Below are 62,543 nucleotides of genomic sequence, written 5' to 3'. Positions count from 1 at the left end.
CTAGTTCTTTACTGATGGACTCATGGACAACACCAGCTCAGTTAGAGCTAAGATAAGACTGTCTTGGGGATAGGGGACGAGGGACTTCGAACCAGACAGAAACGCAGAAATCTATGGGACACAGGGTCTCAAAACTGGCATATGTTTCACCCAGAGATGTGTTCGTTACTCTCCGGGAGCAGAGTGGGGAGAGGAGGAGAAAACCTCAATGAGCTTTAAATATTAAAAAATAGCTAAGAGTCTAAAAATGTTACTTTTTTTTTTTTAAAGAAGGAACATTCATGATCACAAACCTTTAGTATAAGATTGTGCCTTTTAAGTGTACATTTAAAAATATGATCCAGGGGTGCCTGGATGGCTCAGTTGGTTAAATGTCTGACTCTTGGTATCAGCTCAGGTCATGGTCTCAGGGTCCTGAGATCGAGCCCTGCATCGGGCTCTGTGCTCAGCCGGGAGTCTTCTTGTCCCTCTGCTCCTCCACCCACCCTCTGTCTCTAAAATTAATAAAATTTAAAAATATATGATCCAGTATTTCTTTGCAGGGGGAAACTGAGGACTGGAAAGGGGAGACTGGGGCGCCTGACTGGCTCAGTCAGTGGAGTGTGTGACTCTTGATCTCGGGGTCATGAGTTCAAGCCCCCCCCCCCTTTTTTTTTCTATACCACAGTTCTTGTGGGAATTGGGTTTAGGTCAGAAAAGGGAGAGAGCAAATGGTTCTTCTCACTTCTCCCAAGTTAGGTAAGAGTTTCTTTCTCTTTTTTTCTCTTCTCTTCTCTTCTTTCTTTGTAATCTCTACGCTCAACATGGGGCTTGAACTCACAACCCTGAGATGAAGAGTCGCATGCTCCACTGACTGAGGCAGCCAGGTGCCCCATACATAAGTTTCTTGAGAAAAGTGGATGTGGATGGTCATCTTTTGTGTGTGTGTGTGTGGATGGTCATCTTGATCGCCACTGCTGACTTTTGTCTTTATACTCTTTTGCTCACGTGTCTCCTAAAAGACATTTGAAAAGTGGTGTATCCCTTTGTATGCTTTTAAGCTGATATCATTTTTTAAAATTATAACCTTACGTAGTTGCAGAGGATGTACTTGGAGGGTTTTTGCAAGGTGTTGCACATCGGCTCCTCTTTTTTGAGCACCAGTAGAATGCAATTTTGAAATTTTTATCTTCAATTATATCCCAAAACGGTGTCAATAAAAGGCATCTATAGTGTGGCTTCCTTTCAAGTACACTATGTTGGGCTGGGGCATTTGTTGAGGAACTGGAGCCACACCTTTCAGGGGTAGCCCTGCTCGCCACCATCCTTTGAAAAAAGTATATGGACAAATTCTGGTCAGAAATTTTATGTTATGCCTTTCTCTCCTTCCAACTCCTATCTCCATCCCATTGTCACCACAGGATTTTATCATACATGCTATTCATTTTCATGCCTTAGTGTCTTTTTTTTTTTAATTTTTAAAAGATTTTATTTATTGGGGTGCCTGGGTGGCTCAGTCATTAAGCGTCCACCTTTAGCTCAGGTCGTGATCCCAGGGTACTGGGATCGAGCCCCTGCATTGGGCTCCCTGCTCCACGGGAAGCCTGCTTCTCCCTCTCCCACTCCCCCTGCTTGTGTTCCCTCTCTCGCTGTGTCTCTCTGTCAAATAAATAAATACAATCTCTTTTTTAAAGATTTTACTTTTTTTTAAAGATTTTTTTTAAGGATTTTATTTTTTTTAAGATTTTATTTATTTATTTGACAGAGACACAGCGTCTTGAAGTGTTAATTCTTCTGGCTAGAGATGCCATTGCAGTTATACCTAATTGATCAAAGCCACACAAATGCTTTACAAATATTGATAGCAATTTGAATATGGAGAGTTAAATTTTATTTAGATGGATTTTTTAAATGCACATTCATATATACATTCATCAATGTTATTTATGCCTAGACAGAGATAGGAATCACCATCAGTACTACCCATAGTACATTTTAATTCATGTATGAGCTTTGAAGCCTTGCTCACATAATCAGAGTTAGAAGGGGTTTGGTTATTCCAATGCCACTCAATTCTTTGAATTCTTTCCAAGATATATGTCAAAAATTACTTCGAGATCTTTTATAAAATACTGGTGAACAATTCCATTAGATCTTCCTTCAGTGCTGTGCCATGGCAACCTCTTTTCTCTAAGGCTGTTTCCCTGAAGGAGCTTCCAGAACAAGGTAGAGCAGTTGACAATAGGCCCACTGGCTGGAGGCCCCTTGAGAGCAGAAGCTGCTTGGGCAGAGCTGCCCGCAGGCCTCACGGTCCTAAGCCTGCAAGGATACCAACAGCTCTCTTCCAGCTCAGACCTACCCCTTTCCCTTCCAGGTCTGAATCTCTGGATCTGGTGCCTGAAACTCCCCAGAGCTGAAAACCAGGATTGTTTTCTGCCTCCCACTCTCCCACTCTAACGACTCCGCTCCCTGAGCTAACTATCTCCACAGGACAAATTTACTCACCCTGTGTAATTAGCCAATCAAACCAGTGATCTAAAATGATGGTGCTGCTTTTAAAAACAGCATCAGCAGAGAAATGGCCTCTGCAAGCTGGCCTGCCACATTCACCTCCTGGGTTCAAAATGATGTGCTTTTTAAAAGGCACGTTTGCTGAAAGCTTTCGGTGTCAGCTTTTTGAACCGTTTACAATCAGCTCTTATACAATGTAGGCAACTAGCAGGCTCTACCCAATTCACTAAACCACTCTAGAAAATTGTGTGGCGCTGGCCCCAACTTGCCTCCGTTAGCATTTTAGTTCAGGGCATTCACTTTGCTTTTGTATCTGGGCCTACTTGGATTCCTGCCTCTTTCTGACCGCATTAATTGTCTCAGGTTTCACCAGGACCCTCTCCTTGTCTTGCTCCCATTTCTAATAAAGATGAAGTCACAACATCAGAGGCTGTGTACATGTGTAACTTCTTGCATTATTAACCTTTGCTCTGAAACAGAAACAGAATCCTCTTTGCTCCTAGAAGGCAGCTTGATGCCTTGGAAATAGAGCTCGGGAGCTGGTGGAGGCAGATGCCAAGGTGACAAGACTTCACTCTGTCACTGACAGTGAGCCAGCTTCGCTCTCTTCTCTACCAGTGACACTCTGTCCTGCCACCTACACAGCTGGATGCAAATGTTTGCTCTTACTCTCCTACCCAGGATCACGGGAAATTCAAAAGCTTTGTTATGTTTAGATAGTGCTAAGCATATAGTTAGCTGTTGACAAATGTTAGCGGCCATTGTTAATATCTAAGAGGATGATATTCCCCCAGAATCAGAGAATCTTTCTCATGAGTTCAGGGAACATGGTGGATCAGGTGGGTTTTTTTTTAAGATTTTATTTATTTATTTGAGAGACAGTGAGATCTAGAGAGCATGAGCACACACAGAGGGAGAGGGAGAAGCAGACTCCCCACCGAGCAGGGAGCCCGGTGCGGGGCTCGATCACCCTAAGATCATGACCTGAGCCAAGGCAGACACTTAACTGACTGAGCCACCCAGGCGCCCCTGGATCAGGTATATTTTGATGGAGGAAATCTCTAACTGGTAAGCAGACCTGGAGGTTTGAAGTGTTATCTCCTTAAGCCCATTGTCCCAATGGGAAAAGCAAGGGCCACACTGCTAGGGCCTGGGCTGGCAGGGAAAGTGGGTGGACCCACCCAGCTGGTTTCCATAGCTCTTCTCAAGGCAAGTGGGGTGGTGCCCAGGCTGTGGGTGAGTCATGGCAACTGCGTGCCTGGGCAGCAGTGAGCCCTACCTGCCTAGTGGTGGGAGCGCTGGGGCACCTGGGAGGGCCAGTCCTGCCCTTTGGTGGCTGCCGGGAAGAGCCTGCTCTCCCAGCCCTGACCTGGACAATAGGAAGTGCTCCCCTCGGAGCAAGGGGAAGAGCATGTGCTAGACAACCATGGCCCACTTCGGGGAGGCGGAGGAGGTCCAGGCCCTGCCCTCAGACAGCTGTGGTCCACCCAGAGCAGAGAGGCCCGCATGGAGACCGGGGGTGGGGAGAAGCCCTGTGAGCGATCCAGGCCTCCGCACTGGAGTTTCAGAAGATCTGGGTATGGTTTCCAGCCACCCTTACTAGCTGTGTGACTTGAGGCAAATCACTCAGCTCGGCTCCAGAGGAGGGGATGATGCCTGCTCCGTGGGGTTTTTATAAACATTCAATAATGTTTCATAAAACACAGGTCAATATAAAGGACTCTGCAAATGGCTAGCTGACAGACTGAGGGTATGCTAGGCAGAGCCCAATCAAGGACCTGGACTGGAAAGTGATGTCCTTCTGAGGTCCGAGGAGGCTGCGGAGTAGTCCCAAGGGCTGACTGCAGGCAAGAAAGGAGGTGCCTCGACTATGGGGTTCATGAAGACCAGACTATAGAGGTAAGCTTTTGCTCCTTAAGTCCCAGGGAGCCTGTGGCTGTGTCTGAAGCAGGAGGGGTGACTTCAGGTCTCTGGAAGGCAGAGCTATACTGTGTCTTCAAACATAAGGCTTGGCGGGGCTCAGTTGGTAAAAAAAACAAAAACAAAAACACCAACAACAAAAACACACAAACAAAAAATATAAGTAAGACTTGGCATGTTTCCTTGGTGAGGGGACATGGGCAATGAGGACAAGGCAAAACGTCAGCCTGCCTGGGACACACTTGCACTTCACCCTTGGGGAGTTAAGAAGCCACTGAGTGACCAAGGCTCAGCGCAGAGACCCCTGGCCTGAGCTTCTCGAGGCCCAGGCCCCTGTGTAGAGTCCAGGTGTGCAGAAATCGCTGGCTATCGTTGTAGAATGAAGGAAAAATCAGGAAGGGCACCTGGCTGGCTCAGTCGGTAGAGCATGAGACTCCTGATCTCGGGGTCGTGAGTCTGAGCCTCACCTTGGGTGTAGAGATGACTTAAAAATAAAATCTTAGAGGTGCGTGGTTGGCTTAGTCCGTTAAGCTTCCAACTCTTGACCTCAGCTCAGGTCTTGATCTCAGGGTTTTGTGTTCAAGCCCTGCGTTGGGTTCTACGCTGGGCTTTGAGCCTACTTAAGAAAGAAAAAAAAATCTTAAAAAAAAAAAAAATTAGGAGCCTCTGGCCCAGTCCCTTATTTTATAGGAGGGAGAACAGCCCAGAGTGGGAGCTTGATGTGTGTAAGTCACACAGCAGGCAGTGAGAGAGCCAGCCTACAAATGTTGCTCCTCCTTTCACTCCAGCCTCTCCTTTTCAGAAAGGGCCTTGTGGCAGGGAGGGAGACGTTTGTCGGGCCCCAGCAGGGCCCTCTGCACCTCCCCCAGGTCCAAGCAATGACCTCCTGTGTCAGGGAGAGGAGGTGAGGTAAGCAGTTCTCGTAGAAGGGGAGAGGAGGTGCCACCCTGCCTGGGATGGTCCGGTCTCCACCTCACCTCACCCTCCCTGGCTCCAGACAGGAGCTTCTAAGGAACCTGGCTGGGCAGCCTTTGCCTCCTTGGAAAGCCTCCAGGGGAGTTACAAGGAAACCGTCCCTGTCTGCTGTCTGCATTCTCCACAGGCCCTGGCACTCCCTGTCCAGAAGGGCTGGGGCTGCTCCTCATGCTCTCCCAGGGCACCAGGCCCCTTCCCCTTCTCTCCCCTGCAGAGGTGCTTGGGTGAGAGAGCAGAGGCACGGCGCCCTGAGTGACTTGCAGAAACAGCCCCTGCTGAGTCATCCTTTACAAATATGCCGCCAGGTTATGGCAGCCCTCTGTCTAAAGCCCCTCCTCGGTCCAGTAAAGCTCAAGTCTGAACAAGCCCTGACTCTTGAGCCCTTGTCACCTCCCAGACTGCAGCTCTGTGGCTCTCCTTCCATCACCCCTCCAGCCAGCCTGACCCCTCACTACTTCCCTCTCACCAGACACGGCAGCCCAGCAGCCTCAGGACGTTTGCACTTGCACTTGCAGCCGAGTTGGGATTCGGTGATGGGGCCAGTTCCTTCGTGAGACCTAATAAGGAACATGGGGAGCCCCCATGCTCACTCAGCCCTCCGGGCTCTGGTGTTTTGTGGACACACAGGCTGGAGAGGGCCTCCAGAGTCCTCCTGATCTTTGCTGAAATGCCACCTTCTCAGGGAGGCCTTCCTGGATCACCCTGTTTGAAGATGCCATCTGCTTTTCACTCCTCACCTCTTTCCTGGTTTTATTTTTCTCCAACTAACATACTCTGTACTTTACCATTACTTTCAAGTCACAATCCTCTTGGCCTCGCCAGGATGACTGCAACACAACAGCAGATATTTTTGTCACTCTCTTCCTTCACTGCTGGGTCCTTGGGATGTCGCACAGCGCCAGGCACACAGCAGGCCCCCCACAAACCCCGGGTGAACACTGGATGATGAGGGAATGACTAAACAGGTAAAGAGAGCCACAGAAGCTATCTGCCCCCCCCCCCCCCCCCCCCCCCCCCCCGGTCCTGGGTAGAGGACATGCCCGCTCCCCACTCTGGAACTCCTGAAAAGTGCCTGACTCTGCAGACTTTGTAAGAGGGAGTGGACCAAACTGGGGTCCAGATCTTGGCTGTTAACACCCCCTGGGACAATCACCACCTCTACCCCACTCCTCCAAGCCCATCTTTCATTTTTCGGATGGCTTTGTCTGCCCCTTTTACCCCAGTCAAAACTCTCTGGTTTCTTCGCATCTGTTTTATTCGCTGGAGGTACAAATTAGATGTAACAAAAGGCACACATCGGAAGCCTGCAGCTTGATGACTTTTTACATCCATCACCCCCCAATCCAAGATGAGAGCCATTTCTACCCCCCTGGGAGGCTTCCCAAATGTAGCTCCCCTCCTGACTCGATCCCCGCAGGATTGGCTGTATCCGTGTCAGTCCTTCACCTAAATGAGGTGTACGGTCTGTGTGCCGTCGTGTCTGGCTTTTCTTGCCCAGCACTGTGTCCGGGAAGCTTCCCCACGTGGCCCCAGATGGCAGGATTTGGCTCTTTTTTACTGCTGTAGAGACTCCTCCTCTTCACATCTTCTTGAGTCGGGATTCGGTGATGGGGCCAGTTCCCTTGTGAGGCCTAACAAGGAACACGGGGCGCACCCACGCTCACTCAGCCCTCGGGGCTCTGGCGTTTTGTGGACACACAGGCTGGAGAGGGCCTCAGTTGCTCTTCTCCAGAGTTGGGGAGGCAGACCAGCCCTTGGAAGGCAGATCAGCGTCCTGGGCAAGGACTAGAATCAGGCTGGGGCTCAAACTGCTCATCTGCCCCTTCTCGTCAAGGTGACTCTGGGCAAGCCGGTAAGCCTTTACTTCTTTTCTTCGACTATGAAATGCAGATACAATTATGCTACTGACTCTGTGACATGGCTGTGAAGAGGGAAGACAATGGCCCATGAGTCTGGTACTCAGGGCAGGGGAGAGGCTGGGTACACGCTAGCTACTTCTGTTAGGCTTAGACCGCCAGACACTCGTCCATCATTGTCTTTATGGGATCTTTGCCCAAGGGACCAATCCATAGCTCTTTCCTGGCCGTGTCCCCTCACCTCCACGGTGCTGCCTACTCAGGCCTCAGTTTCCTCAACTTGCATAACATTTCATAATGAGCCCAGAAGAAATATAAGGAAGCACACCTATATAGGGACCATTTACAAGCACTGTAATGAAAGCTTTGTATCCTCATTAGATAGGACTCATTAAGAGACCTTCGTTCTGGACTTTGAACTTGAGCTTCATAAAGTGCTGAGTGAAGAAGTCGTTTTAAGTGCAGAATGCAAGCACCAATTTGAGATTCAATCTGCTCTCCCCGATGGAGAAGGCTGAGCCACTCACACCCACTCATCATGGGCTGTTGCCTCCCAGCTAGGAAGCCGCCATCCCCACAACGAAGCCACACACGAGACACAGCCCCACTGAGGGGGCCTGGGCACATTATGGGAACACCGATGTCACCCCATGACTCAGCCCCTCAGGACTACCAGCCGCAGTGACACGGCCCGTGCGGTGACTGTATCAGGGGCACCTTGGGAGCCCTCGGTGACCCTGGTGATGACCATCACCTCCCCTTCAAACGTCACAAAGCATTGATAACAGCAGTAACAGTATCTGATATGGGCGGGCAATTGACAGTTTGTCAGTCACACATTAAGTGGGACTCTGAGCATGAGGGGAGCCGCGGCTGCGTTGGTTGATGGGTGACGTGAGGTCTGGGGCCCGGCGGGGAGCATCAATGTCTCCACCGCAGTTTCTCCTGACATTGACCACACGCCGGGGTTGCACCATCCCCAAGGCAGTCCCCCCCCAGGGCAGGCCGTGACACTGGCAGCCACCTTGCCAGGAGGGAGATAGCCACAGGCCCACGAGGACACTCGTTGAGGGATGACTCTCTGTGGCAGGCACGTCATGCCTTCGCTCATTTAATCCCCCCGCAAGTCTGGGGGGTGGTGTTATGGGTCAAATCGTGTGCCTCCAAGAGCAGTTGAAGTCCTCACCCCAGGACTTATGAATGGGACTTTCTTGGAAATAGAGTCTCTGCAGATGATCAAGTTCAGAGGAGGTCATTAGGGTGGGCCCCTATCCAGCAGGACTGGTGTCCTTACGCAAAGGGGAAACCTGGATGCTGAGCCCCACATCACACGGGAAACTGGGATGGTGGAGTAGCTGAGGTGGGCCTAGAAGGATCCCCGAGAGGCCACTTGCTCCCCTCCACACGCACTCACACCCACTGCAGCCTGGCGGCTTCCCCTAGAGAAGGAAGTGCTGAGTCAGTGGCTAGGGGGAGCAGATGCCAACACAGACCCCAGGCTGCAGCGGGGAGGGTGGGGGCTGCATGCACGGCGGGGGGCTGGTGCTAGCTTGAAGACAGAGGAGCTCCCGGAACAGTCTGTGCTGGCAGTGCCCAGAAGTGGTGCCCCCCTTCCCTCGTGGGCCCTTTCCTCCTCAAGGTCCTGCAGTACCCCTGGCAGACATGGGACCCCGCCAAGGCCACACAGTGGAGCAGCCCGGGGCCAGCCCTGAAAGGAAAGGGTGGCCACAGGCAGAGGGTGTGGAGACGGGGTGGAGAGAGGGTAAGGGCGCTAGAGCAGGTGGGCCTGCGCTCCCACTCTGTTTTCTTCACTCACTGGCTGGGTGCATTTGGTCTGACCTCCCTTGGCCTCAGTCTCCCCATGTGCAAATCGGAAATAATAATAAAATGGCCTTACGCTATAAAGCAGAGGCTATTTTTAAAATCCCTCCCTTAGCACAGTCCCCAATATATAGTAAGGACTCCACAAATGTTAGTGGATGTTGTAATCATTGTTACGGGAGTGCCCCTGGACCATCCTGAGAATAAACACGGTGTGGAGGGAACAAGGTCTCGTGTGTCCTAGACGGAGAGGTGCAGCATGGGGCAGCTAGGCGCCAGGCCAGGGTCCCCGCCCGGCTCTGCTCGACTTCCCTGGGCGGACCTGAGCGAGCCCGGGGGAGCCAATGTGTAACTCTTGCCGTCTTCCCTGGCAGGCGGCGGGGAGAACAGGACTACCCTGGGAATGCGGCTTTAACCAAGTGGAGGGACCAATTCAGTGGCTCTCTTTTTCTTTTCTTTTAAGATTTTATTTATTCATTTGAGAGAGAGAGAGAGAGCATGAGCGAGCAGGGGGAGAGGCAGAGGCAGAGGGAGGAGCAGACTCCCGCTGAGCAGGGAGCCCGATGCGGGGCTCGATCCCAGGACCTCGGGATCATGACCTGAGCTGAAGGCAGACGCTTAACGACTGAGCCACCCAGGCACCCCTCTCTTTTTTCTTTTTCCTTTTCCTTTTTTTTTTAACAGCAACAGAACTCTCTGTCTGAAAGAAATCTTGGGCAGAAACCCAACAGATGACACAGATGCACGGCAAGGTGGCCGTGGCCGGGGGCTCCAGAGTCCCACCCTGTCAGGCACTCCCCACCGCCCCCCCGCTCATCAGACCCCATGGACTGAGTGGATGATTCCCTAATGCCCAAGTCTTCAACCTAGAAACTCATTAGTCTCCTCTGGTCCCTTCCAACTTGGGAGAAATTGCTGTATGCTGCGTACCACTCTGCGCATGCGGTGTGTGCCCGGCAGCCCGTGTGAAGGAGAGGGGCCGTCTTCCGGAGGTGACCTGGGGGTGACCTGCTGTGCAGGAGTTAACAAGTTAAAGATAAGGGGTAGTCCTCTGGCTGGCTTCTTAACTGGACCACCCTTGGCTTACTTAACTTCCAAGAGCTGATGGATGACGTTCCAGCAGGGACACGTCCAGGGCAGGGCGGGAGTCACCTTGCTTGGTCCACACCCATCAGACACCATGGGGAGCAGTGTCTTTAATTCTGGGGCTGCTGGAAACAAGGGGTGTTGCGCGTGCCTCACACTCTCACAGGAATTGCAGGACACCGAGAGAGATGGCCCCGGAGAGAGCCTCCCTTTTCCTTTATCCCCACGGTTTGCAGGGCCGAGAGCCAACCAGGCAGCAGCTTTGCGCCTGCAGGTGGAATTCACCAATGGTGAGGACCGACCTGCTGGGGCTCCTGAACACTCAGCTCGCTAACAGGCAGGGCTGTCCTTGTCTGGCCTGGCGGCATGGCTCGGGTCTGGACCCTTCCAGACCTGGTCTTGATCTACAGCTCTGGGAAACCAGGGTAATGAGCAGCGAGGTCATGGATGTAAGCGAAACTGCCCCGTAAAGCGGAAGGGCTATGGAGGCCATTTGAGCAGAATGCCCGGGAACGCTGCCCTGTCTCCTGCCCTGCTCCTAATGAGCACCAGCGGAAGGGCAGGGCCCCGGTAGCTTCTCGAATGTGCAACCCCAGTGCCAAGGCTGCGTGGCCCCCAGGGCTCTGAAGAGCGAGCGCCTTGGCTGCCAGCTCTGTGTGGTGCAGAGGCTCTCCTTTGGGTGCCGGAAAGTTTGGGGTTTGGGCTTGTTCTCCAGATGAGTTGTGGTGGGAGGGGCTGGACTTGGCAGGTGACGAGGGCCCTGGTCCTGGCTCACCGTGTGCTCACATGGGGCCCCTTTGCCCCTCCGGGCCCCTGTGTCCTCGCATGTAAGCTAACAGACTGTCTTGCCATCCAGTGATAAAATTCTGGATTCTCTTTCTTACCTCGAATGACAATAGGTACTTACTGAGTGATTACTGGGTGTCGGGAGGCAAAGGCCTCCCCACACCATACAGCTCTGGGAGGTGGCTGCCTGCATCCTCCCCACTGTACAGATGATGAAGTGGGGGCTCTGAGAGGCAGGTGGCTTCCCTGAGGTCACGTGACTGGCAAGCGGCAGGGATGGAATTCACGCATCTGTAGTTTTGTCTGAGAACTTGCTCCCTGCCCCGGCCCTCCCCTCCCCACCCATGCTCACACAAGACCTCCATGGGTGCAGGGCTGCGGGGTGCCACGCTCCTGAGCACATTCTCCACGAGTGCTTCCTCGTCAACTGGTTTTTAAAGGCGGCGTGAAGAACAAGATGAAGTTGTGCCAGAGCCGGACGGAGTCATGGAACCAGGTGGTCACGGGGTGGCACCATTTTCACACGTGTGCTGCCTTCCCGGAGGCGCGGGCACTGCTCCCTCCTTCCCTTCCTCAGGCTCACCCTGCTGGGAGGACCTGGCCGCCGCGCTGACCAGTGGGAAGGGACGCATCTCTGGCTGCAACTTGGGGCCCTCCCCTGACCATGGTCAACCCAGTGCTCCATTTCCCCAGGAGCAGGCTTCCCCAGGAATGAGGCCCAGCTGGGGGGTCCCCAGCCCCTGTTGGCCACCTTCACTGCCCGAGGCCGGGTGCAGACCTGCCACCAGGCTCTCCTGACATGCTCTCATGCCATCGGGTGTGGGCTTTCTGGAAGGGCCTGCCTGGCTCAGGGGTGCGTCTGATGTCTGGCCTTGTACTGGTCAGTCTGTCTAAGGCAGGTTTCCCCCAGCGGGTTCCACGGTTGGCCCAGAGCTAGTTCCATAGTCCATGTCTAGAGCCCCCCCTTGTCCTCCTGCTCCCTTGTGCTTGGCTCATGTTTTGACTTATCAGAAATGCTATGAAGGGGCGCCTGGGTGGCTCAGTTGGTTAAGCGACTGCCTTCGGCTCAGGTCATGATCCTGGAGTCCCTGGATCGAGTCTGCATTGGGCTCCCTGCTCGGCAGGGAGTCTGCTTCTCCCTCTGACCCTCCTCCCTCTCCTGCTCTCTGTCTCTCATCCTCTGTCTCTCAAATAAATAAATAAAAAAAAAACAAAGAAAAAGAAATGCTATGAAGTATTTTCACTGACCAGTACTCTCTGTACTGACCACACGTCACCCTCTTCCCGTGCCCCTGCTTGGAACCACTGACCCAAGGGGATGCATGGGCATTGTGGCTGGTCACTCAGGACTCTGAAAAGACCAAGAAGGGAAGAGACATCTGGGGCTGGTCAGGAAACGCCTGGTTTCTGTGATGAGGAAGCAGGTGGTACTGGTGACTGTGAGCATCTGGCTGAGTGCGGCTCTGGGAAAACCTCTCCGGTCCTCACCGCACCTCGTCAGCAGCCCAGAGGCCTGGCACAACTCGGAGGTCTGGGCAAAGGGTGTGAGAATTGCCGCCATCCAGAAGTTTGGTTTCATGGAGCTGACATCTTCGGCACTCATCATGAAGGAGGCTCATGGAAAACACTGGAAGGAAAAGCCTGGGATTCTCCCTCCAAGGATATTAATCATGTTCAAATCAAATGCCTCAAGTAAAATGAATGCCCAGTTTGAATTAGTTGTCACAGTTTAAAAGTAAAAGTATTTCAGGGCGCCTGGGTGGCTCAGTTGGTTAAGTGTCTGCCTTCGGCTCAGGTCATGATCCCAGGGTCCTGGGATCGAGCCCCGCATCGGGCTCCCTGCTCAGCGGGAAGCCTGCTTCTCTGCCTCTCCCCTGCCTCATGTGATCTCTCTCTCTCTCTCTTTGCCAAATAAATAAATAAAACCTTTAAAAAGAAAAATAAGTAAAAGTATTTCACATAAAAATCTGAAATTTTGTCTTCTGTTGAAAAATTGGAAAACCTGGCAGGACTGGGGCCTGTGCTCTCACGCGGAAAAATCTGGCAGGAAACGAGGGTCCTAGTCCCGACTTAGCCCTAAGCTCCTCATCCCAGATCCTTTTCACCATGGCCCGTTTTCCTTAGGCACAGCCCCTTTCCCTCTTTTCTGTCTCCTTCCACGGGTGGATAAAGGTTTTTTGTTTTGTCTTGTTTGGGAGGTCTTACATTCTTTTATTATAATAATGCAAATCTGTTTTATGTACAAGGATTGGTTCTATCAGATAAAGATTTTTCCCTTCCCATATAGTCCATCTATCAAAGTAAGTCCCATAATTCGAGAAAGCTTGCAAAGTAAGTCCTGCTCTCATTGATTCGCAGACCACATGAACCACATGAAGACCATCTGAAGGCTCTGAGAAGTCCAGTGATTTCCCAAAGCATAATGGTCCCCATGTGATATAGTGGGTGCCTTCCCAGGCAGTCTCGGTGCCCCTGGGGTGGGCCCAGGGTTGGTGCTTTGGTATCCTATCGAAACGCTGGGCAGGTCTCAGCGAGCTGGCAGACGAACACCTCTGTGATGTGGGGGAAGCTGCCTGTTTGACTCACAGAAGGGGCAGAGACAGAAGAAGATCAGATGATGAACTTCAGACCAGGGCCAGTGAATCAGCGTCCGGCCCCCAGCCTTGCCCTCGGCCTGGGTGTCCCCTCACAAGCCTGGCTGAGGCTGCCGTCCTAAGGGTTAGAGTAATTAGAACCTCTACCCCAGGACCACTGACCATGGTCCTAGCCCCTGCCGGGCTACGTGCCTTGCTTAGGCAGGAGTGCTGACTCAGATGGACGCGCCAGCGCCCCAAGCAGCTCCGGAGATCAAGCCGCCCTGTCGAGTTCTTTCCTGCCAGCTGGAATTGCTTGGGGATGGCTGATTCTGAGTCTGATTCTGTGCTCAGCGAACGGAAAGGGTGGGGTGCTGCAATCAGCTGGTAATGCCCGCCTCGGTTGGAGAGGAAGGAATGGTGGGTTTGCCTCCAAATGACATCCTGCCTCTAGTCAGTGGGTGCCCCTCACTGGGGTTGAGGGGAGCCCCCGAGAGGGAACTGGGCTCTCCAGTTTGGAGGGGAAGCTGAGGCATGAACGGAATAGACGGTACGACCTCTTGGTTGTGCTCTGTCCAAACCAGCTTCCACATGCCTGCCACTCCCACGGCCTCCTCAAGAAGTAGCCACGTTGGTGTGACACACCCCCCGGCTCCCTGGCTCAGGACTGTGGGTGGGGACCCAGAGGCTGATTCACCAGCCGCTGAGGTGGCCTGGTGGGAATATTAATTGAACCGAGTAGATCCTCTCGGGGAAGGTGAGTAGAAGGCAAAGAGTAGAACCGTTGGCTGAGTAAAAACAGTAACAACAGAAGTTGTAAGATCAACAAACAAGTAGAGAGAAAAAGATGACAGGAGCGAGTGGGGTTAATCATGTGACAACCTCCAGCTCCTGCAGCCACCACGCCAGCCGAGGTGTGGGAGTGCAGAAGCATGCTTGCTGGTTTATCACTAATCTGCACCCATAATCCTCTGAATCTGTTTCTGGCCAAAGGATTTTTTCCTGTGTCAAGGGCCTGGGCCTTTTAGGCCCGCTGGGGTCTTAGCCCTGGGCCTAACTCCTGGGCCACTTTGGGTGGAGCGTGGCATCCTCCCTGGGGACTGGACCCTCAGAGAACATGTGTGAATCCGTCATGAGCAGCACCCTGGCTTTAGCCTTTTTTTTTTTTTTTAAGATTTTATTTATTTGAGAGAGAGAGAGCATGTGCAGTGGCAGAGGGAGAGGGAGAGGGAGAAGCAGACTCCCTGCTGAGCACGAAGCCTTACACGGGGCTCAATCCCATGACCCTGAGATCATGACCTGAGCCAAAGGCAGATGCTTAACCAACTGAGCCACCCAGGTGCCCCTAGCCTTTTGTTAATTCAATAAATATTGATGATGAGGAGATAAAATTCTGGGCACGCCAGCCACACCACCTGGGTTTGAATCCTGGCTCCGCCATGTTCCAGTTGGGTGACTTTGGGCAAGTCACGTAAGCTCTGTGTGCCTCAGTTTCCTCAGATGTAGAATAGGGGCATTGATGGCATGTCACAGGGCTGCTGTGAGGGATAAATATGAGCACTGAGACCGGGGCCTGGGGTACAGCGAGTGCTGCTAAATGTCAGGCCTTGCGCCAGGTGCTGAAGGGACAAAGTGGACTCGCCCCTGCCCTGGCAGATGCTAGAATCTGGGGGCCACTGAGGGCCTGCGCCCACCTTGGTCTTCCATGCTGTGGGAGAACCGGTCTTTTTTGGGCCTGATCTCAGCCAACCTTGGTGAGAACGGCATCTGCCCCCACACGTCTTGACCTGCCCCGAACCTTGTGCGCAGCCTGGGGTGACACGTGCCGGCCAGGCATGGCAGTGACAGGGCCTGTGCCCGAGGCGGGGAGGCAGTCAGGGCTGGGAGTCAGGAAGACCGCTGGGCTCGGGGGCGGGCGGGGGGGGGGGGCACAGGGATGGAGGGAGGAGGCCCGGCCAGGAGCCATCGTCCTGAGTTGCCCCTACTGAGGGCCTGCTACACCGAATCACCACCGACCGCGCGGCTCGAAACACAGATGTATTCTCCCACGGCTCCCGAGGCCAAAATCCAGAATCAAGGTGTCAGCTAGACCACGCTTCTTCCAAAGCCAGTGGGGGAGAATCATTCCCGGCTTCTTCCAGCTTCTGGTAGCTTCCAGCGTTCCCTGGCTTGGGACGGTATCACTCTGTCTTCACATGGCTTCTCTCTGTGGGTATCTCCATGTTGTCTCTGTGTCCAAATTTCCCATGCGGACCCCAGGCATGTCGGATTTGGGGCTCACCCTGACCCAGCAAGACCCATCTTAACTGGATTACACCCGCCAAGACCCTATTTCCAAAGAAGGTCACATTCACAAGTTCCAGGTGGATGTGAATTTGGGGGAGGGGGTGCACTAGTCAACCCAGTAAAATTTCTTAGCCATCACCTATCAAAATGAGTTCAGTGCTCTAGCTCCCATTTTACCCGCGAGAAACTCCAGGGGGCCTCTCTGACCTACTGAGCCCTCTGAGGGCCCAGACACCGTGGCGCTGGAGGAAGGACGGGAGCCACACGCACAAGGGAGAAAGGGGGCAGCAACAGGAAATTCCTTCTCCGGGCAGCAACGTCCAAGGCTGCTTATCGCGCGGGACGGACTTCAGCCTCCCAGCCCTCCTCCTCTCGTTCTCCAGCCCAGCGCCCTCAGCCCCTCCTGGCGGCAGGCAGGAAGCCGCTTAGCCGCGTGCTTGCAGAGGCCTGTTCTCTGCTGACCTGGCCAGAATAAGCCAGCGGCAGCTCAGGAAGAAAAGCAGTGGGGGAAACAAGCTGGAAAGAATGTTTATCTGGAGCCAACAGAGGGGAAAGGGCTGGAGCCCATAGCCAGAGGCCCACTCGCCTGAGAAGGACCCTTATCTCCTCTGAGATGCGGGGCTCTCTCCTGTGTGTGGTGACCAGAGGCTTGCAGGGGCGGGGCGGGGAGAGACGCAGCCCTGTTGCCTATCCTGGGGCCCTGCTGATTCAGATCACGACGGGGGGAGGGGGGGTATGTTCATCAGGACAGGAGGGCCCTCAGAGATGCCCAGCCTACCGGTATCAAGTAAGTGACAGGTCTACCACCAGACGCCCTCCCTCTGAATCCTCCTTAACCCAGCCACCCCAGACAGCTCTACTATTAATCAGCTGCAGCTGGCACAAGAGTTGAAAACTTGGAGTGTTGATTTGATAGGCATATACATTTGATAAAACTTATCAAATTGTACACTAAAATCTGTACATTTCATGGTATATGAATTTTGCCTTGAAAGTTAATAATAAAGCTATGTATTGCAGAAAAAATGTATATGATGGAAAAAAAAGAGAAAGAAAACTGCCTCGTGCTTCTAGCTCTAGACCCAGGACTCTCTGTCTTGATGAGATCTCCCAGAGGGGTGGAAGAACTCCCTCCAGGTCCCACAGCCCAGGGAGAGGCAAATCAGGACCCGCTCTCCCAGCCCAGAACCCAGGCACTTCTCAGGAGGCACTCAGACTTTTTACACACGGGTCACACCCAACCCGCCCTGTCTTCCCATGTGAATCAGCCCCACCTGCTGCCCAGAGCCAGGTTTCCGGCCTCTGGGATCGGAGGCCCGGCATGGGTCCCCCAGGGCCGCAGCCACCGCAGGACCCACCCTGCCCCCGGGCCGGCTGCTCTGCGTGGTGGGAAAGCTCAGACCGGGTTTGAAGTACGGGTGGGAGTTTGCCTGGTCCAGAAGGGTCAAGGAGGGAATTCTGGGCAGAAGAATCAGTGTGTGCGGAGGGCCAGACAGGGCTGAGGGGAGGAGGGGGCGGGGTGAGGGCTGAAGAGGATGGGCGGTGTCAGGGACACACAGACACACAGACACACAGACACACACGCGCATGCGAAGCCATTCTCCACAGGACCTGGGTTCTGGTCTTTGCTTAGTCCCTCTCCTGCTGTGCAGCTGGGGCCGGGCCCTGCCCTCTGGGCCTTGCTGTCCTCATCTGCACAGTAGGGAGGTAGGGCCAGGGGCTTCCCTACAGGCCCTTCCTGCCTCGTCAGGGGGCCCCAGTGCCCTCCTCCTCACAGTCCTCGCCAAGACCAGATGCTGATGCTCAGAGAGGCCCCCACCCTGGCTGGGAGCTGGCCCAGCAGTCCCTGCATCTGAGCAGCCCCATCCAGGATTGGGGAGGGGAGAGATACGCTGTGTCCTTTTCACCTCTGTGCTCTGGGGCAGAGGCAGCTACCGCTCTGACCCTGGGTGAGTCATGTGCCCTCTCTGGGCCCTCCCTTCTGTAACACAACAGGCCACTAGCCAGGGACCTGAGGCCCCAGCAGCTGGTGGGGTGGCGCGGGCCCGTGAATGCCTGCACAGCCTCGGAATGTGTTTACTTCCCCCGGTGCTAGGAGGAAACCGAGCAAGGCCCCTGCTGGATTCCTTCCCAGCCAGGCCAGCAGGCCTCTCCACTTCCTTCCTGGGTTGGCCACATTGTTTTAGGCAGCCCCTCCTACCCGCCACATTAGGGGGCATTCCACCTTACTTCATCCCTTCACAGATACAAACCTGACCCAGTTGAGGGTGCCCACTGGTGTCAGTCCCTCGGCCCGGAACCAGGCCCCTGCTGTCCCCCCAGCTCTGTGTCTAGCCACTGAGGGGCCCTGACAAGTCCCTTGCCTTCTCTGGCCTCAGTTTCCCCTTTTCTAGGAAGCAGGGATGGGACGAGGCGAGCTCTGAGGGACCCTTTGGTCCCAGGAGTCAGAGCCTCCGTGAGGCCTCCTGGAAGGTAGGGTAACCTGGCGGCCACAGACACTGGTTATCGTTCATTCACCACGCTTTCAGCTCTGGAATGTGCCAGGCTCTGTTCTAGGTGCGGCTGACTCAGCAGCAGCCAAGACAGATGCAATCCCTGGCCTCACAGGGCAGGGGGATGGGGGTTGAAGAAACACCTAATTATAAACTGTGGTGTGTGCTGAGGAGACTTACTGTGAATGAACTATCCAAGAGGGAAGAGATCAGAGGTCAGGGGAGGCCTCACCCAGGAGGTGACTTTTAAGCTGAGATATGGAGGAGAAAGTGCCAGTGTCACCAAGAAAGGGGCAGGGAAAAGTGTTCCAGGTTGCGGTGCCAGTCTGCCTAAAGGAATGAGGAGGAAAGACGGTGGGAAGCGTGGGGGTCAAGGAGCCGACTTGACCATTAGCGCCCAAGAGACCTTAGAAAGGGCTCTTAACCTCCCCGAGGTTCATTGTCATCATCTGCAAGTTAGCAATAATAATATTTAACTGCCACGAGACTTGTGGGAATGTAATCACACAGCGCCCCCTGTTTATTTCAGGACCTTGTGAAGAATAAGCACTCGGTAAATAGCAGCAAAGTATCTAGTTGTGCTCTGTGCGTAGATGATTGATATTTATTGATCTGATTATATTTTTTGACCCGTCCTCTTTCTTTATTCTTCTGCTCTTACTTTTTTTAAGATTTTATTTTTAAGTAATCTCTACACCCAACATGGGGCGCTTGAACTCACAATCGAGAATCACATCCTTCGCTGACTGAGTCAGCCAGGTGCCCCATCCTGCTCCTATTTTTACTTTGCATTTTCATGTTACATTTTATGTATTCCTTTAAATTTCTGTAAAGGGGATGTTATTATTGCTATCTCTATTATTACTATTACTATCAAGTGTGTAAGCTGCTAGGCAACTGTGAGGAATTCTTATCACATATTCCAAGTATCTCCACTTGCATTGATATATAATATTACTGCATCACAGAATCAAAAGCTCCATGCAAACCCAAAGCCTCACCCATGTGCCAGGGTGCTGTGGACGTGGGCGTCTTTTCCCATGGGGCTCTGGGAAATGCCATGAGGAATGTGCTGAAAGCAGGCAGGCCCTGTGAGGAAGGAAGAGAATCAGAGAAAAGAAGTCCTGGGAGCCCATGAGCGCCATCAGCAGGACTCTGGCTGTCCTGAGCGCTTGGCTGTATGCAGACGGAATGAATGAAGATGAGTAAGAATTTTCTAACACATCCCCAACAATTCTATTCCTGAGATGAAATGACCTTGAGAGGTAGCAGTTGTGTGAGCTATACAAATTATCCTTTAAGCAATGGTTTGGAGAGAATTCTGTGTATTTGGGGGATGGTGGTAAATGACACGGGAAAGTCAGAAGAGATAATGTCTCAACGAGGATTAGATTTGACTACAGGAAACATAAGTACAAAACAATAATGGCTTACACAACTTGGATGCTTATTTATACCTCCAAAGAAATACAAAGATGGGTGGTCCAGGGCTGCTTAGTGGCTCTCTAAATCCTTCTGGTTCACATCCACCTTCGCTATGGTGTGGCCCTATTCCTCATGGTACAAAATGGTGGCCATCATACCCACATTCCAGGAAGACGGAAGATAGGAAAGAGTCAGAAAGATGAAAGGAAGGGGCACCTGGCTGGCTCAGTTGGTGGAGCGTGAGACTCTTGGTCTTGGGGTTGTGAGTTCAAGCCCTACACTGGGTGTAGAGATTACTTAAAAAATTAAAAAAAAAGAAAAGAAAAGAAAAGAAAGATGAAGGGACAAAGATAGAAAGGGCAAAAGAAGAGCCTCAGAAGCTCCCAGGTGCTGTTTACGTTTGCATCCCATTGGCCAGAACTAAGTCACATGGCCATGCCTAGTGGCAAAGGAGGATGGGAAATATAGTCTTTATGCTGGGTAGCTACCGTTCAAGCTAACAAGTCCATCTTTGTGGAAGGGGAGAATGGAAGAATTAGCATGATATTTCTGATCTCTTTCAGCTCTAAAAGTTCAGTAGTTTGTGAGTCTTGACCTTCTATCACTGTAGCCAAAGTCTGAACCCTTGCTCTTGACCCAAAGCAGGTATTTGAGTGGCATAGGACACGCTGAGACTGCTGAGGGAAGGCAGGGAAGGCTTGCAGAGATGCCTGATGTGAGAGGAGGGACAGCCTCTCTGTTCTTCAGGCTGACTGAACACCACCCTGACATTTGGAAGCTTCTCACTGGGAACCTGTGAGCTCAGCGACCTACAAAATTGCCTTTCCTTGGGGCAATGAAATGTTCTGTCATTGACTTTCACAGGTTGGGAATTTATGAAATGCATACTTGAAGGATAGTTCCATTATCTCTGCAAAAATGGAGGTGAAGCTGTTGTCTGCCATGTTGGGAAATGCCCTGGATTTAACTCCTACAAAGACATCCATTCTGGAATTCAGAATCAGGAAAAGGCTTATCTCCAGCTGAGCTCATATGATCTTCTTTCTGTTAACCAAGTGCATAATGCAGTGGCGCTCTGTTGTGTTTGCCCTCCTCCTCCTATGGTAACATCACCTGCTTTTCTTTTGCTTTCAGTCCATGTGGTTCTTCTGCTGGGGCTAATTTCACCCCTTCTTCTCCTTTAGGGGGAGGGCACAGTGCCCAGGCCTGCTAAATGGAGTCTCGATGATTGTTTCCTAGATTGGATCATGGTGAAGTCCGTGTCATTGAATGACACCCCTGGTTCTTTTGCTGAAATTATTGAGGGGTGGGGGATATCATTTTTTCCGTGGGAGGTACAAAACTGATATGCAAATCTGAAGTTGATGGGGACCATTTTTATTTTATTTTATTTTATTAATTAATTTATTTTTAAGTAATCTCTAACCCATTGTAGTGCTTAAACTCACAAACCTGAGATCAAGAGTTATATATTCCACTGACTGAACATGCCAGGCACCACCTCCTTTTTTAAAAAAAAATCTTCTTCTTCTTATTTTTTTTAATTTGCTGGTGACCTCATCTTTGCATCTTGTAGAATGAGCTTGCTTGAGCATAAGGGGAAAAGGGCAACACAGAGGACAGAGGAGCAAGGATGGAAAGTGTGACACATGCCTGATGACATGATCTGAGCTTCTGGATCCAGCCATGTTCATCCCTGAATTTCCCAGCATATGAGTCAATATGTTATCTTTTTGGCTCAAGACAGTTGGAGCTGGGTTCCCATCACTTGCAGATGGAATAGCCCCCCATAATACACTAACCAAAATGTAATTCGCCCTGGAAGTGGAGATAGGAATTTTGTGATGAGGAATGTAAAATCATGCCAGGGGCCGGATATACGTGCTGCTCAGTTTCTCTCCTAGGAAACGTGTTGGGAGCTTAATGCGCACACCCGTGGTGGTGGAGTGCCTGCAGAAGCGGTTGCCAGTGACTCTTCTCAGCTGTGTGTGTGTGACAGTCCCCCCCATTTTCCCTCCCCTTAAGTCATGAAGCCTGGCTTGCTGTATGACTTGCTTTGACCAACAGAGGCTTCAGTGGCGCTGTGCTCGTTCCAAGCTTAGGTCTTAGAGGGTTGCGGCTTCTGCTTTTGCTCTCTTAGACCCTGAGCTCCCGTGTAAAGAAGTCTGGCCACCCTACTGGAGGGACCATATGAGAGAGGAGGCCTGGGCAGCCTCTAGATATTCCATTCACCATACTGACAGCACCAGCCATGTAAGGGAAGCCATGTTGGACTTCCTAGTCCCAGCCAAGCAGAGCACTGAACACAAAGTGTGACGCAGTCCTGATGACATTACCTGGGCCTTTGGATCCAGCCATGCCTGAAGTCAGTCCAGCTGGAAGCCGCTGAATGCACCTGCCTGAGCGCCAACACCATGTGGAGCAGAAAAACTACCCAGATGAGCCCAGCCCACCCACAGAATCATGAGAAATAATAAATTGCTGTTTTTATTTGTTTAAGATTTATGTATTTATTTCAGAGTGTGTGCACGTACTTGCAGTAGTGGGGGGAGGGGCAGGGGGAGAGACTCTTTAAGCAGACTCCCTGCTGAGCGTGGAGCTGGTCTCGGGGCTTGATCCCACGACCCATGAGATCATGACCTGAGCTGAAACCGAGAGCCAGACGCCTAACCGACTGAGCCATGCATGCACCCCTTAAGCCACCGAGTTTTGAGTTGGTTTGTTATACAGCACGAGCTGACTGAAATACCCACGTGAGCAACTTTGGAGTGTCAGGATGTGTCACTGGGTAGCTTATTTGAATTCCAGGAACTTATCCCCTCATTGAGGAGCGGTGGCGGGTTGTGTAGGGACCGAGGGTCGGAAGAGCAGAGCATGAGGACTGAGAATCTAGAACAATGAGGGGAGGCACTCTGCTTCAGCACTGCGGGGTCCTGGGTGGCAGGGAACTCACCTTGAGGAAGAGAGAGCTCAAAGCCCAGATTTCAGCCCAGGGGCCTATGCGATGGTGAATGACAAACACCCTTTGGGAGGACGTTGTGCAAATGTCCTCCAGCCCAGCAGTCTTCAGGGAGGAGGGAGGGGGAGCAGAGCCTGGTGGCCCCAGGGCAGCCCAGGTGGCGCTGGTCATGCTGGCACAGAGCAGGGACAAATGGGAGGAGAGAGAGTGCAGTGGGATGGTCGGGCAGGGCTGGGCCTGGGGCAACTACAGACCCCCAGGTCCTTACAAGGTTAGAAGGCCCTGGGCCTGGAGAAGCAAGGGTAACGATTTTGAGGCTCCTACCCTCCTGTTTGGGGGCAGGATTTAACCTTCTAAACCATCTCAAATCCCTTTAGGAAGTGGGCAGGGGGAAGCAGTGGGTCACAGATGCTGAGAGCTGGGACCAGCTCTGGAACCCCGGCACACCCCAGAGCTCACAGACACCCCCCCCCCTCCCGCCGGCTCCACCAGCTCATCTCCAGGCGGGGCCGAATGTGTGTGAACGTGTGTGACTGAATACATGTGAGTTGTGTACGTGAGCACTGTGGGAGTTGTGTGAACACGGGTGTGTGTTTGCATGCGTTTGAGAGTGTGAATGTGTGAGCTGAGTGTATACACCCGAGTGAGTGTGAGCATACTGGTGAGAGTGTGAGCTGGGGGTGCATTCGCGTGTGGGTGTTTGTGTGAAAGTGTTACGTGTGATCCGGAAATGTGTGTTCGTGGATACCTGGATGTGTCCGTGTGTGCGCATCCGAGTGTGTCAGAATGTGTCAGTGTGTGCGTGTCTGAGTGTGCGGCCGGGGGCGTGAGAACACAAGTGTGTGTCTGTGTGCCTGTTGAGTCTGTCCTCCACAGCACCCCCAGGATCTTTAGAAAACGAGGCAAAGACCTGCAGGGTGCCCCGTGCTCCCAGGACGAGCCCAAGCCCCGGGGGCACGGTCACCCCGCCCACGGGTGACCCGGCGGGGCTGCCCTCCCTGGCCTTTCCACTGCCCCCTCCCGGGTGTGGTCCCAGCCGGGCATTCCTGCCTCATCCCTGGACTGCCCCCCCCCCCCAGCCTGCCCTGGGAGGGGTTCCTCCCCGGACTGCAGAGTGTGGGGGTGTCGGCTGCCCGGGTCCCGGAACCGAGAAAACGCTGCTGTGCGGGAGGCACTTGTGAAACTTTTTCCTGACAGCAGTGAGCCTGAAAATCCCCAGGCCTCCGCCTTCGCGGACTGCCAAGGTCACGGGCTCCCTGCAGCTCGGAGCCCGCTCTCTGCCGCCCTCTTCTGGGCGCCTGTGGCGGCGGATGCAGCGGGAAGCAGGGCTCCCATCCTCACGCAAAGCGCAGCACTCCCCCACCCCGCCCCGTGTCCCCAGCACCCCGGGCCCGCCGAGGGCGTAAGCAGGCCGGACACTCCCCAAGTCCTGGGATCTGGGTTCACTGTCTCTTGAATGCCATCTGCAGGTCTGACACTCAGTAGATGCCCACGGGGGGGAGGTGGGGAGGCGGTGCGTGGGAATGAATGCATGGATTGGCTCAGGAGTCAAAGGGCAAACTGAGGCCCAGAAAGGGGAACTCAGTCAGCTGGTGGCATATGCGGGGCTCATGCCGAACCCACCAAGTGACGGGGCAGAGCTTCTGCCACGGCTTCTTGCTGGAGTGAGTCTTGGTCTTTTCCTGATAAACATGAGCCAGACTTTCCCATTTGACTGGGCTGCCCCAGGAGAAATAGGCTGTCCGGAATTGGGGCAACTGGGCCAATGGAGGCTGAGGGGGCAGGCAGCCAGGGGCTGGACCCCGGCCTGCCTTTCTGGGCACCCTGCCAGGCACCCTGCGGGATTGTGCTGAGCTGGCCCATGTCTGGGAGGAAGAGGACCTGGACACAGACATGCCTGGAGCCAGAGGGTTGGGGGCGGGGGAGCCCAGACACCTCCACTCCACCCCCTGCCTCTACCATGGTGTCATTGTCCCCTGGGGACCCTGAAGGCACTGAGCTTCTGAGGGGCCAGGCTGCCCAGGCTCTTCCCCTGGTCCCTGGAGCTCACTCCCTCGAGTCTGGCTTGTTCTCTCCGGCTGCCCCAGAGCAGCTCCCCTGCCCTTGGGTGACACAGGCCACCTGATTCCTGCCCTGGGGCTCCCAGACAGTGATGGCTTGCCCCCTCTCTTCTAGTTACTCAGTGTAGGAAAGGGGAAACACACAAAAGCAGAAAGGAAATGAGATCACCTGAGATAGACTCTAATGATCAGCCCCCTCCCCAAGTAGACCCAGCAGCTCCACCTAATGATCAGCCCCCTCCCCAAGTAGACCCAGTAGCTCCGCCTTTGCTTCAGTCGGAAGGGATTCGTCCCCTGCCGCTTTCTCCAGGGCTGAACCCCTCCCTGACCCTCCGTGTGGCCTCACCCAGGCCACCCGCACCCTTCCCTGCAGCCAAGACTGTCCCTGCAGCCAAGACTGTCCCCGCCCCAGGGTAGGCCTCCGTGTCCCACCCTTTTCCCTCACTGTTCCTGCCTCGACAGCTCAGAAGCCCTGCCGGCTGCAGGCAGCAAGACTCCATTTCCAAGTGAGGTGACTGGGTCTGCCACTCCCCTGCTCTAAGACCTGCTATGGCTCCCAGGCAGACACGAGAAGGCCTAGATGGTTTAGCCTGGCATTCGAGGTCCCACAGCATCTGTCTAACTCCACCCCCGTCATTATTCCTCCACACTGTAGGCCCACAGGAATGGTGGGCTTCCTTCTGGGCTAGCCTCCCCTGAGGGCTCGTAAGGTAAGTGAGAACAGGAGCTTCGTCCATCTTATCTCTGTATCGCCAGGGTCAGGCTCAGAGCAGGCTCTTAGTGTATGTTCATCAAAAGGAACTGAATGGGTTTGAGCAAACCAGTTCACTCACCAACAGCAAGAAGCATTTTTTAGCCTGTATTTATGTCCGGACATCGTGCTGAATGCATCACAAGGATTCCTCACTTCGTCCTCAGAACTATGCTCTAAGGTGGTGCTACTATAATGCCCATTTTCCAGATGAGAGAACGGAGGCCCAGAGGTACTACGTGATTTGCTCAGAGTCCTATGCAGGATCCTGCCCCAGCCCATGCCCTACCCACTCTCCTAGACGGTAGGGTTTGCCTGCTCCTGTCTTGTAAGCACATGGGCTGTCCGCCCCCCTTTCCTATTGCCTTTTCCCACCCTTCTCCATCTGGGCCCAACAGCCTTCCATTCTGCTCTCACTTCAGGCTCAGCCCCAGGCCTGGGCAGTGCCAGGCAAGGCTCCGGCCGGTCTCAGCTGCCTGGCTGTGGGTTCTTTTTTTTTTTTTTTTTTTTTTTAAGATTTTATTTATTTATTTGACAGAGAGAGACACAGCGAGAGAGGGAACACAAGCAGGGGGAGTGGGAGAGGTTGAGAAGCAACTCGGGGAGTTGCTCTGTGGGGAGCCCGATGTGGGACTCGATCCCAGGACCCTGGGATCATGACCTGAGCCGAAGGTAGTCGCTAAACCGACTGAGCCACCCAGGCGCCCATGGCTGTGGGTTCTTGAGCACACCTGCCCTTTCATGTGTCTAAGCAAGATTCAACAGGTCTGTTTTACATCCTGAGACTCAAGTTCCCAACATGAGCTTGAACCCGATGCAGCATTGGTGAAGCTGGCCTGGGAATTGGGGCCCAGATACAATCACAGTCTCACTCTGTGGCTTTGGGCAAGGAGCTGAGTTTTGCTGAGCCTCAGTTTCTGCATCTGTGCAATGGGCATGAGAATATCCACCTCACAGCGTCACTGGGAGGATTAAATGTGAGCTGGTACAGGAAGGGGTTCCCTAGACTACAGAGCTGCTAAAGGAGGGTGAGGGCCCTGTGGGCCAGGATCGGCAGCACCTGGTTTAGAGGTTGTGAGGGAGAAAGGCAGGAACAGTTGGTGCCCGGGCCAGGCACAGGCTCTCCAGTAAGGATGTGTGCAGTGGGGATGGAGGGGGACAGGAGGAAAATGGGCTTGTGAAGTTAGGCGGGGCCCCTCCTGAAGCTGCTGGGGATCCCAGAAGCGCTGCTGACTCACCTCTTCCTCTTTACGCTTCTTTTTTTGTTAGGTCTTAATTGGTCTTTCTGCTTACAAAAGCAGTCTCTGCTCACTGCATAAAGTTCAAATACCACCAAACTGTATAGTGTAGAAGGTAGACAGTTTCCCAGATTCATGTGCCCCAGATGTAACCGCTGTTGACATTTCCGTGTATGTTATTCCAGATTTTTGATGACCAAATGCATATTTTGTAATTAAAGAAGCATGTTCCTTGAAGAGGATTCAAAGCAATGCAGACTACATAATACGTACTCCCTCCCACACCCTTCTCAGAACCAACCACTATTAACAGCTTTGGAGGTATCTCCTTGCACTTTCAATATGCCCTGCTGTCCACAAGTGGGCATAAATGAGGAGGGGAGCAGTGATCATAGACACAATGAAACGAAGCAGTGCCCAGCATCCCATGTCAGTGAGGGTTCGCAATCATTATATATACACATAAAGAGAGTTGTTTCTCCCTCCCACAGAAATGCAATCATACTATGCGTACTGCCCTGTCTGGTTTGGGAGGTGGGATTATGTGCAAAGATTAGTCATAGGGATCCCGAAATTTACACTGGAGATGGAAGTCTTGCATTTAGATTAAAAGAACTGGTTGCTTAAGTGTAGGATGGGAGAAACCTACACTCCCAGGCTGAGTCACAGCCGCCTCTGGGATGTGGCTGCAGCCCAGGCTTGCATGAGTTGATGCTGAGCTTTCAAAACGAGGGAGGTGATGGGGTTTCTGTCGCCTGGGCCTGTCCTCTGTCTGCCTGAGGCTTCCCTTCCCTTAAAGGCATTCAGAGCCCTCACCACGTGTGCATCCAGTGACCTATATGGTACCTTCTCCCATGAAAAGTCTGAAACTTCTCCCTCCCATGTGTCATCTCCCACCTCCCTGGAGCTCCCATGTCCTCCAATCTTCTCAGCTTCAGTGAAGGCACCAAAGCCTGCCTATTTGTTCAAGCCAGCCCCGGGGATGGGGTGGGGTGGGGGTGGTGGGGGGTTTGGCATGCTGCTCTCTGACCTTCCCTCCCCTCCCACCTCAGATCCCTCTGGAATCCTATGGGCCTTTGCTCCCACATATACCACCTCTCCCCACCTCCCTCCTCTCCTGCTGTCTCCACCCTGACACCCCAAAGTCTACTGGCCACCCCAGAGGCAGAACAAAGTTTTAAAGTTGACTCTGATCTTTTGGAAGAGGTATTGTGATGAGTGGAATGGTGGTACCCCCAAAGGTATGTTCAGATCTGTTCGTAGAATCTGTGAACATGACCTTATTCGGAAAAAGGGTTTTTACAGATGTGATTAAGTTAAAGATCTTTTTTTTTTTTTTTAAGATTTAAAAATTTTGGGGCACCTGGGTGGCTCAGTTGTTAAGCGTCTGCCTTCGGCTCGGGTCATGATCCCAGGGTCCTGGGATCGAGCCCCGCATCGGGCTCCCTGCTCGGCGGAGAGCCTGCTTCTCCCTCTCCCACTTCCCCTGCTTGTGTTCCCTCTCTCGCTGTGTCTCTCTCTGTCCTATAAATAAATAAATAAAATCTTAAAAAAAAAAGATTTAAAAATTTTATTTATTTGATAGAGACACACAGAGAGAGAGAGAGAGAGAGAGCACAAGCAGGGGGAGTGGCAGGCAGAGGGAGAAGCAGGCTTCCGATGAGCAGGGAGCCTGATGCAGGGTTTGATCCCAGGACCCTGGGATCATGACCTGAGCCGAAGGCAGACAGTAAACCGACTGAGCCACCCAGGCGCCCCTAAGTTAAGGATCTTGAGACGAAGAGTTCACCCTGGGTTTTCCGGGTGGGCCCTGATTCAGTGATAAGTACCCTTACAAGAGACACGCAGGGGAGATTTGACAGACAGAAGAGGAGGAGGCAATTCCGGGCAGAGATTGGAGTGATGTGGCCTCCGGCCAAGGAAACCACCAGAAGATAGAAGAAGCAAGGCAAAGGAGCTTCCCTAGCGCCTTCAGAGGGATCGGGGCCTGCCATTGCCTTGATTTCAGATTTCTGGCCTCTGGAACTAGGGGACATGACATTTCCATTGTGGCGGGCCAGCCGGTTTGTGGTCACCTGTTATGGCAGGCCTCAGGAATGCAGGGGATACACACCTGGGGTTACACTAGTATAAAATGTAAATGCTGGGAAGTCTTGCTTTTCTAGGTAACCCCTGTTACTAGTTTCTTTTCTATTTTCCTAGGATTTCTTCATAGAGACAGGACTATGTGAAAGGGGAGGGGTGCCTGGCCGGCTCCATCTGTAGAGCACGTGACTCGAACTAGAGCTTAAAAAAAAAGAAAAAGAAAACGGGAAAGGGGAATGCATTTTGATCCCCCAGCCCCATTTAAGAGTGACCTTTCAAAATGTATCTAGGGGCAGTGTCGCTCACTGCACTTAGATGCAATGGCCCCCCGGGGCCACTCCCGCCTGGCCCATGTGCCCCTCGAACCCCATCTCATGCCCCCTCCCCTCCAGACTGCAGCCTCCCTGGTCTCCTTGTGTGAAGATCCCATGCCCCTTCTGCCTCAGGGTCTTGACACTCATCCTAACTCCTGCCTGACCCCCAGGCCCTTCTTTCCCCACTGTCCTCTGACCTCTATTCAAATGTCACCCCCCAAGCCCTCTCTGACCTCCCAACTTAAAATAACACTCCTCCTCATCCTGCCACTTCTTATTATACTAAGCCATTTCATTTTCTTCCTTGAATTTGTCACGATATAAAATTGACTTATGTGTTGGCTTCCTTGTTTGGGTCTATCTCCTGCTCTAGACTGTAAATTCTTGGAGCTGGGATTTGGTTTGTTCACACTTCCATTCTGGGCACCTGAAACAGTGCCTGGCACATAGTAGGCCCTCCTAAACACTTGTCAAATACATAAATTAACCCTGAAGGCCAACCACATTCTAGAAACTATGACATTAAGGAAAGGGTTCTTAGAGCCCATGGAACCCCCAGCATAATACATAACATTTTGTGTGGTTGTGCATTATTTTCCATGGAGATGGTTGACAGCTTTTACTAGATTCTCAAAGGGGTCCTGATCCCAAAGATATGAAGGGGTCTTAAAATCAGGGCTTGATTGTGCAGGAAGAAAAACAAAGTTAAATTCAGTCTCCTTGGGCGCCTGGGTGGCTCAGTTGGTTAAGCGACTGCCTTCGGCTCAGGTCATGATCCTAGAGTCCCAGGATCGAGTCCCACATCGGGCTCCCTGCTCAGCGGGGGGTCTGCTTCTCCCTCTAACCCTCTTCCCTCTCATGCTCTCTGTCTCTCATTCTCTCTCTCAAATAAATAAATAAAATCTTAAATTCAGTCTCCAAGGTCCACTGGGGGCCCTGGGCTTGTTTAGCCTAGAGGAGAGATGTCCAAGGAAGCCAGCTCCATTGTTTGTAAATCAAGGCAGTGTAAATATAGGCAGTGAAGAAATGGGAGAAATAAGAATTTCTCCCCAACAAGGGAAGGCCCTCCTGACAAAGCTGACTTAGAGCTGACTGGTGAGGTGGTGAGGTTCTTGTCACTGGAGGTATGCAAGCAGATGTGTATACCCCTTTGTCAGAAATTGTTCTGGGATAAGCAAGTCAAGGAAACACATAGTTCTGGGATGAAGGAGTGGCAGATGGCTTGGGTCAGAGAGGAGAGTCTCTAAATTAATGTCACTGTGGTTCCTTCCAGCCTCCCACAAGTTGGAGTGCAATTGACATGACCCCATGTGTCCCAGAGTGAGCCACTTGAGTGCCATTCCCATATCCCATAAGCTGGTGTCCACTTTGCCTGCTCCCATGACCCTGAGAGGCCCTGTCTGGATCTGAAATGCAGGGACAGGCCTGGGTCCCCTCTTCACAGCAATGACCTTGGCCTGTACAGCCTGCCAGCCAGGATGACAGGACTGCTGGGGTGTGTAATCCCCTGCAGACCGGACTGTCCTCTGGGCTCCCTCAGGCTCCCTCAGAGTCAGCAGCTTTCTAGAGCATCCCATTTCACTTCCTTTGTCTTGATCATCAGATGACATCCTGCAGCAGTTTCGGGGTGACTTTCTGTCGTCTCCATAGGAGAGAAGCAGCTCTCAGGGAGCTGGGGATTCCTTCCCCAGAAACAGGATGTAAAATCTCTCTCTGCTGAGCCAAAGGTGCCAATTTCCTCAGGGCACACCAGAAGGCAGACGATGGTGCCTCAAGAGGGGCTCTTGGCGTCAAGGTAAACAGCATGCCCTTGGAACCAACAGTATGTTGGGATCTGTAGCAGGATCGATCCTGGTGGGTGAAGTCTCCTAGGTTCTTCTTCCCACCCTCAGGCAGCTGGGGAATCATCTGGGAGCTGGAAGACCAGACTGGGCACTCCTCTCTCCAAGGTTATATAAGAAATGGTTGGCCTGGCTGTGGCAGGTGTAGATGATCCTAGGTTTGCTTCCTAACCGAGCTATTTACCGGTGATGGGACCCTGGACACCTGTCTAATGCTTGGAACCTGTTCTGTATCTGTATCATAAGGACCACCACAAGTCTCACAAATGAAATAATTTGTATAAAACAAATTCACAGGGCCAGGCACAGAATAAGGGCTCAATAAATCAGGTGCCATTATTTTTATTATTATTATTAGTAGTAGTAGTACTATTTTAATGAGTATTGCTTAAACCCTTTGGGCCTTTGTAAAAGTAAGGTGACAACATGCACCTCATTGTAAGGATCAAATGAGGTCATGTGATGGAAAGTGCATTTTGAAATGCAAAATCCTACGTAAATGTGTCAGCTAATGGTCATCGATTATAAATAATAATGGGAAGTCCTTCTAAGCAAGGAGGCCTGTCTTTCCAGGGTCTGCCACAAGGGGGCACCCTCTCTCCCTTGCCCCAGTCACGCCCCCTCAGCCGCTCCTCCAGGAGGGACCAGGTCCAGGCTTCCCAGCAGTTAAAGGAGGTGTAGATTCTCCTGCGGGAAGAGCCTGGGCCAATAGTCCTTGGGACATGTCACCGGACTTGTGCCCAGGGGTGCCAATTCCTTCTCCTCACAGGACAGAGGCCTGTGGCATTTAGGGAGGTGTTGAAAACTGTTACTGCTTGAGCGCTGTGTTCAGAAGGGGTCCCAGCGCTGACCTTCTGCAAGGGAAGGCAGGATCTCATACGTGTGTGTGTGATGGAGTCTGTCCTCACAACGCGGGAGTCCTCTGTTGTCTCGTTGGCTGCTGAAGCCCCAGCACCAGATGCACGTGTGTGGTGGCCCAGTGAAGGCCCGCAGAGTCGCACAGAGGCGAATAAAGAGGTTCCTCCTTCTGTCGGATGGTTGCTGTTACTCCTGCCCACCCCAGCACCCGGCCACCTCAGTGACAGTGAGGGGCCCTGTCAGGAAGGCCCAGCTTAGCTGGCGATAAGTTCCCCAGGGTGTGCTGTGGGAGCTTTAGAAGGAACCACCGCAAGGACAAGGCCAGTGAGCTTCTGACTGGGTCCTGTTTCAAAAGTGAACAGACTGGGGGCGGGGGTGTATCGTAGGGATGAGTGGAGTGGAGTGCACAGCGACAGGGGCTCGCCCTCGGCCTGCCTCTCCCACCCCCTCCCTGTGACTCCCAAGGGGCCACAGGGACGTCCGGCTCCTCAGGAGGGCAGGCATGCAGGCGCTCCTCCCAGCCTGTGCTGGGGGGCAAAGGAGAGATGTGGGGAGGCTTTGTGCATCTGGGAGTTGTCAGGTAAGTGGTTGTTTGTCAGGTGGTTGGATTTGTTTTCCCTCAAAATGTAGCAGAGCTTGGAGGATCATGCTAAAGGGGAAGCGATTGTATTTAGAATGACCCCAAGTGTTGGCCATGGTGTCCATGGTACAGCTGAAGTCCAGAGTTCACCTGGAACCCTAACACCTATGTGAGGTGTGATTTCCTATTTGACCTGGTCGGTCACACCTTTGGGACTGAAGGGGAGAGGTCACCGTGTGGCTAGGCTCCTCGGCTTGCGCCTTGGTCCCACCCCAATGGATCTTACCTCGTAGGACTCTTTCCTACCCTAACCCGCCGTAGCCGAGTGTTCCTAGACGTGGCATGGAAGCTTCCTGGGGCTTCTGACTGCCCCGATGTGGGTCCTGATTGGTATCTATGTTGGCGCCTGGAAATGGTTGGCAAAGTGAAAGCATTTGGGGATTATCTCAGCTGGGGTTTTGTTCTGGGCTGAATTGTGTCCTCCCCCACCCAGTTCATGTTGAAATCCTAAGCCCCAGTAACTCAGAATGTGGTTGTATTTGGAGAGAGAGTCTTTACAGAGGTAATTAAGGTTACATGAGGTTATTGGTGGTCCCTAATGCAACATGACTGGCTCACAAGAAGAGGACATTAGGACACAGACACACACCAAGCGAGGACACAGTGAGAACACAGCCATCGACAAGCCAGAGAGAGAGGCCTCAGAAGAAAGCAACCTTGCTGACTCCTTGATTTGAGACTTCCGGCCTCCAGAACTGTGAGAAAATACAATTCTCTTGTTAAGCCCCCCAGTCTGTCGTACTTTGCTATGACGGTCCAGACAAACTAAAACAGGCTGTCAGGTTCTTCTTTGCTTCTCCTCCTCTCCCTTCCCCCATGTTCCCAGGAAGAAACAGGACACAAGGCACGGATCCAGCACTTTATTAGAATCACAGGGCACAGGATGGACCACTTGAGTCTCACCGAAGGATTGTTTTACCCTCTCCCCCAGGGGAAGCCCCAGGCAGACTGCCCGCCAACCGGTAGGCCAGTCCATGGGAGGGAGGGCGCAAGGGCAGGTTAAAAGCATAAATACAGACTTGATGTGATCCCAGCTTATTATTAGGTGGGTGATCTTGCAAGTCTCTTAACCTCTCTGAGCCTTGGCTTCCTCGTCTGTGAAATAGGGTAAAGGATAGAACCTACCTCACTGGGTTGTAGTAAGGACTGAATGAGACAATGCCTGGGAAGTGATTAGCGGAGTGCCTGGCAAATTGTAAACAGTCAATGAATGGACACTATAATAATAATAATAATAATAATAATAATTATTATTATTATTATTATTATTTATCAGGAGCAAGTCAGCTATCTCCATGGTCAGGCCAGCTCCACTCTATATAGGAGGAGGAGGGGATCTCATCCTTCATGAAGGTCCTCAATATGGTCTGCTAGGAAGACAGCCGGAGCCCCATGTGAGAGCCATCTGGTCCCTGGGAGTATGGGGATGAGATCCACGGGTGAGGATTCTAGGGTCATGGCACCTACCGTCCCTACCATCTCCATGAAAAGCACTAGGAAGAGTTTGCAAGAAGTTTTAGTCCAGCAGCAGGACCACCTCAGGTCTGGGGCATTCCCTGTGTCTATTCAGACAGTCGTCTTCTTCTTCTTCTTCTTCTTCTTCTTCTTTTTTTTTTTTGTAGTTTTTGCTTTTGGCTAAGGAATTGCCACAGGCCACTGAACCTGGAATCAATTCTGGCTCTGCCTTTGGCTGCCTGGGTGACCTTGGGCTGGTCACTTCACCTCTCAGCCTCACCAACCACACTGAGAGCTTTGAGGACGAAGCCAGGCTATAGAAGTAGGACTAAACTCTTAGTGATGGAGGCACCATAGGTAATGAGATGATGGGCGGGCTAACTCGTTCCCTGGCGCAAAGTGATCGGGGCAAAAGGAATGTCCGAACGTGTGTTGTGTGTGTCAGAGAAGCCCCAGGGCTCCTGGAAGGAAGGAGAGGCAGGTGTCACCACAAGAGGGCGCTCTGAGCTTTTTTTTGTCTTCTGGGCTTTGATGAAAAAAATTTTCATTTTTCTGTGGTTGCATTGCAAATCGAACTAAGACTTATGGTTTTTAGTTTATCTAACTGATTTAATAAACTACTAAAATAAACTCATGTGCGTTTATTAGTTTATCAATAATGTAGATACCATATCTTGGCCCCCATCACAGGGCATGCTGGGAAGTGGGGTGAGGGGCTGGGGTGGGGACCGGAAGAAGCACATACTTTATGGTGACCTGGTTCAACCACTCCTCAGCTGAGTGCCTGGACAAATTTCCCAAGAGTACAGCCGTGGTGAGGTTCCCACATCCAGTTTCATAGGAATGTTACGAAATGGACAAAATGGAAAGAAAAAGCAGCTTAAAGGTCAAGAACACCGTGTGCAAGCCCTCTTACCTCCAGCGCACGGCCTCCTACTTGAGCCTCATCCCGAGCTTGAGCTGAGGTCCCACGGGGACAGCTCTGGGTGGGGGGCAGGTGAGTCCAGCTGCTAAACCATGACCTCAAGAACAGTATTTCCAGGAATCCCCATCTTAGCATCTAAGGGATTCCTGGGAAAACTGGACCGTGAGGACAAGGTGAGAGAGGGGCCTTCAGCACCAAGGCCCTGCCACATCCCTAAGGACTGGCGAGAGTCTTCTTCTGCGTCCAGTCCCAACTGCAGGAGTCAGTGTGGACGCCACGGATCGCAGGACTGGCTGATTGCTCCAGCAGGAGCAGTGACTGGAACTTCAAGTGCCCTGGAAAGTACCTTTCCTGTAGTCAAAGGCCGTGTTGTTGACCAGAAACCATCTGGTGGCATCCCAACCCTCCTCCCCCCATGACTGCTGGGGGCTGTGTGTTCTTCAGTCTCCGGCCAGAGGGAGGGTTTGAGTCTAAACCCTGGGCAGATCCGGTTCGCGGTCTGCGGCAACTTTCTCCCTGGGATCTCCAGCAAGCCCCTTAGCCTCAGCTTTCCTCAATTGTCAAATGGGAGAGGAGAGGACCTCCTGGATCAGGTGTGACAGATACAGTTTGGGAGGAGGGATAGGAGCAAGGCAGTCCATGGGATCAGTGGAAACTCTCTAGGTCTGTCTGTGAAAAGCGACCCAAGATGAAAGGAGAAGACCAGATTTATTTAGTATATTCTCCTCCTGCTCCCCCACCCCCCAGTTCTAAAATCGCATGCACTGGACTGGGGTAAGAACACGAACCTGAAAGCAGACAGATTAGGCTACAACCCTGGCTGACACAATCATTGCATGGCCGTGGGTGAATTGCTTAACTGAGCCTCAGTCTTCTCATCTGTAAAATGGGTCAATAACACTGGCCACCTTCCAAGCTTGTCGGGAGGTTAAATAAGATTGTGCTTAGCCCGGTGATTCTCTGCTATTCCTTGCTTGTCGGAAGCCTCTGAGACAGGCTGGACATGTATGTAAAGCCTGGACTGGCTGAGGCAATAGCCTGGAGCCAAGGTTAGGCACCCAAAGAATGAGGAGCCTGACTCAAAGCTCAGGACTTTTCTCTTCAGGGATGCAAGGGTTTTTAGGAATTGTCCAATCCACAAATTGGGTTTCAGCTGACAAATGGGTTTCAGCTGACAAATGGGTTTCAGCTCTGAATCATTAACAGTAGCTATCCAGGACTTGGTGTTGAGAAGGATTTCAAATGGGTTTCAGCTGACAAATGGGTTTCAGCTCTGAATCATTAACAGTAGCTATCCAGGACTTGGTGTTGAGAAGGATTCTGAAGGTGCATCTGAACTCTTCAAGAAAGGATGCCCTGGCTGATGAGCAGGGTCCACCACGGGCTCAGAAAGAGAAAGCCGAGGCAGGGTGTTGGGCACTGGCCGCCACCGAATGCCCCAACACCTCTGTTACAGATGGACCGACTGGGGTGCACGGAGGAGTCAGGATTTGGCCAAGTATCATGAAGCCGATCGTGGCACGGGTAGGACTTGAGTCCAGAAACTTCCTCGGCTGACCGCACGGACACTGGAAACGCTCCCATCCTTCCCAGTGTCCCCAAGCACCGCCACCACTTACCATGTCCAGGCTGATGGCTGCAGAACAACTTCTCCCTTCCCGAGCTACAGTGCTTCATCTCAGACTCCCAACTGACCAGAGATGCAGCACTGCACCTCAGGCTGGGAGACAGGGTGCGGCTTGGAGCCAGGAGCTGCTGTCGGGGTTCCACCCTAGGCAGGAGAGGGGGCGTCAGCGGGGCCGCAGTCTGCTGCACAGCCCGCCCCCCCCCCCCCCCAGCCTGCTGTAACTGCCCCCACCCCACTGTGTCTCCCTCCTGTACTCAGCTTGGCTTCCCAGCCCTCTGGGACCAACCCTCCACCTCCCTTTTCTTTCCTTTTGCTAAAAGCCAGCTTTATGGAGATGTAATCCCCCCCTCACTTGAAGTGTACAACGAAATGGTTTTTAATACATTCACAGAGTTGTGCAAGCCCTGCCACAATCAATTGTAGAACACTTCATCACCCCAGCAAGAGACCTCTTATCATTCAGCCCCGCCCATCTCCCATCCGCCCTGGCTCGGCGCAGACTGCTTTCTGTCTCGAGCGAGAGCAGCCTACTCTAGACATTCCAATAAATGGACTCACCTTATATGGTGACCCCATGCCCCACCTTTATGCTCCGTAACCTTGAGCCCAACAGCACATTCATGGTACTTGATAGTTTACACCACCAAACATTAGCCTTGGCCTCCTACCTGGTCTCCCTGCTTCCAATCCCCCTGCCCCCCAACTTCCCACCCATCCTTCCCAACCCATCCTTCCCGGACATCCTTCCAGAGTGATTTTTCAAATGTAAATGTGGTTGTATCTCTTCCATGCATAAGATCCTGAAAGTGCTCGCCTTCCTTCCAGCTCATTTCTGAAACCCTCACCAAAGACCACGAGGCCTCTTCCTCTTCTTCTGTGCCCTCCACCTCTGGGCTCCCAGGAGCTGTGTTGCTCCTCCTTGCGCCCCCTGCTGGTCTCCTCTTAGTGGGCTTAAGAGTCTACTCAAAAGGCCACCTTTTCTGGGAAGCCCTCCTCGACTTCCTCAGACATCAGGACACCCCGGTCCACGTCTTCATGCATGCTGTGCCCTCTTTCTAATCCTGCGCCCCACCCGTGGGCTGCATGGCCTACCCATGAGGGAAGGGACACGGCTGGTTGTGCTCACCCCTGAAAGCAGCTTCTGGCCGTGTAGACGCTCAATAAGCGTTGCTTGAATGGCTGAATTACTTTCCTCAAACTCATTCTCTCCAGTGTCAGAACTATCTGCATCAGGGTCTGACTGGGCTAGTATGCGGTTCCCTGGGGATAGCGCCCACATTTGTTAATTTGGGGGTGTCCTTGGGCCTTGCTGAGGTCTTTGGACATGCTGATGGGCCCCAGGGAATGCCATTGGCTGGATGATTGAATGGCCCATGTCGATAATTCATTTTCCTCTGGAGACCTGGCTTGGGTGGGAACCTCTCTGAGTGAGCAGGCAGAGCTCCCTCTGTTCCTCCTGCCCCCCCCCCCCAGTTCTCAGGGTACCCTTGGAGGACCTTCCTGCTTTGCCAGATTACTGTGGTGGCCGTGATAATGGATGACAGATACCTTCAGAGATCTCTGAAGGCCTAAGGGGGATGGGTAGGCTTTCCTTAGGGCTGGAAGAAAGCAAAAACAAAGCCAAACAAAACCAAAACCAAAACCCAAATGAACAAACACAAAAAACCCACCTCCTTGGAAAAAAAAAAAAAAGCATCTCTTACGCCTCTCCCAGAAATCCGAAATCTGGCCTTGATCCAAAGAGTGTCTCTCTCTCAGGTCTGCCACTGGGGGCAGGTCAGTCCCCGTGGCCTCCTGAGTGGGACAGCCCCTTCCTGAGGTATTCCCAGCCAAAGAAATGCCTTTCTCTAATGTGGAATTCTCCTGTAGGAACTGTTGCATTTTCGCTCTGTTTCTTCTTACCTTCATCCCCTCGAGATGGGCAGTGTTACGGGTGTTCACGGACAGTACAAATGTACAAACGTGCGAATGACTCATCTTAAATGTACAGATGCTGTGACTGGTTGCAGAGAGGGGAAAAATACGAAAGGGGGTATCTGAGTGGCCGCGGTTCGGGAAGTGGCGCCCCGTGGCCATTAGCCTTCAACACGGCTGGTGAGGCTGCTGGGCCAATGTCCTCACCGCCCCGTGGAGGGCCAGGACGGAGCGGGGATGCTCCCACCGGCACCACCGGCTGAAGCAGGGGAGTCGCGGGCTATTTCCAGCACAGCCCACCCAGCTCCGAATATTGCTGCGAAGATGGTGCCTCTCCTGGGTGTGGAGGCGGGAGGGAGATGGGAGGCAGCCCCACGTTCCTGTGGGAGAAACTCTGACGCAGGGACAGGGGCTTGATGAGCAGCCTTTGACCAGGGGAATCTATTTGCCTCCCTCTCCTCTGGCTATAGGCTGTGTCGTTCTGTTCCCTTGTATCTAGAAAAAAATCTGCTGCTGCTGACTGTCATAAGAACAGTTGTTTATTGACTGTTTTAATCGTGCTAACGCCCTTGTGTCCCCAAGGCCCTGTGGGAAGGGAATTTTCCAAGGCCATGGAGTTAGGAGCTGAGCTGGGTTCCTAACTCAGAACAGCCAGCCCCGGCGCCCTCATTTTAAACTCTATGCTGAATGTCTCCTTCCCCAGTCACTTCACCAATCCTTTGGGTTTGGGACAGGGTCTAACCATTTTACCTGAACATTCAGCAAACCTAGGGCGTCTTCTACCTGCTAAGGGGAGGTGGGACTGAACCTGACTGCGTCCTTGCCCTGGAGGGGCGCAATCAGACTGAGATGGAAGGAAAGTGTCCCTGGCAAGGTGAATAGTGGGCAGACCCAAGTGGCACAAGAGAGAGCCTGAGAAAGGACTGCCAAGGTCTTAGAGGACAAAGAGGTTCCTGTCCCAGGGGGAAGCTGGGAGGGCTTCCTGGAGGAGGTGCTGGTGGGCTGGGAGGAGGGGCAGAGATGCCGGAAGGGTGTCCTCTTGGCTCTCTTAGCCCTGAGAACTCTTCCCTTGAGTCTTTCTTACTTGCCCAGCAGGCAGACAGTGCTGGCCCTGACACCTGGTCTCCTTCAAAGGAGAAGGGGTTTGGTAGCCTTCCTATTCTCCTTGCTCCATGAGAGGCTCCTTCTTACTCTTGTTCCCCAGTCGGTAGACAGGGGGCCACTTGGGAGACCCGAGTTCTATCACCAACTGGTGTGATCACTTCTCCCAGGCACTTCCCCTCTTTGTGGCTCCATTTCCCTTCTGTCAAAGGAGACGGTTGAACAGTGGCCTTGGACTCTTATAGGGCAGATTCTTACCTGGTGCTGGCTGGTGGCAGTCTGGGGGGTGGCTCCCAGAAATGGGCCAATTTCCCCTCCCTGCTCCCCACTGTCCTCAGGAAATATTGCTGAGCCCAGCCGGGGGGAAGCTCTGTCTTCCTGGGAAGCTCCGGGAGGCTGGGAAGGAGAAAATAAACAGCGGCTGTCTGGGTTTTCTCGCCAGGCCTGAGTGAGGAGGCCTCCTTGGCTCCTTCCCTTATATGGCCAGGCTGCTCTGGGCTGGGAGCCCGTCACCGCGCTCCCCCACCCTCCACCACCACTGAGGGCTGGGGGCCACTGCTGGTCACCTGGGACTCTGGTGCTGCGGAGGCCAGGGCAGGGCTGAAGGTGGAGGGTGGGCCCCAGAACATGTCCCCAGAGTGGTCTATATAGGCTGGCCGCCTGTCATGGCCTCTGGGCTACTTGGGCTGGAGCCAGTGCGGAGGATTTATACTGGGAGGAGGGGTGGGGGAGTGGGGTCTCAACCTGGTCCCAACTTTATCCCCAACTCACTGTGTGACCTTGGCCAAGCCCTTTCCCTCTTCTGCCTCTGTTTCTTTCCATGTCAAATGGGGATTTGGCAAAATACTCATTAATCCTCACAGTCAGCCCCACAAAGGGCGAGCTTTTGTACCCCTATTTCACAGAAGGGAAACCAGGCTTGGAGAGGCTAGCTGGACCACCACAGCTAGATAGGGAGCAAGGCAGGGTTTGAACTTGGGGCCGACTTCGGGGTCTGCGTTCTGATGGGCTGACTGCTAAGGCTACTCTCAGTGATGATATTCAGCCAATCACATGTGCCATACGGAAAAGGCATCTCTGGCCCTGCTCCCCTGGAAGACTAGGGGGGCCCCAGTGCCCAGGGCCCAAGCCCAAGAGGCAGCTGCTCTGTTCAGGTGCCCCCAGCACCCCACACAGGGCTGGAGCAGACTCGGGGCTCAGGAAAGGGAAGTTCTGGAATCACTCGTAGTCACATCTGTGCAATGGGCATCATCTCCCAACTCCCAGGCCCACTCTGAGGATTGAGCAAAACAATGGGTGAGAAAGCACAGAGATGTCACTTTTATAACTGGCATTGTCTCTCTGTTCCTAAGCTCCTTTTCCCTGTGAAGTGCCTGCCTGTGTCTCGTCCCCAGGCCATTGTCTCCCAAGCCGAGCAGTCCTCACTTGCCCAGCTGTGGGACTGAGGGATGAGGGTGGATCCGCTCGGGGCCCGGGCTCTGGGCCCTGGCGGCAGCGATCGATCGTGGGAGAGGCTGCGGGAGGGGAGGCGGGGGTGGGTTGCTGGGAACGGCTCAGAAACGAGCCTTGCACAAGCAGCGACATCCTGTGTGCTCTTGAGCTGGCCCATCCATCATCCTGGCATCCTCTCAGACCCCGGCCCTCTTCCTGAGGCCCCGGGGCAGGTCTCGGGGGCTGGCAGCTCTGCAGGCCTGCTCAGTGTCGGGGCTGGACAGTGTGTGTGTGTGTTGGGGGGAGCGAGGGGCCTGCAGCCCTCCTAATCCAATTTGTTTAGACCCAGGCTCTGAGGCTCGTTGGCCCGCGAGCGAGGGCGGGTGTGCACGCTGCGCTAGAGCACATGTTGGCTCGCACGTGTGGGCCATGCAGCGGTGAGCAGGTGTGCTGTATTATGTAAGCCAGGCCTGGGCCTCGTCACCTGTCCTGGACTGTCAGCTTCTTGCCAGAGCCCTGCGTCCTCCTCCCACCATCAGATCCTCGTCTGCTCTTTCCATGCTCATGAGATCTGGTGCCAGAACCCCGTGCCGCAACTGACTGTCCGTGAGAGGGAGTTCCTTCATTTCCCTGTGCCTCAGTTTCTCTACTTGTCTTATGGAACCCCGTACCTCACCCTGCCTGCTCCATGTGCAGGGGACTGGAATTGGCAAGTGTAGAAGCAAATGATGGGTAGGGGAAAAAAAAAACAACCAAACTGCTATGGTTTCTTGAGCCCCGCTGTGTGCCCAGCGCTGCACCCCCACCCCCCGGCCCCAGCCTGAGCTCCCAGACCCTTCCTAAGCCCCGGGAGCTGTTTCTATAATCACCAGGCTCACCAACCCCAAGTCCACCTGTTCCTAGAGCCCGACCCTGTCTACTCCTTCCCAGGGAAGATTGCTGTCATTCTCCACGTGTCCCCCAAATCTGTTATTCTCTGTGGCACACAGGCTTTGCCTTGCTGGCTTGTAGGGAGCCTGGGGTGGGGTGGATTTTTGCCTCCTGGTTGGTTTTCTCTTCTGTGACCCCAATTCTTTTCACCTACAACCCACACCTCACCGCCCTGAATTGCCTGCACCCCTTCCATCAGCAGGGGCCTTCCTTCAACTGTTCCCACTCCCAAGACCTGGTTTCTCGGTCATTCTGAGGGTTGGGATGGCGAATGTGTCCTGAGGCGCGGGGCTCCTGCCTGAGCCTCGAGCAGCAGGGGTGGGGCTGTGGGGGGTTGTGGGCGCCAGGTGGGGGCGGGAGGCACAGCTCTGTTCTCAGGGCCCCGGCTGCCTGTCCTCCTCCCTGTCCTCAGGAGGGCCCTCTCTGGGGGGCTTGTTCCTCCCATGTCAGGGTTGTAGGAGGGGCTTCCACAGCCAGTGCCCTTGCCTGCAAGAAACAAAGATACCGCCTCTCAGAAGGATGCTGGAGTGCCCTGTGGCCAGAGCCCTGGCCTCTGGGGGAGGTCCTGATTGGGTTTCCGGGCTCCAGGGGCCTGAGGATGGGCCTGGCCTCCTGCTGGGTCCTCAGAAGCCTCAGGCTGAAACTGCTGGGATCTTCCAGGCCCCAAAGAGCCTGCTCCTCGGGCCCTAGGCAGCCACTGTGCCCCCTTTGCCTGCCTGGCTTTCAAAGGGAGTCTTCTGAGTAGCAAGAAGCTCCGAGAGCAGGAGGGGCCGTTTTGCCTTCCCAGCACACTAAGGCCCCATCGCGAAAGAATGGGTCTGGAAGGAAGTTTTCCAGAGGCCCCTCTGACGAATGGCTCCACCTCCGGCCTCACACATCAGAAAGGAGCCGATTAGGGGTAGGTCAAAACTTGGGGTTAACACGGTGGCCAAGGCCGAAGGGACAGCCCCTGGGGCCACCTGTGACCGCTTCCAGCCGTACAAGGCTTTCACCCCGCAAAGGCTTCCTTCCATAACTGCAGGTACGCTCCCAACCACCGCCAGAGGTAGGACCAAACTCCCCGCTTAACTGAGCTTCCAAGCGGCTCTGCAACGCGCCCGGGCCCATCATCTGTGAGCAAGAACCAGAGACAAGCTTGACCCCAGGGCTGCTCATGCTCCATCCAGCTGTCTCCTGAGCCTGAGCGGCGGCCTGCTGGATGACCCCAAAACAAAGCTCACATCGTTCCGGTCATTGCAAAAGCCACTGTGCCCTCTGCTGGCCTTGCTCCTTTCCAGGGGGCACGAGGGCCTGGGAATGGGCCACATCTGTGAGCTAGATGGCACCACAGTGGGAGAGGGCTGAGGTTGGGCTCCATGCAGGCACATGAACCCATGACCGCAGTCGGTTCTGTCTGGAGAGGCCTCCCTGCCCTCAGCTCCCCTTCCTTGGGTCCCTCATGCGTGTGCATGTCCTACAGCCTGGGCTCTCCTTGGGCTCTAGGGTCCTGGGGTTTCCAACATAAATTTGCAAAGAACAGAACGGACAGGCTCCGGAGGCCGGCAGATCTGCACTGAATCTCGCCCCCAGCTCTTTCTAGCTATGTGATCGAGAGCTGGTGGCTTCACCTCTCTGAACGTGGTCCCCGACCTCAGGCTTGTCTGTGAAGGTCAGATGAAGTCGATGTCAAGTGCAAGCTCAGTTGGTGGCACGTAGTGAGCCCACGTAAATGGCTGCGATTTCCATTAGGAGCCCAGGGCTGGACCCACAGCGAGGCATAGGCATGGGAGAAAGGGAAGCAGGAAGGATGAGGGCAAAGGTCCAGAGAGGCATCCAGAGAAGATGTGGAAGCTGGAGTGGGAGCTACCGTGTGGGGCCCCGTTCCATGGCCCGTCTGTTATGCGGCTACTCTGGGCCTCTGTTCCCAGGACGCCCTCTTACCCCTTTGACACCCCAGCTGAGTTCACTAGCCTCACACGCTCCCTACTTCCTCCCCAGGGAAGGCGGCTGCTGAGGACTTTTGAGCCAGCCCTGGGAATGCAGTTTAAGGCTGAATGGAGAGTGATGGAGAAAAACAGGAGGACAGGGAGAGGAAAGGGGCCCCCACCTGCCCGGCCCAGAAGACCAGGATGGTTTCGAGGTGCTCAGGCTCCAGGAGGGAGTGCAGAGGATCCCCATGCCTCTCCTACACCCTGACCTTCCAGTGAGAACACAGAGAGGGACACGCAGTGACAGTGACAATAGCCACCACGTAGGGTGACTTACACTGGGACATGCTGTAATCATAACAATAGCTTTCAATGTGCTTCACACTTACCAGGTACTTTCCTGTACAGAGGCTTTCTCCCAGTCACTTAGGAGCTAGCTACCTTTGTCATTCCCATTTTACAGATGAAGAAACTGAGGCTCCCAGAGGTTATAGCGCTCGCCCTCAAGGTCACGTGACTAGTGAGTGTCAGGTTCGGGACTGGCATCAGGCAGCCTGACATGCATTTCCACGGCTCCCCGTATGAGACTGGACTATTCCTGCTACCATTTTTACAGAGTGACAACCTGAGTCAGTGTCTCATGGCATTTTGTCAGGCCTGTGTTCGTTTTTATGGAAAGGGGGTTGTGAGCAGAGAAAGCATTTTTCAGCGTAGGTGGAAGCGTGTGGGCCCTGGCAAGGCTGCGTGTCTCCAGAAGCTAGGAGACTTCTTATTTTGGTTGTTATTGTGCCTCTTGTCCACGGTATTTCTCCCTTGCATGCTGTCTGTTTAAAAAACACACAAAGAAACATGATAAAGGGAATAGTTCTCCCTTCTGTCCTGTCCATTTTGCAAAGAACTGGGACCTCCAGGGTCCTAGTGTGCTGAGACTGAGTGATGCTTTTTGGATAATACAAATGCTGGTTTCTTCTGGAATGTGTTGGATGGAAAGAGCAGCAGGTTAGACAGCAGGTCACCTGTGGCCAGGCTGTGGGACTGTGGACAAGTGCCTTCCCCTCTCTGGGCCTCACTGTGATGTGGTGGGGAGGGGTCTGGGCTCCACGGCTAGATAGATAGGGGGGATGGCATGACCCCAAGCCCTCCTTCGGTGTTAGTGTCAGTGTGAAGGAAGATCTGCATGGATGTCCATGGAATGAGAGAGGAGGGGCATCAAGGGTTGAGGCTGGAAGGCTTCCAGCTGCCTCTCACTCCTTCTCCCCCTATCCCACCCTACTGCTCAGCTCAGAGCAGGCCCCAGGAACCTGGACCCAGGTGATTTTCTGCAGCAGGACTCAAAGTCTCAGGACATTAGCGCTGGAGGCACTCTAGTCGTGCACCCATTGCTCAGATAGGGAAACTGAGGCGCAGAGAGGAGAAGCAACCAGCTCAAAGTGATGCAGTCAGAGGCCCAGCTGGGACTGACCATTTCTACTCACTGAGGGATCCTAATCCGTTAGATCTTAACAAAGAGGCCCTGGGAGGAAGGCGGGAGAGAGGGGTCCTTTAAGTTCCTTTGGCTTTGAAGATGGAATAATCATGACTTCCTTTTCTAAATATCTTTTGGCCCTTCCTAGAACCAGATGGCGGATGTTTGGAATTTATGTTGTAAATAGTGTTTAAGAAGGGGATGGGGGTGCAGATGTGTTACTTTCTCCATCCTCCCAAAGCCAGATCTGAAGGAGGGAGTTGGGGGGAGGGGAGCTGGCTCTGAGATTGGGGAGAAGAATCTCAGGGAGGAGAAACAAAGGAGGAGAGATTGGCCGATAGTGAGGGCAAGAGGGAGAGAGTCAGGGAGGGGAAGAAAGTGAGGGAAGAGGGGTGAGGGGTGAGAAGGGGGGAAAGAGGGAGAGGAGGTGGACGAGGGAAATGGAGAAGGGGCTCCCCGGCTGTAGGCTAAGACAAACTCCATCTTGAGTTCAGGAGCAAACCCTTGAGCTTTCTAAAAATAGCTCAGCCTTTCCCCCAGCGGGGCTGGCAGCAGGGACGGGAGAGAGGCACGCTTGCCCTTTTATGGTAAGAAAAATTCAGATCCTCAGAGGGGGAGCTGGGCCAGAGCCTGTAGTTCTGGACGAAGCCCAGCCCTGGGGTCTGGAGTGGGACAGTCTGGGTGGGGGTTGTGACTTGGTGGGATGTCCTGGCCTGGGTAGCTCCATCCTCTGTGAAGCAAGGGCTGAGGTGACCACACTAGAAAGCTCTGGGGTCCTGGTGGAGCCCTAGTGATGGGGGTGGAAGGGCTTATAGAGACATCTGGTCCACCCCATCTCCCTGTTTTTAGAAGAAACTGTATCCCAGAGAAGGGAAGAGACTGTAGGTTCCCTGTGTGGACATTTGAGGTGTCAAGGTAAATAGGTCCCAGGCTCACATGAGGATGGCTTCCCTGCTCATTATTCTAAAGGGTAATGTGGTTAGTGGACAGAGCACTGGCCCGGTCATCAGGAGACCCAAGACCCACTTCCCTGTGGGCACATGGTTTGCTGTGTGACCTTGAGCGATCTGCTGAACCTCTCTGGTCTCAGATCCTCTCACTGGGGTAATCTTAAGGGCCTTCTTAGTTTTTTGCCTCTCTGGGAATTCCAAGGCTAGATGGCAGAGCTCGGGCGTAGAATATGCTGCCCCCAGGCAGAGGGGAATCTGCAGGCTGCTATTTTCTTCCTGTGCCTGACCTACTTCCTGCGCTAAAGCAAAGCTCAGATGGACCAGGACAGAGAGAGACGAGGCCTCACGGGAGACTGAGGCAGATCATGGATGGATCCTCTGACTGTTTAATCTGGTAGGGCCAGCCCCTCACCAGACACACTGAGACTAGAAAAGGCCTCATGCTCATGGTCATGCTCAAAGTTATGTGGAGGGTTGGGGCAGAGCCAAGAATAGAACCAAGGGCTTCCCCTCCCAGCCTTGGGCTCTTTCCTCTGCAGGAGGCCTCCCATGTGCAGCAGCCAACAATTTGGGGGATTCTCTCTGGCCAGGAAAAGGGCCTTCCTGGGCAGAGCAGCCAGAACTCAAAACACACCATCATCTTTTGGCTCCTTTTTGGAGATAGTTACGTCCTCGTGGGACACCTGCCTCTCCTCTGACCCCTTCCCTTGGCTTTGAGGACCATCCCTCTGGAGAGAGGCAGGGAAGAGGCAGAGAAGGATGCACAGGGCTGGGCAGCCACTCTGGCCATGTGATCTTGGGCAAGTCCCTCCCTGCCGATGGCCTCAAGGTTTTGCCTCTGTAACACGAGGAGGGGGCCTGATGCGCTTGAAGGTCCCTTTTAGCTCTAACAGGATTATGACACGATGAGTTTAAAGTTCAACACTGGGAATTATTACTAAGCACCTGCCAGGATCACCAGGGTGAATAAGATGGATCTAGCAGTGCTTCATAGCTTTATGGTCCACTGAGGTGGGGACCCGGTGCCCAAGGTTCTGGGGGGCCCCAATCCTGAGATCTTTTATCTATTCTGGGAACCCGGGCTGATTCTCTGACCCCAGCTTGAACCCATAGCTCACGGAGCTCTGGTCTCGAGCGTCCAGGCATGCCTCGTGCTCACCGACCAGGACACTGGCCAGGCCTGGCTATCCCCTTGACTCTGCCCCTCCCTCTCCTCTTTCCCACATGGCCGTCTACCTTCCCATCTGCCCACACCCTATCTCTCCCCACTCATTCTTTCTGTGACTCAGCCCAAAGAGGAGGCTTGCTTTCCTCGTCCAGCCTTCTGCAACACCCCCACCCACTGCTGGGGGAGAGGAGGGACAGGAAAGGAAGGGGGACAAAAATAAAGCATCTTGTTCTAAATCGGAAGCTTCCCTGTGACCCTCCTGGAATTTCCATGTAGACTCTCTGGGGCGTGTGAACAGAGCTCCCAGGGACCCTGGCCCCCTCTGCCTCTTTCCTGCCGGGGTGGAAGGCCATCGGCTGAGTGTTCCCCGGGGACCCAGTCTTATAACCAGGCTCCAGGTCTCCCTGGTCAGTCCTGGCACTCCCTGGGAAGGGCAAAAAGCAGCAGTGGGGTGAAAGGAAATGGGAGGGAGGAGGGTCCCTCGAGAGCCCTTGTGAAGTCAGGGCAGAACTGATGTCATGCCTAGCTGGGAATTTGACATCTAGGAGGCAGGGGAGCTCAGTCCCAGAGGCTTGTCCCAAGGCAGCTAGGGCTGTGATGTGAAGACCCAGGCTAGTGGTGGGAAAGGCCATAAGGCCCATACTCTTTTAATGGTTGATTTCTCTCCACAGTGTCTGTGCTAAGCTTGCATACCTCTGGTGATGGGGAGCTCACTGCTTCCCAATCACCTTATCTTTCTTTGGACAGACTATTGGAGACTCCTTCCTAATATCTCACTGACATCGGCCTCTCTGGGGCTGCATGCCCCGTCCTTTAGGGCTACAAGGAACAAGCTCCTGTTCCCTAGAAAACTCTTCTGAGGTTTACAGATGGTGACTACCGCCCTTGGCCTTCCTACCCCTCCTGACCTCACCATGAGGTCTCCTGTCCCATGATTTGACATCTCAGAGTCACCAGTGCCCAAATCCCTAGGTCTGTTCCCTGCACTGGGGCTTTTGGCCTGGTGGTGTGGGGCAAGGAGACAAACAGGCTAGGTAAAGAAAGGGACTCCCTCCCAGAGACGGGTGCCAACGAGGACTTCTAGCACTCTATGCGGCTTTGGTTGCAGGCTGTTCAATCCACTCCACGGCCAAACCTTCCCCACTTTGCCAGCCTCAAGTCTCACTGAGCTGCTAGACCTACCCTCTCTTCCAGCCAAACTGACTTGTTTGTTGTTCTGAAAGTGTCCTTCCAGTCCTGTTTCCATACCTTCGCACACAGAACTCTGTACCTGGAAAGCCTTCTGCTTTCTTCTCTGTCTTTCCAAAGCATGCCCCTGCAGCTCTGACCACCTCTGCCCCAGATTTTCTCTCCCCGAGAGCCTGGGGAGTTGCCATCATGACTCGAGCTATCTCCCTTCCATCCCAAATCATGGACCATCACAGCCCGAAGGGCCCACAGGGACAGAGGAACTTACCCGAGTGTGTTGGCTACAGAGCTGGGGTCAGAGTCTTAGCCTGAGTCTTTCCCTTTCTCCCCATCTTGTTCCAGCTTATCTCAGCAGACACCCTTGGACTCAATGGGATTGTCGGGTCACATGCTCGAGGTCTGGCACTCTCCAGGTAGACTGGTTAGTGGCTCTCGAGCCTGGTAGACCACCTAGGGGGGGTGCCATGGCCACTACAGATGCCATCTGGGGGATGCCATCTCAGCATCCCTGTTTGCCTGAATGAGGAGGAGGAGGAGGATGGTATGGGGTGGAAGCTAGTGGCAGCTGAGCGGGGTCCCTGTTAAGCTCACAGGGTCCAGTGTATTTCCCACTTTGGGGCTTTTCCATCTCCCTTGGAGCATGGCTTGGGGGCAGAGGAGGGCCAGTCAGGAGGGGACTTGGGCTTGTGGCCGTTATGGGCACTTGACGAGGAGCCGGGGTGAGGCTGTTTCTTCCAGCCTTGGTCTAGCTCCCTGTTCTCCTCAAATCTCTGATGGGCTGTGCTGGGTCGGGGGCACCCAGGACTGATGGGGCCCCCAAGGGTACTCAGCCCACACTAAGGGGTGCTCGTTGGCAAGAAGGATTGTTTGGTTGAGGTTTGCACTTTTGAGCAAGTGTGCGGAGGGAGAGCTCTGTCTGTCCCCTTACTTAATCGAGAAGGAGGCACGGGCTTCCACTGGTCCCCTTTCCAAATGCTGAGAGTTGGTCCTATTAGACCAGCTGGAACCAGAACCAGCTCTTGCCCCCAGACTCACTGGGGCAATGCTGGAGAGTAGCGCATGGGTTCTGGGGTCAGCCAGACCTGGGTTTGAGCTCTAGCTTGGCCTCCTACAAGCTCTGTGACTTTGGGCATGTGACTAAATCTCTCTGAACGTCTGGGTCCCCAGAGAGGGGATGGTACTTACCTCAGAGAGTGCTGGGCAAAGGGCCCGGCCCTTGGGAAGCCGTGGTATATGGCAACTGCTATTTTTGAAGGGACAAGGGCCATTTATGCCCCTGGGGAAAAGAAGAGTTGGAGCTCACTACGGCGCCTCCTTCCTTCCCGAAGAAGCTGCCTTTAGTAGAGCAGTCCCCCTGCTTCTCCGCAGTTCCAGTTACTTGTGGTCAACTGCCGTCCAGAAGCAGATGACCCACCTTCTGAATTAGCCTAACGCTATTAGTTATCGTTAATCTCTTACTGTGACGCATGTATAAGTTAAACCTTATCATCGGTTTGCAAGGATAGGGAAAAGCATAGTACACGTAGGGCTCAGCACTACCTGCGGTTTCAGGCGTCCACTGGGGGTCTCAGAACGTGTCCCCTGTGGCTGGGGGGGACCCCTGTTACCACATGTTAGCAGTTAGTTGTTGTCGAGCACTTCCTGTGCGCCAGGCACCATTCTGAGGGTCTCAGGAGTCTTAACCTGTTCAATCCAGACAACTCAATACCCTGACGAGACAGGAATTCTTAGCATGCCCGATGTCACAGGTGCTACGAGGAACATCTGGAACTCAAACCCAGGCGGCCTGACTGCCACTTGGCACTTTAACCAAGTGCCTCTTGCTCGGGCAGCCCTCTGGCCCGCCACCCCGGTCCCCTCTTCATCTGGGTGCAGAGTTTCACCCCACCTCTGAGAGCCCCCTGGCTCAGGAGTTGGCCTCGGTTTCCTCATCTGAGCAAAAAGGGACCTGGATGAGTTGGTCCCCATGGGCCATGAGAATGGGTGACTGGTGCTGTGCATGAAGGTGTGTTGTGAACTGGACACAGGGTTTCTGGTGGAGAAGCATGGCTGCCAACAAGCCTCTTTTGCAAGCGGGGAGGGGGCCGGCTCTGTGGGCTCTTGCATGCGTGGTGAAGCCCCGTGGGGCCTGTCTAGACAGGCCGTCAGGAGATGGCAGCCGCCATGGGCTCTTTCCCCCGAATTCCTGCAGATGATCTGGCAGGCAGCCTCTGCTTGGAGCATATTGCCTACTGCCGGGCTGGGGGGCAGGCCACATGGGCAGGGCCTGATCCTGCCCCAGCGCCTTCCGGATGCTCTGCAACTTGGTGCATGCAGGGCACATTTCTAGATACCCATGTGGACAGTGGTGAACAGCATTTTTGTTTTTTCCTTTCATTCTTTTTTTTTTTTTTTTTTTTTTTAAAGATCTAGGCCCAACGTGGGGCTTGAACTCACGACCCTGAGATCAAGCATTGCATGCTCTACTGACTGGGCCAGCGAGGTGCCCTCCTGTCATTCTTTATTATACAAATTTGATAGAGAAAATAAAACGTGTTAACATACATACTTCAAGAAATCTGACAATTTTAAGTGTGGTCAAGGAGGGGGATGTTCATATGCCGCTGGTAGGAGTGTAACTTGGTTCAACCACTTTGGAAAATAAAATGGCGCTCTCCTGTAAAGTTGACAGGCATGTACCCCAGAACCCAGCAATCTCTCTCTCTAGGTATCGATTCCAGAGAAACTCTGGCTCCTGGGCACCGGGAGACATGGACAAAAATAGTCATAATAACAACAGTCAGAAAAAGCCTTTATCACAGTTTTTTACACGACCCCATGGCCCTGAGCCCTGGGGACCGTTCACTTGGAAAGTTGCCGTTGAGGCAGGGCCCAGGCGTAGCCCAGCAGGGAGGACCTCAGAGACCTCTCCTTAGCTCCTTGAGGGAATCAGATACAGCCCCGAGGGTCTGTGGCACACTGGGCCTGGAACTTTCTATTCCTCAGGGCTATGTGTACCAGCAATTCCCCACAGCTGGCCAGTCTGGGTAAGGGCTGATTTTGCTCAAAGAGCTGCGGGGTGGTTCTTAAGCACCAGCAACAAGCAAGGCCTTTTCCTTCTTGGGACAGCCCCGGGGCTGGAGGGAAAGCAGTGGCCGTGAAGCTAACTAGAACACTTGGATGCAAGTTCTGGCGAGGTCACCCCCTTAGCCTCGTCTCCTCTCTGAAGTGGGGTTCCTCATCACTGCCCTCAGAGGGGTCGTGGTGGGCAGGCTAAGAGCAAACATTTTGGAGTTGCAGACTGGGTTCACATCCCCTCTGCCACTTTCTAGTCATGTGACCTTGGGTAAGCTCCAGTGGTTTACTTCTCTATAAATTAGGGATAAGGGAGCGATGCTGAGTCTTGCCTCTCGGTAATCCTAGGAGGACCAAATGATACCACAAGCCATTCAGCCTGGTACCTGGCTCCCAGGAAATCCTCCATGTACATTCATGAGGTACTTTGGAGGGTCTGCAGGAAGTTCTGGGGTGGAGTGGCCGAGGGGCAGGGCAGGGGATGGGAGAGCCCCAGGGGGAGAGAGCAGCTGGGGCAGGTGGCACAAGACAGTGTGACCTTAGGCAAAGCCACTTCACCTCTACACCTCAGTTCCCTCATCTGTACCATGGGAATCATGATTACATCTACGTCACAGGGTTGTTGTGATGATTAAGTGAATGCATTCTCGTAAAGGCCTTCGGGAATGCCCAGAGAGTAACAATCGCGAGAGAATTCTCCTACCCGCACCACCACCATGGAGCGCAGGGCTGAGCAGAGCAGCTGCCTCGGGCCCCGCTCTGTCATCAGCTCTCTGTGAGACCTAGAGCAGCGCTCTCTCATGGTGGATCCAGTTGTTTCAGCTGTGTCTGCGAGGGTCCCAGCCTGCTTGACAGCCCAGCATTCTCAAAACTCCACGTGTGTCGGAATTCTCCTGGGAGCTGGAAATGCAGATTTCTGGGGCCCCACCCAGGACTCCCTGTCAGCGGATGAGTATACAGCGGCTCAGACCTCACCCTGAGGGACACATTGCCCACACAATGTGCTGTAAATGCAGGAGAGGAGACCTCACCTAGCCTTTTAGGCATCTCAAGCTGATCCCTCTTCTGTACCCCTTCATCTCTGACCTTTGAACTGAGGCCTCCTGCCCCTTTTCAGACCCTGTTCTCCCTTTAGCAACTCTGAGCACTCTCTGTCTGGGTCTCATTCCTACTTCTCTCTAAACATAGCTAAGGTCATCTTGCCCCTCAAGAGGAGGAGGCTCTGGTGGTAACGTAACACCAGCCCCACTGACCCTGATCTTGTGTGCCTATGTCCCTCACTCTCCATGATAACCAAGCAGTGTTAGAACCAAGACCAGACCCATTTTGTAGAGGAGGAAGCTGAGGCTCAGGGATGGCAAGTGACTTGCCCAAGGTCACTTGTCCGATATGTAAACAAGCCAGAATTGGACCCAGGCAGTTGGATTCCAGAGTTTCCTTTTGGACCATTATGGCCTCAGGCCTTATGTGACCAGAGTGGGGCAGGTGAGGGTGTTGAGTGGGCTAGCGCTGGAGGATTGTGTCCGCTCTGGGCCCCAGATGTGGCCAGAGCGTGTTCGTAGGAGCCATGTTGTCTACACGCCTTCCAGTGCTGATCCCTAGCCTCTACCCCTACACAGCCTGGCTTCCCACGTCTCCTGCCTTCCTCTGAGGCCCCCACCACGCCGTGTCACCCCTCCTGAAACCCTCTGCTCTCCGTTCTAGCTTCATCCCACTCTGAGGCCCTGCACCTCCTGATCCAGAGATCAGCCCTTTCCCCACCAGAGGCTGCAGCGGTGGGGGTTCGGGGGCAGGCTCATCCTGAGGCCTTAGGCCTGTGGGCTGGTCCTCCCCTGGCCGAACCTGTAGTCAGAGACCATTTAGCTCCTTTCTGTCACTTGAGGCTCAGCCTCTGAGAGCTTCCATGGGCTTCAGGCATCTGCTTGGGCTCTGAGCCTCTGGTCAAAGGGCAGACTCAGCTCAGGGACTCCAGGGGAAACTTCCCAACGCCGGCTGTCTTTCAGGCTCCAATAGGGCTCAAGAAGCTACATCCTACATGGAGACCACACTGTCCAATGGTTTCATGGTCCAGATGGCCCAGAGAGGGCAGGGTGCCTGCCCAAGGCCACAGGGCCAGGCAGTGGGAGGCCGAGCTGGGGCTGGAGCGCACGTCCCCCTCCCCTGGCCAGCACCCTGGCCTGCCTGCCTCTCTGCCTGTCTCCTGGAGCCTGAGTGGACATAGCTTTGCCTCCAGCTTTGCTTCTTAAAACCCTTATTTGAAAACAGTTTTCCTTGCCAGGAGCCCCAGGCTCTCAGAGCTGTGAAATCAAACCTCACAGAACAAGGAAGAAGCAGTGTCTCCGGAGGAGCCAGGGAGACAGACGGGCCCAGACTTGGGCATGGCAGTGAGGTTGGGGCCAGCGGCTGGCAGGACATTACCACCCGCCGCTCCCTCTGCTCCCAGCGCCATTTAACCACAGCCACCAGGAGTCCTCCCGGCCTAGAGGACCGCAGGGCAGGGCAGGACGGGCACTTAGAGATCATCCAGTCCAGCCCCTGTGCAGATGGGGAAACTGAGGCCCGGAAAGGTGGAAGCACAGAGCAGGTCAGCAAGAGAGCAAGGACCAGACCCCTGGATATAGCGTCTCCCTGGGAAGGATGCCCCAGATGCCCCCCCATTCGCAGACTCCGTGTCTGCCACTGGTTCTTACCTCTCCCGGGGTCTGGTCCAGGTGTGGTTCCTTGCAGCCTGGAGACGGGGCTCAGCCCATTTAGGGGATTGTTGGGGGTGTCATTGCTTCTCAACTAACTTGACTGGGCCTCTGCCACCCCTCATTGCCACGGGGCATTTTTAAATGGCTGGCACGGGGCCCCCCTCCCCTTAGCCCCTTGCCCGCTGCTCCTTGGCCACAGAGGCCCCTCTGCCTTTTACCTTATATGAGCTGAAGAGGCGAGCCCAGTGTTGGGGTGAGGCGGTGCGGAGTCCTCCCGGGGCCCCCTATTGGCCCGAGCGCCCGCCACGTGACCGCCTCTCCTTGACCTGCCCCCGGTGCCGAATGTTGCTTTTACCCCCTAAGGAAGGAGTGGTTGACAATTTTCATATTTCTTCTAAATTTGGAGATTTCAGACAATGCTGGGAGGCTTGGCTCCAGCTGCCAGAGGCCCATGTGGAAGTCATTAAGCCCGAGAAGGGGGGCCGGGGGAGAGAGGGAGGCAGGGAGAGGAGGAGGAGGAGGAGGAGGAAGGGGGACGGAGTTCTGAGGGTTGCCAGTTGTCAGCCTGGGAACATGAGCAAACTCCCTGGGAGTTTGCTGTGTGTGAGAATTTCCTTCCTCTTTCCCGACCTAGTGTCCCAGGACTGGAGAGGGAGTTCTGAGATTTTTCTGGGAACCCCTGGTGGGGAAGACACTAGTCCTGGCTCCTGAGGTCCAGTGGTCTGGTGGGAATGGCAGGGGACGGGAGACCATGAAAAATTCAATTCCCTCTCCAGAAAGCTGGGACCTTGATAGGCCAACCCCATCATTGTGCAAAGAAGGTCCAGGGCCCCAGAGGGGAAGGGCCTGTCCGGCCACATACGAGGCCGTGATGGCGTAGGAGCTTGGATCCAGGCTCTCCCTGCTGGGGCTCTTTCCCCACTGTCCCAATGGTGAGAAATGCCCATCTCTCGCCCTACGCCCCCTTCCTCATTATGCTTCCCATAGATTCCTTCGCATTTTTCATGCCCGGGACTTTGCACTTGCAAGTTGTCTCTGCCAAAAGTGCCCTCTCCCCAGAGTTTTCCATAGCTGGCTCCTTCTCCAGCATCTGGTCTCAGCTTAAAAGTGACGTCTGGGAGAGGCTTTGCATGGCCACTGCATTCCCCTCTACCACTCCCCTTGCTGGTTGCCTTGCATGGTGCTGATTTTATACGTTTCTTGGTTTAGTTGCTCATTGTCTAGCATTTCCAGGAGAGTGTGACCCCCCACCCCCACCCCCGGACAGGGTCTGTGTCCCCAGGCCTCCCACAGTGCCCTTGAAGAATGGCGAGAAAGCGGTCTTCCGCGGGGCGGCCTCCATCATAGCATGGGAATAACCTCTTTGAGGCCCATGGAGGCCTCCTGCTGGCGGCTGGCCATGCCCTGTGTCAAGCACGGCTACCTCGTCCTTGCCTTTGTTGCTCAGAGCTTCCCGTCTGTGGCCAGGCTGGCTGGACCCCAACCACGTCTGTTCACATTCTCGTTCAGTCTCCCAGACCCCCCGGCTGGTACTGCTGCCCCAGCCCGTCTCCTTCCTTGGGGCCAGGATTCCCTCCAGCACACGGCAGTGTGCCGTCCCGCGTGGGGCGGCTGAGTGTCCCTGAGGCGGGTGGGGTGCTGAGCCCGACACTAGCCCTGCCCTTCAGAGGCTCCTTATCTGGTAGGAAAATCTTCACCCCTGCCTTGTTCCTTCTGAGGAAAGAATGCGGTCATGTCAGGAGGCCTGTGCACTCGACTCCCGTCTTTGCCACGTCCTAGCTGGGAGGTCTGGGCACAGTTTTCTACCTGCAGCTCTGAGCCTCCTTTTCCCCCTCTGTGAAATGGGTCAAGCCTGCCTTGCGGTGTTGCCATGGGGGTCAGGTGGGGGCGGGCACCTGCAGGCCTGGGGGGAGCGGGTCAAGCAGAGGCTCTGGAATCAGACTTAGACTAAGCTCAGCACTACGTCTGCTGCTTCCCGAGGGGGTGGATGGGAGTGGGCTTGGGAAAGTTCTTTGCATCTGTGCACTTCGCTTTCCTCCTCTGTAGCATGGAGCAGGAAACAGTCCCTACCTCCCAGGGTTGCTGTGAAGACGAAATGAGACCCTGCTAGGAAGGGGTAGGCCTGTGTCAACTTGTGAGTGCTCAGTAGATGTTTGGTACTATTTATTAAGGTTTATGATACCAGACCCAATACAGGCCGACCTGCCATGCCTTTCATGTCATCCCCTTCCTTCCCGGACCAAGCACATGGGTTCCCTTCATAAGCCCATCCCCGGACAAGGAAGGCTTGCGACCCTCCCTCCCCACCCTGCTCAGTGTTCGAGTTTATCACTCCAAAGCACCACCAACAGATCCCGGGGTATAGCTAAAACCAGCCCCTAGAACTATCAAAATTATGGAAAATCCTCTTTGGAGACTGCAAAACTTAAGTTATGCTTCTGTTAATCCTGCTACTGCATAAGCATCAAAGATTTTCCATCAAGACAGAAAAGAAAAACAGAACAGGGCGCCTGGGTGGCTCAGTCGGTTGAGCGACTGCCTTCGGCTCAGGTCATGATCCCAGGGTCCTGGGATCGAGTCCCACATCGGGACTTCTCCCTCTCCCACTCTCCCTGCTTGTGTTCCCTCTCTCGCTGTGTCTCTCTCTGTCAAATAAATAAATAAAATCTTAAAAAAAAAAAAAAAAAAAGAAAAACAGAACAACTACCAGTGTAAGTTGTAGAGAGACCCACCATTTCAAAACCCGAGAACCCTGTGTCTGGCTGAGCAGTGAGTTGGGCCTGCCTGCGAGCCAGCAGGCCCTGTTATCAGGAAGTCCATCACCAGAGGTCAGGACAAGGAATTGGAGTGACCTGGAGACAGATCCTAGGACAGGCGGTGTCCCGGCACCACAATATTTTAAAAGCCTAACGAAATGGTAGCCATTTGAGACTCGTCTCTATAAATCTGTCTCAGACATTTTGAAACCCGTTTCTATTTCCTCTCATACTTTCTCTTGGGAGTTATGAGTGCTTTATGTTTATTAACCACTCTGTGAAGTGGCTTTTCTTTCCAGACTGTGGCAAAGCAGCCTTGAAATCCCCGCGCTCCCAGAGGAAATAGGTCAGTGAGACTTGGGCTTAGTGTGTATGAGTAAGGCATCCTGGGAGGGGAACGGGGCTTCTTGTTAGGAGGTGGATATGAGAGTGTGCTTGGTGAGTTCTGTGTCTTCAGAGGGTGGGTGCAGCTAGGGGCAAGGGGAATCCTAACCAGGACGGTGAAGGGCTTAGAGAACAGGAGACCTACGGGATCTGGAAGAGCTGTCTTATCTCTACAGGTGATCAAGGAAGAGATTGAGGTGGTACAATTGGGACCTCCAGGGAGATAGAGTTTATGTCTACATAAGAAGGACTTTTTAAGTCAGTGGACCTACCCGAGGATGAAATGGGCTAATGAGTTGTCTCGGTAAAGTGATGAGTTCTCTGTCACTAGAGGAATGCAAGCAGAGACTGGATGGTAAGTCTTTTCCAGCCCAGAGATCCTATGACCCCAACCTTTCCCTACCCCCTAGCCCCAACTTCATACTCATCTGACCCAAAAGGCATGTCTCAGAGGTGATTGGTTGGGAGATATTCATGGATTGAAAAGGGCCATCACCCTTGAGTTAAAAATCAAGCTTCATATATTTTCTTTGGTGAGCATAAGACTTTTGTGTCATTGATTGCGTTTGATTCTGAGAGGAAAGTAACAGTGAAGAGATGCTTAGAATGGTAAGTAAGCCCATTTCTCAAAGACATCATTGCACAGACAGCTGTCCTCAGTGTATTATCGAGGTTAAAAATCCTAGTACAGATGAAAATACATGGTATAATCCCATTTCAGTAAAATGGTGTACTCTAATGAAATACCACTTCACATCCATTAGGAGGGCAATAATAATAGTAGTAGTAGTAATAACCCCTAGATACTTAGATACTTGTACATTGATGTTCACAGCAGCATTATTCATAATAGCCAAAATGTGAAAACAACCCAAGTGCCCATCAGTGGACGAAAGGATAGATACAATGTGGCATATATGCACAATGAAGTATTACTCAGCCACTAAAAAGAACAAGATTCTGGTACATGCAACAACATGGGTGAACCTTGAACGCATTATGCTAAGTGAAATAGGTCAGACCCAAAAGGGCAAGTGCTGTGAGATTCCTAGAATAGAAAGTTCATCGAGGGGCGCCTGGGTGGCTCAGTCATTAAGCGCCTACCTTCGGCTCAGGTCATGATCCCGGGGTCCTGGGATCGAGCCCCGCATCGGGCTCCCTGCTCCGCGGGAAGCCTGCTTCTCCCTCTCCCACTCCCCCTGCTTGTATTCCCTCTCTCACTGTTTCATTCTCTGTCAAATGAATAAATAGAATCTTAAAAAAAAAAATTCATCGAGATGGAGAGTAGAATCTTGGTTGCCCGGAGCGGGCTGGAGGGGAATGGGGGGTTACTGTTCAACGGGTAAAGGCACACGAGTCTTCGACAACGTTCTTTTGTTACAGCTCACAAATGCGAGCTGCGCAAGGTCAGAAATTGAATAGGGTGCGAAACGTCCAGGGAATTAGGACGAGTCAGCGTTCAGCTGAGGAAACCACTCCTGCTCATCCAAGCAGAAAGGAAGTCACTACGGGGAACTGGGCGCTCCCACCGTTGTTAGGAAGGCTGAAGAAGCTTCCGGCAGGGCTGTTAAGGACTCCGCTGCTGACACCGCAGGGCTGTCCCTCCAGGGCGGTCCCTACGGCCGCTGCTGTCAGAAGTGCTGGGCTCCGAAAGGGCGGCTCCACGGCGGGCTCGAAGGACACACCGTTGCAGATGAGTGCAGGGGTCAGGAAGCCACCCTCACCTCTTCCACAGCTGCCCCTCCTTACCCACAAAGCTGGCAAGGGCCCTATATTAGGCTCTTTACCCGTTTCTTCCTACCCCCTCCCCCACAAAGCTTTATATTTCCATTTGGTTTCCAGGTGGGGAGAGGTCTCCAGGGTGGATTAAAAGCTGCCTAGGGGCTGCAGGGAGAGGCTCAGGTGGAAGGGGCACACCCGAAGACCCCCTCCAAGGCCGCTGGGCTCTGGAGGCTCCTAGTCATGCTTGAGGGTGAGCCTGTGGAAGAGATACTCTCCAGCCCACCTGGGGGCCTGTCAGCCTGCAGAGGTGGGTCAGGCGGTCACCATCTTCTTGATGAGTTTCACCTCCCCACCCAAGAAGTGGTTCTTCAGGTCACAGAAAAGGGGGTCTGTGCAGCAGAACCCAGGGCGTGCAACTCCAGAAGGGCCTGCTTCAAACTTTTCTCCAGGTCCATGGGGCTTCCATGGCATCCATGCACGTTGGGATGGCTTCTGCGGGTCCCGGAAGAGGGCACAGCCAGTGTGCTGGTTTTGCATCTTCAAGAGCTCGGTGCCCTTGCACTTCTCCTCAGCTAGCTCATGGAAGAAGTGGCCCGCATCCAGAGCCACATCGTCATGGTCAAAGTAGAAGCCCAGGGAGAGGTAGGTGTAGGAGACCTGCAGGTGCATGTTGACCGGGCAGTTGACGGTGGCCTCCACCTTGGTGGAACAATTCTTGGAAGCTCATGGTTCATTGGCAATAAGGAGTTAAGCTCAAAATACAGTGTTGGCTGGTCCCAGAGGCAAAGGATGGCTGTAAAGATGTTCTCAAAGGTTGTGGTTGGAAAAGAGGTTGGAGGGTGGTCAGAGGCTGGAAGAAGGGGCATCCTTGGGTCTGTTCTGTCCAAACACTGTTGAAGCAAAAGACAGATCCATGGGCCCATTGGGCACACTGCCTGTATTAGTTTCTTAGGGCTGCCGTAAGAAAGTTTACCAGAGCTGGGTGGCTGAACCAACAGCGTATTGTCTCAAATTCTGGAGGCTAGAAGTCCAAGAGCAAGATGTTGGCAGGGTTGGCTCCGTCTGGAGGCTGCGAGGGACAATCTGTTCCCGGCCTCTCGTAGAGTTTCTGGTGGTTTGTTGGCAGTCTTTGATGTTCCTTGGCTTGAGGTGCATCAGGCTGCTGTCTGCCTTTATGTTCATGTGACATTCTCCCTGTGGGTGTCTGTCTCCAAATTCCGCCTCTTCATAAGGACACTAGTCATATTGATTAAGGTTCACTCTATTCCAGTATGACCTCATCTTAACTAATTACATCGGCAATGACCCTATTTCCAATTAAGGTCAATTTCTGCCATGTTGGGGGGTTAAAACTCAAACCTATGAATTTGGGGGAATACAACTCAGCCCATAAGGGGTAGAAAATTGCTGCAGAAAACCCACAGGATGGTACCTGACATCAGCTATAATGAAGAAGCAGAGATATGACGTTCATCTAGAACTCTAGGAGCTCTGGGAAATGTTTTTAGCTTATTAGATTCTGCATTAATGAAGGTAGTCTAGGGGTAGGTTGGACTGGGTGCTCTGCCATTCCACCATATCCCCCACCTAAATCTAAGATCTTCCACTTGCCTTCTCAGTCCTGGTCATTTTGCAGCTGGTAAAATTCACACCACTGAGCACATGAAACTGGGGTACTAAAAACAGCACTATCCTTAGAAACCAGGAGATGGGAGTCAGATCCTGGCCTTACTGACTTGTTGGGTGACAGCCACAGCTAATCAAAACCTTCCACCATCCACAATTCACTCAACAAACACTGCAGTGTTCACAGTCATCACCACTCTCTAGAATCTCGGGCCCCACACTGGTAATTCATAAATTTGTTCTACAAGGTTGTCCCACTCAAATTGGCTTCTTTATTCTTTCTATCCTGGGATTTTTAAAAAGATAATTGTCTCTTCCCAACCATGACCGATTTCCTGCCACCACCATTTTTCCCTTTTGTGTCCTGGTTATTGTGTGTGTGTGCAAGCCAAGCCCGACATTCTCCTTTGATGACAGGTAAACGATTTAGACGGCAATGGAGCCAGGAGGCCAAGTTCTCCTCCAAGCTGTGCCATTAACTTGCTGGGTGACTGGGAGCCACGTTTCTCCACCTGTAAGCAGGGTCATTACTGTCTGCCCACCCGGCAGAACTTGGGCAGGGTCCACAGAACTTTAGGGGAGGGATTGTGGTGTGTGGGACTGCTCTGCTCCATCACCATCCTCGGGGTCTGGGTCTGAGTCTGGTGCTTTTTGTTCTCATGCAAATGTAGGTATCTATTGTATACAAAGTGTTGTGGAAAGGGAATGAGACCATGTGTGGTACAGTTTAGGGTGTTTTCACACAATACTCTTTTATGGAGAGGGATGGAAAAAACGCAACTCTTAGTTGTTTCAAAACAAAGGCGAATTCATTGGCTCATGTGACTGGAAAGTCCACAGGTAGATTCCGCTTTAGGCATGGCTGGATCCAGGGACTCAAACAATATTCCTGGGTTCTGTCTCATTCTGAGGATGGATCCCGGGAAAGGGAGGGAGGGAAGGAGGGAGAAAGGTGGTGTACAGAGCAAGCTGAAGTCACTCATGTCAAGCAGTGACCCCAGCAGCCAAGGGCGTTGCAGCCAAGACCAGATACGCCAAAACCAGCACAGGCTGACGACACTCAGAACCGATGACCCGCAGAACCAGGGGAGGTCTGCGAAGGCTCAAGACTGATTAAATCCCTTTAAAAAGGGAGCGTTTTCGCAGTAAACTGTCAGACTTTCAAGACGCTGACCCTTTCACATCTGACCACATCAAAAAGGCAGCCGCCGCCGAAGGCTCTGCCTGATTGATGTCTGAACAGAACCGAGATCCTCCACGGGTTGGACGTGATAAGCAGCACGTGCCGAGCGCTGCCCCAGACAGATGGAGGCCTCCTCCCAGCTGTGCCCTCACGCACTGACTTTCCATTGGGTTCGATAACTTCCTAACCCTTGCTGTATCTTGTCTGTTGTGGGACTTCGGATCGTGCTTTGCTTTGTGTGACGTGTAAAAAGCCAAGTTAAACACGTACTGAAATGTCACTGAGTTTGGAATCCTGAACCTGCTTTATCATTATGTTCACCTCGCTTTAAGATTGAATAAAGCTGTCACTGTGGAAAGAAGACACAACTCATGTGTGCGCCTTCATAGCGTGCTTCTAACAGATGGGTACTGCGAATATGCCCAGAAGTAATTACGTTGTAAAGGAAACAATGCTGAGTGTTATGAGAGGTCTTGGTGAAGCCCAGGAGGATTTCAGAAGAGGGATGAATAGAAGCATGTATGAATGCTTCTATTCATCCATTAAGGTCGTCAACATTAAACTCCCGTTCTTCGCACTGGACCAGGCCTGGGGCTCTCAAGGAGCTT

General features: G+C 53.3%; 1 long non-coding RNA gene and 1 pseudogene across 2 annotated transcripts; both read right to left on the bottom strand.

The window, feature by feature from the left end:
• Positions 1–34,054: 34,054 nt before the first annotated feature.
• On the bottom strand, positions 34,055–54,357 carry LOC118006726. Of its 2 annotated transcripts, none has more exons than XR_004678171.1 (3): positions 54,262–54,357; positions 38,366–39,874; positions 34,055–36,607 (listed from the first exon to the last, which is right to left on the bottom strand). It is a non-coding gene; the product is annotated as an uncharacterized LOC118006726 (long non-coding RNA). The 2 variants fall into 2 exon arrangements; XR_004678172.1 differs by having other exon boundaries at positions 39,737–39,874.
• Positions 54,358–59,364: 5,007 nt separating this feature from the next.
• LOC118006773 lies at positions 59,365–61,372 on the bottom strand (annotated as a pseudogene).
• Between the last annotated feature and the right edge of the window lie 1,171 nt (positions 61,373–62,543).

The sequence above is a fragment of the Mirounga leonina genome, unplaced genomic scaffold (assembly GCF_011800145.1).
Source record: "Mirounga leonina isolate KUSES-001 unplaced genomic scaffold, KU_Mleo_1.0 Mir_99, whole genome shotgun sequence".
In the NCBI taxonomy this organism is placed as follows: domain Eukaryota; kingdom Metazoa; phylum Chordata; class Mammalia; order Carnivora; family Phocidae; genus Mirounga; species Mirounga leonina.
Note: the sequence above shows the minus strand (reverse complement) of the source record. Positions and strands in the feature narration are given on the sequence as shown.